Source organism: Musca vetustissima, unplaced genomic scaffold (genome assembly GCF_032173495.1).
Source record: "Musca vetustissima isolate MV318-11 ecotype Yass unplaced genomic scaffold, APGP_CSIRO_Mvet_v1 utg18561, whole genome shotgun sequence".
NCBI classification, from domain to species: Eukaryota; Metazoa; Arthropoda; class Insecta; order Diptera; family Muscidae; genus Musca; species Musca vetustissima.
This window is the reverse complement of record NW_026874366.1, coordinates 1,973-74,061: the sequence shown is the minus strand read 5'-3', so window position 1 is coordinate 74,061 and position 72,089 is coordinate 1,973. Positions and strand designations below refer to the sequence as shown.

At 33.2% G+C, this 72,089-nt stretch overlaps 2 protein-coding genes across 2 annotated transcripts in view; both read right to left on the bottom strand.

Moving 5' to 3' along the window:
- Positions 1-8,754, bottom strand: part of LOC133333221 (N-acetylgalactosaminyltransferase 4-like) — a 15,926-nt gene extending 7,172 nt beyond the window's left edge. Inside the window, exons 1-3 of the mRNA XM_061541552.1 lie at positions 8,703-8,754; positions 4,400-4,595; positions 3,092-3,655 (exon numbers count right to left, since the gene is read on the bottom strand). Coding sequence (XP_061397536.1) covers positions 3,092-3,655; positions 4,400-4,595; positions 8,703-8,754 — 812 coding nt within the window. The remainder of the gene's footprint in view (positions 1-3,091; positions 3,656-4,399; positions 4,596-8,702) is intronic.
- Positions 8,755-37,432: 28,678 nt separating this feature from the next.
- LOC133333210 (rho GTPase-activating protein Graf) lies at positions 37,433-68,310 on the bottom strand (the record flags this gene model as incomplete). The annotated part of the gene is made up of 11 exons (XM_061541541.1): positions 37,433-37,615; positions 38,993-39,072; positions 39,135-40,412; positions 40,477-40,582; positions 40,654-40,984; positions 41,054-41,340; positions 41,697-41,748; positions 42,894-42,965; positions 43,026-43,241; positions 67,920-68,093; positions 68,153-68,310. Coding segments are annotated over 11 exons (2,855 nt in total), but the record flags the coding sequence as incomplete, so codon positions are not given.
- Positions 68,311-72,089: the final 3,779 nt, after the last annotated feature.

Below are 72,089 nucleotides of genomic sequence, written 5' to 3'. Positions count from 1 at the left end.
CTCTAAAATTAACAAAATGGCGGACCTTTGAAAAAATATTTTTGGAAAATCGCCGATTTTTTACCAAAAACCAAGTTAAAAAATAAGGAAGATCTTCACCGATTGGCTTTATCCTAGTTCATACGATAGCTATACACTCACAGAGAAACGTGTAAAAATTTGGAATCGATTGGGTTATTAGTTTTTGAGTTATCGTGCCCGCCATTCGCAAAAAAATGTTTAGAGAAAAACGCGTTTAAAGTTTGAGAAGCCCTTCAGCCGTCACTTGATATTGACACAATAAATCGGCTATATCTTCAAGAGTTCTTGAGATTTTTACTTGAAATTTTGCAGGGACATTCTTGAATTAGTGTAGATTGGAATTAAGTCAACAAAAATTTTGACCCCGAAAATGGGGGGGTCCCCTTAAAGCTAGAAGTAAAATTAAAAAACACTTAAAATTGAGCTTCAAAATGTCAGCATCATTTAAAGGTAGATGCAGTTAAAATTTTGAAAAATGATACATAAGGGGCGTAGTCCCCATTTTGTTGGCTTCTAGTTTTACTTTGACACGAAGACCGTGAAATGAGTGGCTTAATCACAAATAGATAGAGAACGTAAAAAAACCGGTTCGCCTCAACCTGTTTTTACACATTTTTTACATTAAAGTAGACACAGCTTCCACCAAAATAAAGTTTGGAGGTCAATATCATGAACAGTTTGCAACGACAGACCAATTAACCCAAAACTATTCACTTTTTTCATATACCTAAGTAATTCCCGAGTTATAAAGAGGTGAACCTCCGCTTCAGCTATGTCAAAAAATTGACAATATTGCCATATATGTATATGGGCAATATTGCCAATTTTTTAATATTCCATTTTCAAAAAATCAGCTTTTTTGTTTTTGTGACACATCTATGATTTTTGGTACACATATAGAGAAAAATGTCCTGACTCCGAAACCGTTCGCGATCAAATTTTTGGTTGATGCGCGCAAAAGTTATCGAGGTTTTAATTTTGAGCATAAGAAAAAAATCTTAAAATTACGCCGTTTATTATATTGACCAAAAACGTTGATATATATCTTCCTCCGTAAAATAAGAATATGAATATATTATAATAATCACGATAAAGTTGCACATATTCGCGAAATATGAGAAAAATAAAAAAATATAGCAGATTACATCAATATTTTCATTATATTAATGACATACACGCACCTAAAAAATAATTTAGAAATATCTACATAATCTAAACACCATGATGAATCAAATGATATCAAGTCCACACAAGTCCGTGTAGCGGTTTCTAAATCACAGCGACAACAAAACAAGATATTGAGGAAAAATATTTGTTTTTGGTTCGAAAAAATAATGTCATCATATTTATTTTTTTAATTGTATACAAGAAATTTCAGAACAAAATGTTTGGGGTTATTCTGCTATTTTACCCGAATTTCGCCGAAAAATTGACATATATAATAATAATCACTTTTTGTGTATAAGTATACGCCTTGCGGATTATATCAAGACCCTTCCGATAAATCTTAGAATTCTATAAATAGTAATAAATCTTAAAATAAAATAATATTATGAAATGTAAATTTTAAATTGCGTGTAAATCGCGTAATTCTCAAAATCATTTGATGCGCATGCGGTTTCCAGGAAGTACTGAAGTTTATCTTCCAATCCATATATATTTTGCGAAATTTCATTTGACGGCTAAGATGTGCCACACGTTCCATTGAAGTACCCAAAAAATCGTAAAACGCGAATAACTTCCGAAAACTCCATATGCCATTAACGCGCATCCGATTTCGGTGTGCACCCTAAAAAATACATCGATCTGTACCGATTTCAATGTGGTCCATTAAGAACCATGGATGTGCCAGCTCACACTATTTTTGAGATAAATTGCGTCTAAATCGCGTAATTCTCAAAATCATTTGATGCGCATGCGGTTTCCAGGAAGTACTGAAGTTTATCTTCCAATCCATGTATATTTTGCGAAATTTCATTTGACGGCTAAGATGTGCCGCACGTTACATTGAAGTACCCAAAAAATCGTAAAACGCGAATAATTTCCAAAAACTCCATATGCCATCAACGCGCATCCGATTTCGGTGTGCACCCTAAAAAAATACATCGATCTATACCATTTCAATGTGGTCCATTAAGAACCATGGATGTGCCAGCAACATCTATTTTTGAGATAAATTGCGTACATCTCTCTTTCGGCTGAAGTTTTTAAAGTTATCTTTTCGAAAAAGATCAACATCCGTATGAGGCCATTTATTGAAGCGGAAATGATACACAGAAAACGCAAGTAAATCCGCGATATTTTCAAAAACATTTTTTGTTTTTGGAAGGCCAGTTCCCGCCGTTTTGGTAGATGGATTTTCACGAAGAAGATTTTATATCATCCGAAACGTAAAAAACCTTATTGATCGCGGGTACCCATATCACTCAGTTGACAGATCTAAAAATTTGGACCGAAAAATAGGTTTTTTAGAAATTTGATCGCACAAAATTCGCACCTTCGGATGAGTATTACTCTGAAGCTGTGCATACTACATACACAAAATACATATCAAATGACGCAGATTCGCGACTACAATAATCTTATAATCGATTTTTAGAAATTCCTGTTTGCGTATTAAACTAGAATTAAAATTAAAAAAACACTCAAAATCGAGCTTCAAAATGTCAGCATCATTTAAAGGTAGATGCGGTGAAAATTTTGAAAAATGATACATAAGGGGCGTAGTCCCCATTTTGTTGGCTTCTAGTTTTATTTTGACACGAAGACCGTGCAATGAGTGGCTTAGTCACAAATCGATAGAGAACATAAAAAACTGGTTCGCCTCAACGTGTTTTTACACATTTTTTTACATTAAAGTAGACACAGCTTCCACCAAAATAAAGTTTGGAGGTCAATATCATGAGCAGTTTGCAACGACAGATCAATTAACCCAAAACTATTCACTTTTTTTCATATACTTAAGTAGTTCCCGAGTTATAAAGGGGTGAACCTCCGCTTCAGCTATGTTAAAAAATTGGCAATATTGCCCATATATATATATATATATTACTAAAGCATTTCGACTTACTCTTCCTTTCTAACATCTGGAACAGAACGATTCACGGAAATCGAATCGGACAATAAGGCATTGAAACCGTTTTCCTTATACAATGTCTCCTCCAATTTCTTTCTCGATTCATCGGTAATATATGATGGCGTTCCATGTTCACCCAAACCCACACGTTTAGCATCGTTATCTATTGCCACATAATCATGCCAATCTCGTTTGGGACCCTTAGGTTCGGGCAATTGAAATGGCACTCTGACATCATAAAACTGCGTAAGGTTGAGTTCACCCTCCAAAATGGGCCTAATATAGGGATGACCATTTATTACAGCAGGACGGGGGCGTCGGGATTTTATCTCCTCATTATCAGATGGGCTATGTAAAAACGGAATATCAGAATGTCGATGATCATGCTTTACATTTCTCTCTAGAACCGATTGATTTAAATTCTCCGACAATTGTTTACTCAAACGTTGTTCAACCACTTTGATGGTAATCACCGTCAGTACAATTAACGTCACAACAAAAACAATGAATTTTCTCAAGAACCGTTTAAAGTGGCGCGGTTGCATTGTCACCAGATTTCTGGAGCGTGGAAGTCACACGGAAATATAAAGACAAGTTATCGATACCATTAACGCAAAATGACTGACGCGCCAACTTCAACAAACAGTTATGTGGAGCGACACATGGAAACCATGATTGCTGTGAAATGTTATTAAATTAAGTGAAGTTTTCCAGCAACGATGTCGGAACAAATTTTTAACATGATTTTGATAAAAAAAAAAGAAATAGATGTTTTCTTATCGCCAAAGATGCTTGATTGTATAAAAAATGTTGAAAATAGATTTATCAATGTACCAGAATGTTGTTGGCCAAAAATAGTTTAATATCACAGATTATTGAAAAATCTTAAAATAATAGAAATAGTAGACATATGGGGTCTCTTTTTATACTTTCGTCCGATTTCATGAAAAGATACACCGGAGACTCTAAGTCTGCCTGATAGACATGAAATTTTGCATAGATTTCAGAATGACATGTGATGGATTGATTAAAATAGGTATTTATATATCTCGAATTTGATGTGCAAAGTTTAGATCAAATCTGAGACTCCCTTGCGCCAGCAGCACGGGGACTATAAATTGTCAGAAACTGATTTGGCCCGATATTTCGATGGGACATATTTTTGTCCTATCATTAGTGTTAAGGCTAAGGGTATAAAATATTATCATTTACAAAAGAATACATAACAATTTGGATAATCGTCATCGAAATAAAGATAATGACCGTCATTTAAGTGTCCTTGCTTCAAATAGTTTTATAGGCATTTCACAAAACTCCTCTCTTCCCTCCTGCGAATGTGGTATAAATGATAGCGACGACAACGATGAGGATGATGACGATGAATGAAGGCAAATCTTCAAGTAATTTCCATTATTAACATTGGCAAAATCATAGACCAATGAATCGTAACAAAAATCCGGCCGGCATGAATGGTAATGACGGCAAAAGGCAATAGTTTCTAAGTAAGAAACACTAACAATCGTAAAAATACCCAATCACACAATAATCAAAGAATGGGGCGGAACAAAGGGTGAGAGACGCAGGAAACCACCAACACCAGTCGGCAAAGAATACAAGGAAAGCAAAATAAAAGAGACCAAGGATAAATAATACGTTGACTTTTGTAGCCAATTGTCGCCTTTGTAATGATTATTAGACACATTTCATATTTCACGACGGCATAACAAGCAACCGTCCAAACGTCCGAGCAACGTTCCTTTCATCTATGCAAGAATGGACAATTTCCTTAAATTTTCATTTGTCATAAAAGAAAACTTGATTTCGCATTACCCCGTAGTTTGTTTGCCATTCCTCCTCACAACACAACACCAAATATGAATGAATGGAAATATAAAAAAAAAATGGGGAGAAAAAGGACAAAAATAATTTCTTTGATATTGCTTATGATGATTGTTATGATAATTGTGATTTTTTACAAGACTGTTCTTGCGTCACCAATTTTCTTTTTGATTATAATGGGGTCGTCGGTCATAACTCTTTTTTCTCCATAACAATGGAATTGATTATAAACCCCCTGTAATAAGGCATATTTGAAAACAGAGACAGACATTGAAAACAAAGATTGCAATCAGAATTGTAACCTAAAAAATAAAAGTGAATACTTATTATAACTCGAAAGAAAGCATTGTAAATAAGAATGATAATATGGAATCGTAATACTGAAATGAATGAAACTATGCTATAATAGCGAACACCCTACCAAAATTCGAGCTCCATTCATTCCCAATCTACTAATTGCACTAATTTAGTAACATTCTTCAACTCACTACCTATTGTACTAACCTTCGAACACTTTGTAAATATTTTAACAGCCAGCTCCTTACCCTATTAGCAATGTTATCACCTCTTTAGTTACTTTTTAACATAGAAGAGTTTCCTGTACGATGTGTCAATGGACTTTCATGATTAAGATACAAGGCTCCGACACCAACCCCATATTTATAACCTTCATCACACTGTGGTAAAGGGTATTAGGGTTTTGTGTATATTATATGTTTGTAACACGCCGAAGGAAATGAGATAGTCCAGCATTTATTTTTGACGATCTACATAGAATCACTTTCTGAGTCGATTCTGTAAGCCCTTTTGACCATTGTTTTATTGTAGAAAGAATCCGAATGAGACGAAATTTTTTACTTATTAAGCTAAAGGTCGAACTCTTTTGGGTAAAATCGGTTCAAATCTATTTGTAGATCCCATATATAGTTTCCTCAGGTTTTACAACAGTGCAGAAAAGTGTTTGTCAGATTGGGACAACATTTTTCACAGCGTACCGGATGGAGCCTAAAATGTCGTATATAAAGTTCAAATTTAGATATACCTCCCATATATATGTTCGCCCGATTTGATGTAAACGGTATATAAAACTACCAATGTTTGTCTGATTAAAACGAAATTGTACATAGCGTATCGTATAGAAAATCGGCTCAGAATTAAATTTTTATACCCTTCACCACACTGTGGTACAGGGTATTATGTCTTTGTGCATATGTTTGTAACAGGCAAAAGGAAACGAGATAGACACATGGTTCCTTTTGAGAATATGCATAGAATCACTTTTTAAGTCGATTTATACATATCCGTCAGTCCGTCTGTCTGTCCATGTTAAATTGTAAACAAAGTACAGGTCGCATTTATGATCCGAATTGGATGAAATTTGGCCCAAGGACGAACCCTATTGAATTTGGGAAAACTCGGTTCAGATTTAGATATAGCGCCCATATATATTTTCGTCCAATTTTATGTAAATGGTGCACCAAAGTCCCTATATATCCTTCGATTTGCACGAAATTTGGCACAGTGTACTGAATTATGTCTAGAAACATGTGTCTTAAATTTCGTGAAAATCGGTTCAGATTTAAATATAGCTCCTATATATATTTTCGTCCGATTTTATGTAAATGGTGCACCAAAGTCCCTATATATACTTCGATTTCCAAGAAATTTGGCACTGTGTTCTGAATTACGTCTAGAAAGATGTGTGCTAAATTTCGTGAAAATCTGTTCACATTTAGATATAGCTCCCACATATATTTGTTTCCGATTTTATGTAAATGGTGCACCAAAGACCCTATATATCCTTCGATTTGCACGAAATTTGGATTTATAAGTAAATTAAGAACTCAAAATGTGGAACACTGGAATAAGTGTAACCTAACATGTGACAAGTTTCAATGAAATCGGTTTAGATTTCGATATTTTGCTTTAAATTTATTTACATAATTTTGTCCCATTGTAAGAAAAAACTCTATATCTGCCCAAAATTTAGTATAGGTTCCAGAAGTACATGTTTAATTTCATGTTAATAGTCCTTCAAAAAATGCGACATCTGTTAGGATTCCATCTGTTGAATATACCCAAAGTGGTGAAGGGTATTATATAGTCGGCCCCGTCCGACTTTACTATTTTCCTTACCGGTTATTTTCGTCGTAACTAACTTTGCAGTTTTTATTTCTGCAGTGACTGCATTAATAGTCTTTAAATTTCTTATTTATGCTAAGAACAAGAAGAAAAAATGACAAATGTAGTCTTTCTTTGTATTTTTAGCCGTTACTTCACGTATTTAAGCACAGTTAAAGAAACAAATTCTTCGACTTTGGTTTACCTTTTTCCGGAAATGCCCATATTTTTAGCGGATACTTATCTAAATGGTGCATTAAATACCCATTTTTTCCGATTGCGATAAAATATTGCACTCCAATGTGTTAAGTTTTAAGTTTCGTATAAATCGGTTCAGATTTAGATATATCGTCTATATATTTTCACCAGTGTTCACCAGAATGGCATGACATTAAATTCGGACAGGCGTCCGGCGTCATTACCATCTGGCTCATCCGACAGTTTGAGGAATAATTGAATTTTCCATGTCGCAACTACTAGCCCATGATTCGATATAATCCCCAGAAGCAGATATGGATCATCGATAACTGAGTCAAACAGCTTTTTGAAAGCGATATCAACACTACGCTATCTTTGTTCGGCACTGAGACAAAACAAAAGGTTCTCAAATTAAATAGATGTAAACAAAATAAGCTATCTTGTAGGGATTCGTAAGATATATTAGTACCATAATTAGGAGGAAATATTTTCTAAACAGACATTAGGGTTTGGGTTTCGATTTATATTTCAAACTGTTATGTTTGTAACAATGAACATCTCTCAAACTTGTTTAATGTAGCCGATACTAAAATATAGAAGAAATCCATTCACTGTGCATTTGGTGGAGCAACGAGGTGGAAATAAAATGTGTATTGCAGTAGCCACTCCTACAAATATTTTCAAATACGACATTGAAAATAATACCAATTTTTGTATACGATAATAGTCTCCAGTGGAATTTCTGTGTTTCTACTGAATAATTGCATTATTCCGCTTTTAAGCTTTAGAATTGCTATCAAAGTCTCCTTAGATATTCATTTATGAACAATAAATCACATAATAATGGATTTCACGTTTCAAAGAAGAAATAATTATAAAAGAAACCCCCATTGAAAATGCTAAATGTTGAGCTATTGTTTTCATGTAATTTCAAAAGAAAGGACAATTTTCTTAAACAAAATTTCCATTAGGGAAAACGTGTTACTCATTACTCCTGCTGCGCTAATAACGTTTAGACCAATTTGGAGCTTTTAACTTTAGTTGTTCTTGAACGTAACATTGAAACAATGAACATTAGTGTATGGTTGTTGATGTTGCTGCCCATTATCATTTTCCATTCGGAAAAAATTAATGCGTTTCATAATTTCGACGTCCAACAGAATTCATACCAATGGCTTCTATCATCATCATCGTCGTCATGGCCAGCCACTCGCATCACTCATGTTTAAGGATTGTCAGAAGTTGTTTCAGCTTCAGCGTTCATGCGACAAAAGTAATTTCCTGCAGTCATTTTTCATGCACCATTATCTTCATTTTATTTGTTATTTAAAGTTTTTTAACTTTTTCTTAAACACATTTACCGAAGACAATCGACGTTGCTTGTCCCTTTTTCCCCCCTAACCACCACCCACTCACAAGTATTTAAAGGACACTCTCCATCACATACCCGTGTGCACATACACAATATCATATACTAGCTGCGTTTGCCAGCCGGACATGTCTTCGTGTGCGTGTGTGCCTGTGTAAATTGATGTAAAGTCGCTTAGCCAAGAAAATAAAAACAAAAAAGGATGCTGTCACAACTTATTAGCATGAATGCACTTTCCAACGCCAGAGAACATTTCAAACAAACTTACCTACTCCTTTCCGGTTGTACTCGTCTCTGACAGACTGCTAGTATTCAACGATTAAACTTCTGGCTGCCAAGTGAATGGAAATGATTTCAATCTAAAGTATTTTAAAAGTCGTTTTACGTGGTCTGTGCGAAAGTTGGCAGCGATGATTGTTCTCGTTTCCTTATCCATTCATTCATTCAACAGTTTAAATTATTACACATTTTATTAAAAATCATTGCTTCCCATAAATTGTTACTTACACTTGTTTCGTTCAGTCATCCGTTTTTGATTTTGGTGTCATGAAAGAGATTTATTTGATGTCTGCAGATTTTGGAACATTAGTTACAGGAATTTGTTGATTAAGACATCAATAAGATTGATTGGTGACACATTTAGACATCGAATTTGTTTGACAGATATAAACAAATTTGTTTTTAACCAAATAACACTGTGACACAAAGTGGAGTTCAAAGTTCTTTATATGATGAATGCCCTTGGCGAGTATAACAAATTCGCCAAGTCATAAGGATTTTTTGCTGGCAACTTTAAAGTTCATGAAGTGTATATAATTGTTTCAATAAGCATGGATAACCTACTACTATATAATGCAATAACAAATAAAGGTCCCAACCGATTTAAAAAGTTTTTAATGCACCCCACGTGGTGAAGGTCAAATCGAATGAGAAATATTTATGTAAAATATATTATCTGTCTATCTAGACTCCTGGTAACTCATATTCGTCCTTGTTTTCTTGAACCGAAAACCAAATATTACGAGGCAAGATTTTTGACCTGGTGTACGTACATGCATCCGTTAAAAAGTTTTAATATGACCTTCTGACCAAGCTGTACATGTGTGATCATTCTCCCTGGCATGTCTCTTTTCCTGAAAATGATTTTCCATATTGTTATTTTGGGGTTGTAAAGAGAAAACTACAAAAAAATTAATGGTGTTTGTCTGTTGGACGAAGTTATGTCAGAGATGGTTAGAGTATATGACCCCTACCTGGTGTTTACAGGACCGTAAATACAAAGCGTCAACTAACATCCAGACACCAAAGTGCAGGTACCAATCGATCACACGTATTTCGATGTAATCACTTCCTTGGATGAGAAGTGGAGCCCATCTAAAGCTCCTGCCTTTCTATGGGTCAGGCAAAATTCATAATTTCGATTACTGGTGGAAAGCTCAATGTCCCCAATTGATAACAGATCCCATTTGTGGCCATAATTAGAGCAGTGGGTTTATGAAATAAAGAAATATCACATATATGAGTTTCGAGGACGCTGATTACTGTTCTGCACGAAAACGATAAACAAATAATGGGATGGGTCGAATACGACTGTCAATTTGTTTAAAAGTTTAATTAATGAAATTATTTTTGAAAACGTTTTGTAGGTCTATGGCCCCTAATTGCAAATGTGAAATCAGATTTTGAAAATCAAATAAAATATATTCAATATGGCGGATCTAATATAAGAAAAAACTAAATATTTAATTTCTTTGCAGTATAATTAATTATCATTTTTGCTAAGAATATGTGCTACACAATGCGAACTTAAAACACCAAATTACAGCTAATTTTGTTGAAGGTGAGGATAATTTCTTCCGATTTTATTATCAGCAGGCTATGTTAGTAAAATTCAATTTTAATTTTTTATGCAATTTTAAAATAAGATTTTCAACGAATGTTTTTATATTATTGCTAATACCTCTTAAGTTTATGAACGATCGCAGACGGTCGCATAATTCTGAACTACTATTAAATATTAAATATACACCTAAGTCTGTTTTTACACGGTCTTTTTGTACACGGTTTTGATATAGCGCGGTTTGAAAATTGAATATTTTTAATTTTTTTGACGATTTTATTCCATTTAGAACGATTTGAAATTTTATGTACTTAATTTTTTTTTTTTTTTTTGGTCAAATTTAATTTTTGCGAAGTATGTTCATATCACAAAAAAGTATTTATGAAAGAAAAATTCAATTTTAATTTTTTATGAACACTTTTTAAGATTTAAAATTTTCGCGTACAAACAATTTTTACTTAAAGCAAATGTGAATAGCACTAATTTAGGGGAATTCCCTTTATGTATAAGATCAATGTCTTTTTTACACGGTTTTTTTTACACGGCTTCTTCTGGAACCAATCTACCGTGTAAAAACAGACTTAGGTGTACTATTAAAATATCCTCTGACTCTGCTTGGCACTAGGTTCTGAAACACATTTTTAATGATATTTATGAGTTTTTATGCAGATTTCAAATATATATGGTTTCATCGGCTCCACCTGAAATTGACTTTTTGCAAAACTTGGATTCGTGGCCCATAATGAGTCCTGGGGAATTTGAAATGTACAATATTTTTTCGTCTCTACTTTTTGCCAAAAGTGCACCTCCTCACTAAACGGTGATTCCGTAGACTTCCGCAAACCAAATTAGCATACAAAAGTCAGGGTAAATATACGTCATAGGCAAAGGATATATTATATATCTGTCGGCAAAACCGGCTGACACTTTTTTACTCGCTCAATCTAATGTTGGATACATTGGAAATACATATTACTGATAGGTTAAACTATGTCATTCCGGATTAAAAATATACCCCACTGAAGAAAGTATTATTTCTCAAAATGGCCCCATTTGATAAACATGCCATTCCTTGATGTTCGGGTCATATATGCTATGGATGCTATATAGAAATTGAATCGATTTAACCCTACGATCAATAACCAAAAAATTATACGTACATCAACAACCGTGATACATTTGTACCCATCAAAAGATAGCTCTGTAATTCATTAAAAAATTGGACTATCGTGATGTTTTTTGTTTTAAATTAGTCTATACGGATCTGATCTAGATGTAGGAACTCGAAATTATATATGTATTAAAATAATATATATTTAAATCCATTCTTAAATGATAATCTATCTAAAACAATTATAGTAAATTCGTTATAGCTTTCGAATGGGTTAAGCTCTTATAGTTATTTTTATTGGGATCTTATTTAGGTGTTCCCCAACGCCTCTGCAAATTTTTGTGGCCCTATACAACATGGGGCCATCAGGGCGACTCGTGGAAGTCAGAAACTACCTTACTTTTCCTTTGGTATACAGGGTTAATGGTTAATGTCGACTTAAAAAAATCGTTATGCACTTAATTCGGAAATCCATGCAAATATGAAAAACGTTGGGTTTTCTGTGGGCCGTTTACGTGAAATCGGACGAAATTTTATATAAGAGGATTATATAAATTGATTTTATGAAAACTTGGCACAAATCTTTATAGACTCAATGCAGTACCCTATGTCAATTGCATCCATCTCATTTGGATAATAAATGCGAATTTGTTTACAAAAAATATGTGGACATTCATAAATCGACTAAGAAAGTGATTCTAAGCGTATTATCAAACGTAACTATGATTCTATATTGTTTCCATCTTCGAGAAACGTCTGGACAAAGATATAAAATCCTATACCTTGTATAGGGAATATAAAAAATACCCTAACATTTATCTATATATAAAAGAGCTTAGTGTTAAGTGAGTGAGTGAGTGACTGACTGACAGATCATCGCCCAGACGAAACGGCTAAAGCTAGAAGCTTGAAATTTTGAGTGTGGGTTGGTGTTGGTGTGTAGGCGTGAGATAAGGCTGGGTTTTTGGAAATTCGAACTAGAAGGGTACGAAAAGTACTAAAATGTACCAAATATGGTACCCTTTGTATTAGGCGAAGGGGAAGAGCTAGAATTCTGAAATTTGGAATGTGGGTCACTGATGTAAAGTTAGGAAGATGTACAAAAGCGTTTTTGGAAATTCGTACTAGAACGGTACGAAAAGTACTAAAAAGTACTAAATGTGATACCATTTGTATTTGACGAACCGGTAGAGCTAGAACTCTGAAATTTGGATTGGTGGTCGCTGAGTGTAGGATATATGTATCAACGGGTTTTTGGAAATTCGAACTATAAATATCCGAAAAGTACTAAAATGTACTTAATTTTGTACAATTTCGTACCATGTGAATTGATAGAGCTAAAAACTTGAAATTTGGAATGCGAATTAGGGATGAGATGTAGAGTCCATTTAAGGAGATGGTTTTGGAAGCGTGTACTCATGTGTACGAAAAGTACTATATGATACTATATTTGGTACAAATTTAATTTGGAGATAAAAATCGAGCTGGAATCCTGAAATTTGAAATTAACATTAGGAGTTGGACATCTGAGTGTAGGATTGGGAATGTACGTAGTTTTGGAATTTTTTTACCCAGTTTCAGTAATTTATATTCATGGGTACTAAATGGTACTAAATTTGGTACAATTTGAATTTTATGCGAACCAATAGAGCTAGAATCATGAAATTTGGAGTCAGGATAACTGTTGGGGTGTAAGATCGAGATATGTAGGAAGTTTTAACAATTTTTACTAATGTGTACTAAATTTGGTACAATTTGAATTGTGGGTGAACCGAGAGTTGGAATCATAAATCTTGGATTTAGGATCAGTCTGGGGGTGAAAGTTTGGGTTAAGTGGGACGTTTTGGAAAGTCGTACTACTGTGTACTAAATTTGGTACAATTTGAATTGTGAGTGAACCGAAAGAGTTGTAATCCTGAAACTTGGATTTAGCATCTCTGTTTAGGGTAAGTAAGAAGTTTTCGAAATTCGTACTACTGTGTACTAAATATCGTACAATTTGAACTGTAGGTGAACCGATAGAGTTGGAATCCAGAAACTTGGATTTAGGATCACTGTGAGGGTGTAGGATTGGGGTCTGTAGGAAGTTTTGGAAATTCGTACTACAGTGTACTAAATTTGGTACAAATTGAATTGTGGATGAATCGATAGAGTTGGAATCTTGAAACCTTGATTTAGGATCACTGTGGGGGTGTAGAATTGGGGTATGTAGGAAGTTTTGGAAATTGGTACTGTGTACTAAATTTGGTACAATTTGAATTGAGGGTGAACCGATAGATTGGAATCCTGAAACTTGGATATAGGATCACTGTGTGGGTGTAGGATTGGGGTCTGTAGGAAGTTTTGGAAATTCATAGTACTGTGTACTAAATTTGGTACAATTTGAATTGGAATCCTGAAACTTGGTGTTAGGATCACTGTGGTGGTGTAGGATTCCAATATAAAGGAGGTTTTGGACACATTTATATATATGTGTGTGGTACAATTTGAATTGTGAATGAACCGATAGAGTTGTAATCCTGTAACTTGGATTTAGGGTCACTGTGGGGTTGTAGGGTTAGGGTAAGTTGGAGGTTTTGGAAATTCATACCACTGTGTGCTAAATTTGGTACAATTTGGATTGTGAGTGAACCGATAGCGTTGGAATTCTGAAACTTGGAATTAGGATCTCTGTGAAGTGTAGTTTTGGAAATTCATACTACAGTGTACAGTCATTATGGGGGTGTAGGATCGGGGTATGCAGGAAGTTTTGTTGGAAGTAGAAGGGTACGAAAAGTACTAAAATGTACCAAATATGGTACCCTTTTTATTAGCGAACGGGAAGAGCTAGAATTCTGAAATTTGGAATGTTGGTCACTGATGGAAAGTTAGAATGATGTGCAAAGGGTTTTTGGAAATTCGACCTATAAGTGTACTAAAGGTACTAAACTTTACTGAATTTACTTCCTGTTGTATATATATTGAACATATATAGCATGAATCTTGACATATGAAATGAAATACTGGTTGGGAAGTAGTGTTGATGTACGGAAATAAGTACATTCGTACTTATGTGTATAAAAAGTGTAAAATGGTACTTAATTTCGTACTATTTACATTCAGTTGAGTGTGTAGAGATGGAATCTTGATTATCGGAATTAGCTTTAAAAAATTGTACTTATTTGTACGAAAAGTACAAAATGGTACTAAATTTGGTGGAAGTTGGATTTAGGTGAACAGACAGAGCTGAAGTCTTCAAATTGGGAATTAAAATGACTGTTGGAATGTAGGACTGAGGTAGATTATGAAATTCGTACTTATTGGTACGAAAGGTACTATATGGTACTAAATTTAGTACAATTTGGATTTTGCTTGAAAGGATAGAACTGAAAACCTGAAATTTGGAATTAAGATTTCTGTTGAAGATTGAGCTATAGAGACATCTTTGGAAACTCGTATTTATGTGTACGAAAAGTAATAAACGGCACTAGATGGATTTGGGTGAACGGAGAGAGCTGGAAACCCATAATTTGGACTAATGGTTGATGTTTGAATATAGAATTGAGATATGGAAGCATAGTACCTATGTGTACTAAATAGTACTATATTTCGTACAACTTGATTATGTATGAACGGATAGAGCTGGACTCCCGAATTTTTTAATTAAAATTACTGTTGGAGTGTAAGATTGACATAGTTTAGGAAATTGTTAATTATAGAAACAAAAAGTACTAAATGGGTCCGGAAATCTTACAAATGTGTGAACGGATAGGGCTGTATTCTAAAATTTTGAATTAATATTACAGTTTGAGTGCAGAATTGAGATATGTCGGTAATTTTTTAAAATTCGTCATTATGTGTACTAAATGGTAAAAAAATTGGTACAATTTTGATTCGAGTTAACGGATAGAGATAGTAAACGTAAATTTGTAATTAAAATTGCAAGATTAAGGAAGTATTGGAATTTCGTACTTATGGATACGAGAAGACCTAATTGGTACTAAATATGGTACAATTCGTTTTGTGTGAGCGGGAATCCTAATATTTGGACTTAAAAATAATTTGGAACAATTTGGACTTTGGTGGAAGTAAGATTAGGATTGATGGATTGATGTAGTTTTAGAAATTCTTACCTATGAGTATGAGAATTACTAAATGGTACTAAATTTGAAACCATTTGGATTTGGTTGAATCTTGAGATTTGGAACTTAGATTACTGTTGAAGTGTAGTATTGAGCTATGGAGACAACTTTGGAAACTCGAATTTATGTGTACCAATAGTATAGAATAGAAAATTCACTAAACTTGGATAACGAAGAGAGCTGGAAACCTAAAATTTAGAATGTTGGTCATTGACAGAGAGTTAGAAAGAAGGACCAAAGGGGTTTTGGTACTAAATTTAGTGGTGTTCGAAAAGTTCTAAATGGAATTACATGTGGAACCTGTACGTTTTTGCTAAAGTGTGGATTTCGGAAAATAGTGCTTATGTGTATGAAGAGTACTTAATGGTAATAAACTTGATATTAAATGTACAGAGGTGGAATTCAGAACTATAGTACAACTAATTATACGGCATTCACGATTTCCATATGAAATATTTTTTTATTCCCTTTCCGCATACGAAGTAGCGGGTACTTTGCTAGTAAATTGATAAATATTATTGTCAAAATCAGACAAACGTTGGGTCGCAACGTTGGCGCACCATCGTCAGCTGTACAGTGTACGCCATGAATTAACCGATTCTCACCAATTTCAAAGGGGTTCGACCTTGCGACTTTGTACAGTCGAAAAGTTTTTAACGACACCGATTTTAGCAACATATCGGTTATAAGAATCTTTTGCCTGTTTTTGATATCGCTTATAGCGATCAATCCCGCCTGTCCCTTGACCGTCGATTTCGACTGTTTATCAACTGTGAATCTATCTTGCTTACTTCAACATGCTACAAAGGTTTGTGGCGAAATTAGATGACCTTTGGAGTTAAATACTTTCAAACGCGATATAAATTGGACGTGAACAGCCAACAAGTAAATGACACTTAAATACATAAATACTTCTCAGACATGACTGTGTGTCGGCTACAACATAATTGTCTTCCGCCCAATTATAGTAGGCTTTAGCTTTATTACAGTGATAATTTGCGCAACTAATTATTGTTATTAGATTCAAATCTAATTCGAAGGTAACTTACTTCGCAACTTAGGGAGTGCATGCCTAGACGAGACAGCTAATCAATGTTCATCATAGCGAAACGACAAAGGTTCAATGTCACGAAACTAGTTACAACAAAATTCCATTCATTCATACAGGCATACGGCAATGGGTCTTTAATACCATAAGGCCATGGCCAATGTTCGGGAATTTGGTGTTTATGCATTTTACGACATTTCAAAAGAAATAAAACAGAATTGAGAAAATCATATATGATTTGCTGCTCATCCCTCAAACATAACAGCATATTTGTATATTTATCCCAAATCGGCATGGACCTGTGTGACACATTCAACACAATACCAAAAATGATGATTTCCATTTATTTTTGGTATTTGCCGACTTTGTGGTTTAGCTGGGAAAAAATGTCCATAAAAATAGTCGTGTGTAATTTGAGTCTTATATCCAGTGGCTTATGCCTATATCCGTTTTCCAATATAAACGGATGTTGGACACATGTAAATATTATGTGTGTGTGTGTGTGCGTATGAACTACTCACCCTCGTGAGGACTTTTTTGTTTCTCTTCATTTTCACATTTTCCTGTTCAGAATGCGTCCATAATGAGTTTTTGTGGTTTTATGTTCCAAACCCAAAAGAACTTTAGCTGCAGTATGTCAACAGCAACTGAAATACTTCAGAAACTTTCCATTGTAACCAAATGTTGAATTTTTCCAATGGTTCGTTAAACGCATTTCAATCTCGTTAAAATTCTTAATGAAAACCACAAATATTTTTATTTCCTCTCCGGGTTTGTTTTTTTGTTGCACCAAAACTAAAAGTTGTTAACTTTCGGGTTTTGTCGTCGTATGCCAAGGAATGTTGATGATTTACAGCTTAGCTAAGTAGTTTAAACTTCAAGGTAATTAGTTTAAGAGGACAGGAAATGGTGAAGAAGATGTGGTTGTAGAAAAGACGTGCGAAGGCGGTTTGCGGTTATTTTGGAAACTCCATTTGTTGTACACTAAGGAGAGAATAAATCATTTGGGTGAGACATATGGAGTAAGGAAAATGAAAAAATTCAAATTCTTCGAAATTGGACCATATTTTTTTATTCGAACAAGGCGATATGAAAATTAAGGAATATTGCTTTGGTGGCAGGTCAAAAAGATAGGTTATTCTTCATGACATAACTCACATTATTTGAGAAAGGGATTTGCAATTATGTAATTATTGGATGTTTGGTATGAAAATAATGATATTCGGTATTCTGACCACTTTTTGTCATTGGTGGAATTCAAATGTTGTCATGTTAAAATGAGTTAATATTTTCATTAAATATTTAAGGGTAACAAGTGAAAAAGTCTGACTTTGGCCATACAGGTGTTATAATTTATGGAGACTATGTCTAAATCTAGACCGATATGGCTCATTTCCACACCTGACCTTAGTTTTGTATCTTGATACCCTCCCAAGGCAGTATGATTACAACATATGTACAGATGGAAAGAAATGGCTAAATGGTTTTAAAATACCATACTTTGTAATATATAAACTTCCAATTTTGTGTCCAGAATATCCCTCATACTGTTACAGTTATATGGATGCTACCCAAATTGGACAAATACTCCGTTGAAAAACATATACACCTCATTCAATTTGCACGTCGAGTGTTTCGTATTTCCATATTTTGTGAAATTAAATACAAATTGCGCCGTTTCAATTATCACATTTATGTGTATGTTCCTTTACAAAGATGAAAATTAAATAATTAAATCTCGGATGGAAGATATTGCGTAAGTAAATTTTTAATTTAATTAAATTTTCAAAATTTACAGGGTTTCTTAAAATTTCACATTCACTTTCGTCTCATGAAAAACCACAATGTCGTATTGAATTCAAGTAAGATGTAAAATCAAATAATTACTTTCACGACATTTCCAGTGGCAATTCATCACCGACACAGTCATCGTCATCTAACAATTATCACAGTCAGTGACAATGATTCGAGTGACTAAGTGCAGACAAACTATTCGGAAAAGCATGTAGCAGATAACTGAAATTAAGTGCCACTTTACACCGGAGAAGAAACAGCTATTTAAGTACATCTATACATGTGTGTTGCATATACACACATATACATATGTATGTACGAATGTTTGTTGCATTAACTAACTCTCTTTCAAATATTTGTTGTAATGTTTTATTTTGTCACAGATCGGATCGCAGGAAGAATACCTGCGACGAATGTCGTCTAACCAATTTGGCTGTGTTAAATGATTGTGTCATCGTTTAAACGTCTAAGACACAGAGCGGCATCGTTTATGAAAAAAGTAAAATTATTTCATTAAAAACAACAACAAATATGAAAAATTATGAAAATGTTGCTTTGTTTTATTTTGATTTACATTGTAACAAATAAGGGTACAGTGGAGCAAATTGTGTTGAAACATTGCACATTTTTAACATTTTACAAAATCAAGAACGTAGATTTAAGTCTTTAAATACATGTATGCAAGGTACAAGTCTTTTAAAATAATGTTAAAACTTGTCGAAGCCTAAGCCTAGGCTCATTATTTAATATATACCCCACATAATGATCATGATATATCGCATTCTTCTGAAAACTTCAATCGATTTTAGGAATTCTGAACTTCTTACCTTGTTTATAATTGCAATAGGGCCATGAAATTATTATACAATTCATAATAGACGCAACATATTTACGTTAAATCGGACAAATTACATATCAGAGGCACATATGGCTAAGACCTTAAAAATGTCTAAAGTCAGAATGTAACGTTATATGGGAAATATTAAAAAAAAACAATAAGAACTGGTGAGAGAAAGAGAGCAACATATATGTAATTTCATAGTCTGTGAGTTAATTCCAACATTTCAACAGCCAAACACATTAACAGGAATTAATTGGTCTTAAGTTTTTACCCAGATATGATGAATATTTTTATTTATGGCATCTCATGAGTATTTTTTTTATATAATCACAAAATTCTGTTAGAAATCGGAACACATTACACTATTATTCCATATATAATTTTTTTATAAGTACCGCATAAATTGTACCACTGTTAGCGTTACTAATTGTTTTACTTAACGCAAACTGGATGGTTAAGAAAACACAACACAACAATCCAAAGACTTCTTGCACTCATCGTTGAATTTGAAAACGAAATTTCTTCCAGCGTAACATCAGTGGTATATTAGGCTTAAATTGTGTATATCCTCAAATTTACAAAAACACATACACAACATGGCAATAATCATAATTTCACATAAAACTATTTAATTTGTTCAAAAGTGTACAAATAAATACCCGTTCACAATACTTGCGACAATTGTAAATATTTTTTTTATTTTGCACAACAAAACAAACCACTCTTTATAAAAGTCACCCACACAAATTTTGTTACTTCAGTTGATTTTGCTACCGGGTTTTGTGCGGATGTAAAGAAACAAAATTCAAATATTTAATTTATATAAAAACTCGTGAAATTCGAAAATGGCAACGATTCGGTTTAGTTGCGGTATATTGTTGATAGTGATTTTCAACATTTTATCGATCGCTATTGCAAAGGATGTTAAATCGGATTTCACCACCTCACCAACACCGATCACAACTCTACAAAGAACAACAGTTGTTGCCGAAGGAATAACTTCTGATACCATTAGAGAAGGATTATCGAAACGCGATACAAAAGCTGCAGATTTATCAGCATCACAATCAGTGTCGGCAAAAAGTTACGATCCACCACCAGAATTTTATAGGTGGGTGGGAAGTTTAAAGAAAAATAATAATAAGTGGAAAATAACAAGATACAAAAGTTTAGAGAAAATAATGTGTTTTGAAAGTGTCGAAATTTATGAAATGAACTTTTGAGACCATAATTAACTGTATATAATAATATGTGTTAATTCAGAATATTAATTCAAATCTAATATGTTTGTAGTAAAACTATTTCCTTTAAATATTGTATTTTGTTGGAGTAGACACTGTTGGAGTAGACACGAAAATGTGGCGCTGTTGTTATATATACTACAACCTGGACTTATATTATCTGCAAAAAAGTTTTCTACCCACTAACAACTCTGATTTCCAAATTAAAGGGACTTCTATTAGGACCAGAATACCTAAAAATGGAAGGGAAGATTCTATGGGGCTATGTCAATATATTATGGGGTTATAGATAAATTGTTTACCCACCTATAACCCGGAATGGCAAAATACAGCTTCTTCGATTGGAAAAATGTATTTATGAGCATCAAAATCTAAAATAAGTCGGAACCTGTATATGGGAGTTATATAAAAAATGGAATGCCGTATATATGTATATATATATATATATATGTATATATATATGGCTGAAAATGCTGTTAAAACCTACTAAATCCAAAAAATATAAGGCGCTATAACCAATCTCGGACCGATATATTCGCAAATTTTCTCAAAAACAAGTAAAAAAGTGTCAGTCGTTGTTGCCGACAGTTATATACCCACAGCCTATGTTTTTGCTGAGGTCTTCGGAATTACACACAGGTTTTATTATTCGCTCCATATAAGGAATATGGTTTTATGAAAGGTTGGATTTAGTGTGTTAAAATTCCTTCAATTTAAATTTACAAAAAAATATAAGCCTTTGTGCAATGTTTGCATTCCATTGACAATCTTCGGACCTTATCTAGGTTTGGTAAAGATAATAGGTTTTGTCACGTCATTCGCCTTAAATTGAACTTATAAATATTGAAATTTTTGAGTAAAAAATATGTCCTCATCTTCGTTGTTTTGGAAGAAATATTACAATTATACACCCACAAAGCCTATGTTTTTGCTGAGGTCCTTTAAAATGAATTACACACAGGTTTTATATTTTATTACGTTTTAATGGACCATATAAGGAATATGGTTTTATGAAGGAGGTTTCGGATTTAGTGTTGATCAATCGGTTATTAAATTCGTTCAATTTAAATTTACAAGTTCATAAAATATTGAGCCTTTGTGCAATGTTTTTTTTTTTACCGGACATTCCATTGACAATCTTCGGACCTTATCTAGGTTTGGTAAAGATAATAGGTTTTGTCACGTCATTCGCCTTAAATTGAACTTATAAATATTGAAATTTTTGACTCTTTGTGGCGGAGGAATAACCGATATTCCTCATCTTCGAAGTTGAACTAAGTTTGGAAGAAATATTACAATGTGCAAAATGTGGATGAAATCGGTTACTGACTTCGAGAGTTGTCGTGTGCACCAGCCGGCTAGACAGACGAACGGTCATTTAAAAATCGACTCCAAATTGTCTGAAAGGGATTTGGTCCGAAGAAACAGGGTCTCTAAAACCTCATGAAAAAATTTATGTTCTTCTTCTTTTTGTGAAGATCAGTCATTCAACAAATCTGGAAATATGAGTTAAAGTGACTTGCCCATGTTAAATATATGTATTTATATATTTTAAATACCAAGGAAATTTAAAGAATTTTATTATCTATAATAACTTTTAGTTGCCACTTTTTTTAAAGATGGTAAAAATAAATTATGACACATTCATTCATTGCCAATTTATATCAAAAAAGAAGTATTCCATTTTAACACAACGTTTAGTAGACACACAATGGTGGTCAGGTCAATTGTTCAATATTTCATGAATACCCTGCAAAACTTTTATCCACACAATTTTCAAATGGCACTACAATAACATTGCCAAATCATAATATTTTGCGGTCACTGCAAACCCAAATCATTTCCCCAGATATGAAATAAATAAATTTATATGTTTGGAACACAACAAACAAACAAAAAAAAAATCAACTCTCCAACCCAAACAATGTCTAACCAAAAGCCATCCAACCACACCATACCCACCTTCGATTATGTGGACCAGCACCCTGCAATATTCCATGGTAGATAAAATTTTAGGAATTTACAGTTTTTCAACTAATAAAACCGAAAATCCTTTTGAAAGCCATTCTCGTTCCACTTTAAGGCTTAAACATTCACAAATTGGTCATACCTCTTTCTATTTTTTTTTTGTTTAGTGTTACTTTGCTGCTTGAATCTGAATCGAAACCGGAAGGGTCAGAATAAACTAAAAGAACGATGAACAAAAAAAAATAAACTAAAATTCCTCTAAAAACATATAAAAGAGATTATAAAAAGTGCAAAGTTGAAATGTTCTGACTTTCACTAGGACACCATCACAAACCACCACGCCCGACCAATAACAAATCTAAACTCCATTTTACAACAATGTGGTAGGATACCACGTATCGTACGGATACATATGTGTGTATGTGTTGGCTATTGTACACGTAGATGAAAAAGAGGAGAAAAAACACGAAACGACCGATGAAATATTTTTATGGCATTACTAAATTTTTGTCTGGCTGCTACTACTTCCAACATTAGAACAACCTAAAATTTGTTTCCCGTAAAAAAAGAGAAAAAAGCGAAACTTTGAAAACACCAAAAACGACAATCTTAACATTTGAGCAAATTTTTGGGATAAAATCTACAGGAAGTTTGGGCAGAGACAGAAGAACACAACTAAAAGGCTAAAAGGGGCTAAAAGCAACAAATTATGTCCAGTGAATGGCTAACATCACTACTAAATATCAACGACCACCATCACACCAATCCATTGGGGATTTCTTTGTTTTTTTCTCATTTTATTTCTATTCCTAGTGTCAGGAGGATGAGGGGGAGAGACTTTGCAACTTTTTGCTTTCTCATGTTAAACATATTTGGCAACAAACAACACTCTTGTCATTGTCGTCGGTGTTGGTGTTGACAATAACCGAAACAAAAACTATCAACAATCAAGGGTCGAAAATGAGAAGATACCCTATGTTAGGTAATGTTTGGAAAAATACATTAGAAAATAATCATGCCGCTACGAGTCGGGAAACACTTTGCAATTTTAATATTTAACTTCAATTTCATATGAGTGTGTCTATGTTTTGACATAGCCGTCATACACCGATGTCTTTCGGTCAAGGAGGACTAATGTCTGAAATTTCACTAGGCCTACAATATGTTGGATGCGTTGAAAACATCATGTGAAGAGCATACGGGGAAGATAACGGAAAACTGGGTAATTTCCATTGTCACCGCCCAACTTTTGCAAATCTTCCAATCCAATTCTTGGGAAAGGACTTACAATTGCTAAAAGCATAGTGAGGCCAATGTAAAGACTATTTCACTTTTTATAACATCGCTGCAAGTTTTTATCTTTATTCATTCCCATGCTACGAAAATGTACCAAATTGAGTAAATTTTAGTACTTCTAATAGAAGTAGTTCGAATTTCCAAAAAAAAGTGACCCTCATTTAAAATTTAAGAGTTCTAGGTCTACCGTTTCGTCAAATACAAATGGCACCACATTTAGTACTTATCCTGCCGTTCTAGAACGAATTTCCATAGCCCAAGAGTGACCTTCAACCGAAATTTCTATTCTAGCTTCAGTCGTTTCGTCTGGGCGTTAATAAATCGTTAAGTCAGTCAGTAAATAAGTTAGGCAGTCAATTACTTTACTCTTTTATTAGAAAAAAAATTTACATTTGTGGGGGATGTACCATGAAGAAATGGCCGACGGGTCCCACTAAAAGGAGCTAAAAGGATATATGCTATGGACGTCGTAACTATCAGGTTTTACTAAAATGATTCTGCTTTTCTTCCTTTCGCCTCTCGAGCTTATCAAGTGTAAAGTACCACAGTAATACACAACGATTGCATTATAGACAATATTAAAATACAATAAAAATAAAATCTACTAAAATTGTTTTTTATAAAGCGTTTTTCGATAATAATCTTCAATTTATTTTTATTACTAAAAGTTTTCGTTTTTATTATTTTTGTCATTCGTAATTTATTTTTTGCAGAGGTCCGGGTTCAACAGGTTCTGTACACTCTGTGCCAAATTCATACTACAGTTCTGGCGACAGCGGCAGCAGCAATAAACTAACATCCGGTTTCATCTCCAAACCCATTGCATTCCCTACGACGAGCACCAAAAACACGAACAACAACCACAATTACTCGCCACCCGATAATGGCATACAACTGGCGAACAGCTACAACTCGTGGCAACATCTCAGAAACAAAACAGCATTCTTTGGAGCATTACTAAATAAGACTGGACTACAGGACCGTATAAGCGTGGGTAAGTGATATGAATGCGTAATAAAGGTGACTGGCCAGCGTAAAGTAAAGTAGTTGGAGGAGACAGCAACAACTGTGTGTGTGTGTGACTACTGCAAAATAAAAATCATAAAAAGAAGGACATAATTTACATTTCCTTCCTTTTTGTCTCTTCATACTACACTCTCCCTCTCTCTTTTTTATTATCTCCCTTAGGACACTATGGTAATCCTCTACACGGTGGAGCACATGGTGTTGAGTATGTTCCCTCGGGCGGTGGCCATCACTATTCATCCTCACATTCCGGTCCGTATAGTGGCTCACATCCTCACGTTGACTATCATCATGGCAGTGGAGGTCCATATTATGCCGGACCGGGTAGCAGTCCTCCTGGAGATGGTATTCCCTTCGATGTCTACGGTGGTGGTAAAGGTCATTACGCTGGCTCGGGTGGTGACTACTCATACACATACCCAGACATGCATGAGTCAGCTGCCCACAAAACATTTCCGGACTTTTCACACAAGGCCTTGTTAGCCAAAAGCTTCCTCATTCCACTCGCAAGTGCAGCCGTTTTGGGCATAGCTGCTGCCTTGGTCAGTAATCCACTACTCCTGCAGTTGGGCACAGTGTCGGGAGTTGCTGCACCAGGAACTGTAATAGGCAAACGCAAGAGAAGAGCAACATCATCACCACCCACTCCGAAAGCAGACATGACGGCAGATGATAGCAAGGAAAGTTCGGTTCATCCTTATCGCGGCCATCATCGACGTTTTGGCCGAGTGCGTACATAAGCTACACGTGTTGTTACATATCTCAATCTTGGCTGTCGATGAATTGAAAAACCTACACACTAACCCCATCTCATCCCACCCAGTAATCAGATTCACTTTTCGTCTGCAACATCCATTCCATTCCATTCCACCCAACTCATTCCACTTCATTTTGTTCATCTCATCCTTTATCAAAGCTACTATCACCACAGGCATGTCTATCTGTTGGTCTGTTGTTAGTCCATTTCCATCGAATAGTTTGTGGTGCGGAATGGGAGGAGACTGTGTGCGGTCGTCAAATGCTTAGTCTTAAGGAAAGGACACAAGTGAAAGTGTCCTTGTTGTATTTATAGAAAAAAGAGAGAGATAATAAATAAATAAAATAATGCTGAACATAAAATACAGATTTCATTTTTAATTTACACATCCTAACGACGGTATAAAGCCTATGTTTCAACTAATAGCTGATAGAAAAATTTTGTTCGATGAAAAGGTATTTTTGTAATCGGAGTGGATTTAGAAGTTTATTCTACATATATTCATTCAATTATTTGGAATATGGCGCTTGCTTACGCTGTGCGAAGACGAACGATGAATGAGAGTTATTGATAGTTTTTCTGGATGTAACTGGGATCGTAATAAATAACGAAACACCTTTGGATATCTACAATAAATTTGCAGTTTAAAAAAAAAAACAACAAAAACTGCTGAATTTTTTGAAAGTCTTTAACGTAAAATCGGGCTAAAAGGAAAAAATGTAAGTCTGTTAAATCAGAGTATAAACGAACAACATCCAGTAACAATTTCTACAAATTATTGAATAAACGAACATACCTTTTGTATCGCTAAAATGTGTGTTGACGCACCGAAAGGATATTCGACTCTAGTTATTAGTTGTATATCATGAGAAGATACTCCTCAGACTCGTATCTAGTTTATAAGTTGCCAACGAGGTTTCTTTAGCAGCTCCCTAAGTACTGCCGGTTAGTGACTTGAGAATCATGTTCCGTCTCATAACAAATTATAGAGGCTATGGAATGTGATACCTAGAATCTTGGGGTTATAATCGAACCAGATAGCCGCATTTCCATTGTAAATAGGACTATTTGACTTCGTGGTGGAAAGTGTCAACAATTGGGTCGTATCCCGAAACTTAAATCAGTATTAATAGTTGTTGGCCAGTATTGATAGTTTTTTTCATTAAATTTTGACATGCAATTTTCAACGAATATTTTTATAGTATCTGCAAGAACTATTAAGATTATAAACGTACGAATAATCCTGGACCTTGGTACTATAACTATCGAAATATCCTCCGGCACTGCTTAGTAATAGGTTTTGAAACTCAAATATTATGTGAAAATATGAGGTTTAGCCATTATTAATAATTATCTGCAAATTGCACTTTAATTTTGACATTATGCCATTTGTAAATGGTAACCCACAATAATATAAAGTTTTATTGGCGAAAAGCTTAAAGTCCCCAAATTTGAAATATATAACTTCCATCAATCCAAATATAATTCGCATAATAGTGGCGAAGGGCGTCAAACCGTAATCAACTTAATTCGACAAAAATCTACAGAAATTCCAGAAATATAGAGATTACTACAAGTTTTATCCCAAATGTTATTTTAGCAAGCGGAAGCAATTGCATGTTTGGGACTCGCTTGGGCTGAGTTCATGGTATAATAATAAAAGGTAACAGCAAGTGTTGTTGTACAAAACACGATACAACCAGTGCTGCCAGTTAAATTTTATGAAAAATCGTCAATTTTTCAGAAAAAAATCGGCATAATCGGCATTTGTATTTTTAAAAATCGGCAGCATATAATTTATAAATAAATTCATATTTTTTTTTGGTTTATAACAAATCAATATTGTTTATTACATTAAAAAAAGATAACAAATTCAATTCTGTATAAAAAATAACATAAAAGATTAATTTTTCTACAAAAATGTAGATTTTTCTAAAATATATTAATTATGGTATGGTGTGGTATTAAGGTCATAAAAATAACTTAAAAACTAGTACATATTTGTATTACACATTTTTAGTAATTCATTATCAATTTTGATATTAAAACAATTTGAATTATTTAGTTTGAGGTAATCTTTAGAATAAAGAATCCCTTCCAATGAATCATTCTCAAGTGAGCTTCTAATTTTAGTTTTGTTAAGGTTTACCTGACTAAAAATTCGTTCCACAATTGCTGTGGAGTGTGGAAGAACCATAATTCTTTGTACAAATTTAGACAAAACTGGAAAAGCTAAATTGGAGTCCCCACGTTTAATTTCGGAAAATTTTTTCCAAAAACTTTTTAAATTATATTCTGCATTTTCAAAAATTTCTTCAAAATTCAGAAAGTTTAACTTCCTAAACTCGGAGTCTAAAGAATGCCTCTCAGTTTCAAAAATAAAATCGGGGAATTCTTTTAAAATATCTAGAAAAGAATTATTGCCCTTCTTCATTACTCTTCCAGGATCAATAAGTTTTAAGCATTTAAATGAATTTAAATTAAAATCAAAACGTTTTAATATATCTGACAAAAAATGCAGATATCTAAGCCATTGAAAACGGCTGCGGCGAGTCGCCGATAGTTATAATGATTTAAAGCTGCCAATTTTATATGTTTGTATGGTAACGCCGTATTAAATTAAAAAGTTAGACAATTTGTGTCGATTGTTGAAATATCGGCAATTCTGAGGCAAAAATCGGAAAATCGGCATTTTCCATTTTTAGAGTGAAAAATCGTCAAAATGCCGATAAATCGGCAAATATGGCAGCCCTGGATACAACAACCACATGGAAATTTGTTGTTGTATGTTCTACTAGTGTCAACTCATTTGACAGAAAAATGTAAACAAACAAACAAATTATCATCAAATTATTTTTATTTTGGAAATGGAATATTTTCGAATCCTCAAAATAAAAATTGAAAAACATGAATGAAAATCTATCAAATTTATATTTCTATCGCTTCCACATCTTTCCTTTAATTGAGCCATTGCCATATATATGTGTAACACATATGACAATGCTGGGAATATCGAGTTATTCCTTCAAGAAAGATTTTCTTCCTCAAACTTTCCCAACAGGCATATTGAGTAAATTAAATACGAGAGCACATTTAATAAAGAACAATTTCAAATTGTATGCGTTCCCAATTTTCCTGTTGGGTGATTTTTAAAAACATAATTTGTCAAATTCATATTGACACTAGTATTACGTTGGAATCAAATCAGCTGGGATTTGCTGTTTCCTTTTATAATTGTACCATGGGCTGAGTTCAACAATTCCGATTCCGATTGTGAAGTCTACAAGAAAGGGGGTTCTAAATTTTTTTTCTTTTTTTGTACAAACTATTTCCATTGAATTTGCTTACAGAATACCAAAACATGTTCAAAGTCATAGATGAATGAATGAGAATATTGTGTCGCGGTCGCCAAATTGAATAAGGGTGATACGCACATAATATATATATTTTTATTCTGCTATAAAGAGATTAAAACGTTTAATATTGTTTGCTCTGTTGTTATGATATCGTAACAACTCTGAATTTCCCAGGGGCATCAACAAAAAATTTAGCTTAACAAGGAAGGACGGACATAATAATTTCAAAAATGAAAAAAATCAAGAATATGTTTTTTCTGTTTCAGTCATTCCTCAAGTGAGAGAATAATTTTTATTACACTCTGAAGGCCTGGCTTTTCCCAAAAATTCCACTGCAATTTCACTCAAAAAATACGATATACGATACCGTAACGTACCGTAAAAGTAAGTAAGTAAGTAGCTTTTCCCAAAAATTCCACTGCAATTTCACTCAAAAAATACGATATACGATACCGTAACGATATACGATACCGTAAAATTTTATCGAAAATGTTGGATAAGGTTGGTGTCTTGACTATAATTACGGATAATAAAAATTTTCGCGGAAAATTTTTTTATCCGTGAACAAAAAACATTGTTTTTTTGTTTTTCCCATCCAATTTTCGCGGAAATCAATCAACAAAATCAAAAAAATAATCAAAAATCATTAATTTTGGAAAAAATTTTGATGAAAATTAATAGTATAACAGTTTTATAACAGTATAACAGTTAACGGTGCCGCCATCATTGTTATTCACAATTGTAATGCATTTTCCAGAAAAATTTCAATTTTCCTATATAGATGGTGTTGAAGTCGACTGGAAAAAATGCAGATTGGGAAACAATGGGAAACAATGCCACACGTATTATAGCGACATCTATGTCTCGGCTAATGTACATTTGAGGTTTATATCTTTAATTAATAGTACAGCGGTTGTTTTCAGTATTACTGACTGCCATTTGAATAAGATTTCATTGTAATTGCTCTTTTTTAAACTTAAACTGGCACCTAAACCAAATGATTTCGATTTAGAAAAATTGAATTTAAACAAGCAAAAAAGTGTCAGTCTATATTGCCGACTGATATATACCCTCAGTCTATGATCTGCGGAAGTCTACGGAATAAAAACCGGGGTTTGTTTTTCGCAGAGTTGAGAGGCACAAGAATAGGTTGGTTTATAGGAAAAATATTCGCCCATGTGACAAGTTCCGAGAGTTTTTGAATTCCCATACTTTTTTAAATTCCCATGTTGTGCAAAATGGTGTGCTCAATTTCGAGCGAAAGTGCGGCTCGAAAGCATAGCTGTGTTCAATATGTTACGAAATGTGTTCAATAAAAAAACATATGTTTCATTGGAATTTGCAATTTGGCTTATTAATTGCCCTGGTTTCTAGCAGAAAAAGTCTAATGATACTGGCTGTTGGTGGGTTTCAGAGGGTAGTGGCAAATGATTCAAATATAAGTGTTGATCGCACAACAATGTGTAAAATATTGTGGAGAGTAATGAGTAAAGTCCTGGAAGACAAAGTGTGTGCAAGCAGTGGACAGCTGCAGACCAGGATCTAGCCATGATGCTTTTATTTGACATATGAGTGCAGCTAGGCAGCATTAGCAAAGAGGAAATGGTATGCAAAATAGTTGGCTTCTAGGAGACAGTGGTTACGCTTTAGAAACATTTTTGATGACACCCTATAAACAAGTGGAGCATGGATCTTGTCAACATCGATATAATAAAGGGCACACATCTGCAAGAAACTTTATTAAAAGTATTATTGGAAATCTTAAAAGTAGATTTTTTTATAGATTCTATTTTTATTTTGATCATATGGTGGTTGAGTTTTCAGATTGATCTCAAAAATGTTACGCCCTGTTTTTGATAAAATGACCTCTTTTTTTAATTCCTTTAATTTTACTATAAAAACTAATGTAAATACTTTATTTTTTAAATACTTTATTCTTTTCTAACTTGTATGTGCTCAGAAAAACACGTACGATCTCATTTCGTTTTCAATCCACAAGGCTATATGTGCTCGAATTATATTCCCAATATTTTTTTGGGAATTCGGAATGGAGCACACCAAATTTGGGAAAATGTTTCACATTCGAGCAAACTCGAAATGCAGCACATGAACGATTATTTTGTTATTGGATAAATAAAATTTCAAAATGAAGGAGTGGACCAACGAGCCACTTTTTCAAGCTTGATCTATGTTTGGTAAATTACCTTGCAAAGTTGGATGAAATTGGATATTCCGTTCGCTTCATATGACATTTACAATTTTTCAATGTTTACCAACATTATACAGGCGTAGTTTAAATTTTAGGTTGTGCAATGTTTAGATCAAATTGGATAGTCCCGTTCACATTATATTAAAAACATAATTTTCAACAAAATTTTGACTTAACTGTGTGGGAGGTACCAGAAGGAGTGGGCCGTTAGTCCCATTTTCCAGCCTGAATTAAGTTGGAATGAAATATTACGATGAGCTCATTTTACATCAAATCAGACATACCATACCATTGTTATTAAATCTAAAAATTTTCAAAATTGGGAGGTACCACAAATAGTGGACCGATGGGTCCAATCTCGGTATACTAGGTACAATAATTACGGTGTGCAAAGTTAGTGTGAAATTTTGATATTCCGCTCATTTCTATTACATTTACAAAATTTAGAGCCTTTGTAGAAGAGGTACGAGAAGAAGTGGACCGATTAGTTCATATACCAACAAATCGGATGTTCTGTTCACATGATATTATACTTGAATGAAATGGTTAACTCCCTTCGAGAGTTATCGTGTGCACTAGCCAGCCAAATATACTGGCGGACGGACGGAAATTTGTAAATCGACTACAAATTGTTTGGTTCAAAGAAACATGGGGTCTTACAATATTAGATGTGTTCCCAAACCTGCAATATAGTACTATATTGTACTAGTTTTGCAATTTTTGCTAGAAAAGCGTTTAAATTTAGGAGAGTTAAAACCAAAATGGCGTTCTCTTCTCATATTTTCTGCAAGACCAATTTGGCCTAGCTCGAAATCGTAAATGTAGTAAATTATGAATTTGACATTTGATTGCCAGAGATATACAGTCCGAAATAAAGCATATGAAAGTTAGCGTTTCAACAAAAGGGACACACGCACAGACGCACACACATTTGCTTAAAAAAAAAAAAAAAAACAAATAAGAAATTTAAAAATTGACAAACAGATGTTTTTCTCTTTTGGAGGATAGCGAAGATGAATGGCTGGCAGAAGATTCAAATACCTTGGACTTAAGTCAAGTTTAGGGGCTCCACTTGGATCGCTTTGACATTTTTACAGTAAATAGTCCTCTGTGAACTGATTACAGTGATATATGGTCTGTTCCCGTACTGCGAGAATCTACCATTTTTTACTCCGATAACACTTTTTTCTATTATGATATCGAATAAAATAGGAAAATCGAGTAAATTCTTGCAGTACGGGAACAGATCAATATATTTTATGGGGAGAAATGCATACTTCCCCAGATATGGGCCTTGAAAATTCGGAGAGTATGTTGTTTTAATCAGCCGTATCATTTTATCATTTTAAATGTTATGGTTTGTTCTATATAACTAGATGAAGAATATATTGCGTAGCCATGTATTGCCTTGGTGGCAATAGAAAAGGGTTGTTTTAAACAAAATATGTTCCGAAATTTCAAGGCCAATATCTCAGGAAGTATGCATTTCCCCACATGAAATGTATATCACTGTAAGCAGCACAAGGAGGGCTACTTACGGTAATCATTTCAAAATGATCCGAGTGGGGCTCCTAAACTTGACTTGTTCCATATCTGTTTGTTCTAGTTCGCTAAAACATTCTAATCATTATGGGAGCGTCCAGCCATATAAGACTTTCCGGGTTTGGAGTCGTCGGAAACTCCACTTCCATATATTCCATAATGTTTTCCTCTAAATTATACAAATAAAAAAATACACAATAAATATTAATATTATCAAAATCATGCAATGGACGCCGTTAAACTTTTTTTTTTGTGTGCATTAGGTTTCTGTAGTCTTTTTTTTTGTCCTTAACAAATGAAATTTTTGATTTTGACGTTTCTTCATGTTTTAACTATTTTTCGTTCCTTTACTTTTTGCGCAAATCTTGTATGTGAGAGTAATTTTTGATAGTTCGCTCTTTTACTAGCTTTACTATCAAAAAGTACGGGAACGAACCTATTATGATGAGGCACAATTACGAAGGTATATACACTTTATACCCTCATTAGCCATAAATCAGAGGGTATAAAAAAATAAACAGGATTAAATATTTCACACGGTAAACAAATTATTTGTATTCAACTTTAATGATGGGTTTATAGACCCAATTAATTGTAACCTATGTACGTCGGCGTGAAAGTCATAGAGATCTGGGGGACAAATTCCAGGCTATTTCATTAATACTGCCTAAAATTATTAATCTAAGGCACTTTTATCAATTCAACTTCTTTTAATGTATCTGATTATAAGTCGGAAAAGTCATAAAATTCTCCTTCACCCAAAAGCATAAAAAATTGTTTAAAGGTCTTAAATGTGTTGTAAACACAAAATTGAGGAATTTCATGAATGGACGACATTATTAGAACTACAGGTAATTCTTAAAATCCATTATTCAAGGAAATACGTTTTCCCTGAAATATTACCCTTAAATGAAACCAAAGTTATATCTATTTTTTATATAATTTATTTCCAGTATAATTATTTATTTGTGTATGTGGTTTTATTTTAATATTTATTATTTCACATATTACAATAACTAGATTTTCATTCAGATTTTTTTAAATTTTTTTGTCTTGATATTTATCATTAAAAATGTACATTAATATAGAATAGAATATTTATGTATTTTTCTTTTTTCATTTTCTTTGTTTTTCTTCAGTAATATGTATATATTTTAGTGGCATGTGGGTTGGTTTGTTTGTTCCAATAATAATTAAAAAGTTTCAGGAGTTGGGATTGGGACGTAAGGACGAACAAAAAAAATTGGAATTTCCTTGCGCAGTAGCAACAAATAAAATAAATTACAATAATTTTGTTTTTATTAAATTATTTCACTTTTTATTTTTTTCCAATAAAATTTACAAAATAATTACAATTGAAATAATAATTATAATAATGAAGAAATTATAAATATATTAATATTGATAATTGATAAACATATATTTACAAAAAATGCACATAGATAGACGACTGACTATCTGATACTTAGTTCAAATCTTATAAAATTAAAAACAAATATTCATTAATAAGGCAAATTTTTTTCCATTACATTTTTGTTGTTGTTGTGCTTTCAAACAAAAAGTGCTAACAATGTTGCTTTTTTATAAAGATACAGATATTATAAGGACTAATTTATGTTATAAAGTACAAACTTATATATAATACAATAAAGTTGTTATTAAATAAAATATATTTTTACATATGTATAATTTAAAGAAATAATAATAATATTTTAGTTTATGTATATACACAAGATAAAAAAAATTTTAAAAAATAAAGGTTTGGAATATTGTTTTGAAAGGGTTCCTCAAGCATAGGGGACTGGAAGTATGGAATAGGATTTCAAATTTCATTAACTTTTTGATACGACTTTTAATGATTTTTTAAGTCCAAACATTTTTGGGAACCCCCAATGTATAAAACCCTTTTTTCTGATATAATGACTGGTTTAATTTTCTTTTTAAAATGGAATGAAATGTAGGTTTGATTGTTTGCGGTAGGGACTAGGAAACTGACTTCCTTTGAATTTGGCTGCTGGGGCAGGGTTTGTGGGTTTTTGGATATTTTTGTTTTCTTTTGAACAGAATATTAATTTAAATATCACAATAAACGATTTATAAAATACTTGTTTTTAGCTTTTCATATTCTTTTTCGTCGTCTTCTTCTTCTTAAAAAATTTAATTCATTTTTATAATGTAAGTCGTATTTACTTCTTCTGTATAAAATTTGTTTTGCTTTTATTTTTGTAATTTGCTGTTTTTCGTTTCGGTGTAAATGTTGTTGTTAAGTCATTTTGTTTAAAATAAGAAATATATAATTCAAGAAAAATGCTTTCAAAATGTTTTGTTTTTTATTTGTATTTGTGTGTTCTTGTTGTTGGTGTTTTAGAATGCAAATATTGGCAAATAATGGCGTATTATTTGTATAATTTAGTTGTTTATTAAAATAGAAATATTGTTATATGGTTTAGTTGTATTTGACTAAGAGACTAGTACATATTTTTTTATTAAGACTTCAAGAAGTTCCTTGTTACGTTTTTCAATTACTACGTGAAATTTGGAAATTCATTTGTTTAAATTAAAAGTGGTATATTTAAAACACCTTCAGGAGTGGTATTAAAAACACTAAACCAAATAACCTCATTTCTATTGTGACTTTTAAAAATTGACTTTTTCGATGCCATAAAACATACAAATCAATCTTGAGAACAGGGCAATTTTGGAATAATTTAGTTTATAAAGGCATTAGTAGTAGTCCTAATTTGAATGTGTATAAATACAAATTTTATACAAACTCAATTCGATGTTCAACACATTTTTAATTGAAATGCCCAAATGAACGTTTTTACAATCATTCGGGCAGGATTCAAGTCTACAATCCTTAGGGCTATGCTAGTGGAATCGATGTTGAAAATAACGTAAATAATCTACACCGCACGTTAGTGAAGGGAATATTTTTGCATGAATAAAATTGCCATGTTCCCATCTCTGATTTGTATATATGTGTATATTATTTGATATTTTTCTAGACTCTGTCATGTGGTCTCAATTAAATGTACATTACTTGACTTTCAACATTCAGTTGGAGATACCAAATTAAAAATGTTATTTCAGTGTAAAAATGCATATACTCAGGCTTTTTGTATAATAAAACATGATTTCAATTCAAACAAATTTATTTAAAATTTCATTAAAAAAAAACAATTTAATTTTGTTTGTGTTTATTCATTCAACATTTACATTTACTAAAATTAAACATAAAAATTCTAAATTATATTTAATTAAAAAAATAATAATAATAGTTATAATATTAATTAACTGTAATATTGTTCTTTACAAACAATTTGTTATACATAGTATAGTTATAGGTAAATATATCTATATATAAATGTGTATATATATGTACAAAGTAAGCGTTTCAAGGATTAATTTTTATGTTTTTTTTTTTTCACAGTACACACTAAGTAATTAAGAGATATAAATTGTTTATTAAACCAAAGCAACAAAATTTCAAAACAAAAATATACAGCGTTTTGTTTTCGTTTTTTGAAAATGGAGCAAAGCTTAATTAATTGAAAATCTTTTAGAAAGATTTCCAAGAAAAAATCTTAGGTGGTTGTTTTTCTTTTTTGTTTTTTTTTTTTTCAAGTTGACTTTGTGTATATGTATTGGTGTATAGATAGCAAAAATGCATTGGTTTTTGTTTTTCCTTATATAGACAACGAAATAAGCTTTCATTTCTTGATTTAATAGGCATTTGACAAAGAAACAAATTATAATAGTTATCTTTATAGAATACAACAACAATAAAGATTAGAAGAAGCCTATTTTTTCGTTTAATATCATTCATATACAACAAATACACATAAATAGTATTGATAATAATAGGTAGATAGATAATAGATACATAGGTAGATGATTGGTAGTTAGATAGATTAATAGATACATTTGTTTGTTGGTTGTTGATTTAAATTGTTGATTGGTTGGCTGGCTGCTTGATTTTGGCCTAGTGCCAATTATTAGATGAAATTGTTTATTGTATTGTTTTGGAAAATAATGGAAATTTAACACATATTTCTCATATAGATAGGTAGTTGGTAATATACTATATAAATAAATATTAATAATATAATATTTTACATAAATTTTATACATACATATTTCATGTAAATGTGTGCGTGTAAAGCAATAAGGATACATGTTTTGTTTGTTTCATATTTCTTTTTTGGATAAGATTTTCAAAATCGTATAAAAACAAATTAATCGAATTAAAGGGGGGGCAATAAACCGAAATAACAATTTTTTTCTTTCTTAATTTTACAAGTAGTTGTGGTTGTGTATGTGTTTATATATTTCAATAAAGTAATTTTCATGTTCATTACAATCCATTGACAGAGGTTTACAATTCAAATGATGTCCTCTTTTTATTTGTTTCTAGTTTGTGCTGTAGGTTTATCTAAGATCGTTTATGGATTTCATTCACTAAATTGGGAATTCATTTTAAACATTTTTTTTTCGCAAAACATCACATATGTTGTTTTTTGTTTAGTTATTATTGTAGGTTTTCTATTTGTTTGTTTCTTTGTTTTCTAAAAATTCTATTAATTCATTGTATTAATTATTTTTGTTACTATTACGGGACTACACTTTGACCACATCCTACTTCAGTTTTGTTTGTGTTTGGAATTTTCTTTATAAATAATTCAATTAATTATTACTAAGCGCATCTTCTAAATATAATTGATGATTAGACTTACATGACTAATGGTATGGTTTCAAGTGTTCAACATAGTTTTCGGGTATAAGTCCAGTTTTACCATTTAATGTACCTTGCAACCAGCCGGGTTCGTGTGAAAAGCCAACTAAAAAAAGAAGAGAAAATAATTCGTTGGTTATTCGGTATTCAAATTATTATTAAACATTCTGTATTTTTTCACCTAAAATAATTTAAATGTTCTATTATAAAAATTACAAAAGAATTGCTATAGCTTTGTGTCCTATGGATATCTTCTGTCTTCCTTTTGTCCAAATTAATACAACTTTGCTAATAACTCAGGCATAACTTATAGTGGAGAAAATTTCATAGACATAATAGAAGTTATAGCCATTCAGTCTGAGAAATAGTCAAAACGTCATAGGGAAATTGAAATAATTGCTGTATTTTCTTTGGTTAGGCGGGGCTCTATACTCTGATATGGACCTCCATATTTAGAATTTTTCTCATTTCAACCACCTGTTGGGGTCAAGGACAGAGGGGTCTTCCATCCGAAATAACCCGAGTCTTATGCGGCAAACGTCTGTAAACTCAGCCATTATGTAAAAGCAGAAGGACTGCTACAATAACAACAAGGTATTCTCGGAGGCGCAAAATATCAGATCATAACCATAAACCCATAATACCCCATTAGTTAGAACTTTAGGTTTTAGGACGAAGTTTGGTGTTCACACATTACCAAGGCATTAAAGTACCTTCGGTACCTAATTTTTATTTTTTGAACAAAATTATTTGGAGTATTAGATTCTATAGCAGACATTTTGAATATACGTTTGACACAAAAGTGCCGAGAAGAATTAACCTCTGTAAATAATATAAAGGGTATACAAACTAACATCTGGTAATCAGTACTAAGTGATATATGTATGTATATGTTTCTAATTGTATTACATAGCTCCTTCATTTATATTAGGTCAAATGGTGACCAAACCAGGACTAACGGCCATGAAGGTTCTGCTATGCATTTTGTGGGACTGGAAGGGGCCAGAATTGGCCAACAGGAGAAGTGTCGTGTTTCACCAGGACAACGCTAGGCCACACACTTCTACTTGGTTGGGAAGTTTTAATGCATCCGCTATACAGTCCGGACAAGGCACCAAGCGATTATCATATCTTTCTTGCATTGCAAAATTTCTTTAAAATTGGTATCTAGGGAGGATTGCGAAAATCGACTATTAGAGTTTTTTTGCCAATAGAGAGCAGGACTTCTATGAGAGAGGCATTATGAAGTTACCTTTAAAATGGCAGCAAATCATACAACGGCCCAAATCGGACATTCCGAAGCATGTCAAATAAAGTCCTATAGTTCACATAAAAATTATGGATTTATTTTTGCCCAACTTAATATTTATGACTGATGTCATTGTTACTGTTTATCTCCCTGACATACCAGATGTTTGCTAACATTTATTGAGATCTTGTTATTGGGACCTGACCTGTTTCATGTATATTAAATTTGACTTACCATTCGTAATAATTTGATTTGGTTCAAATGATAGTTCACCCTCACTTTCACCCAGACAAGCGTATAACGTTCGCACTCGCCTACAATAAACAAATTGAAATTTATTCCTTTCATAATTCAAATAAATTTTCAAATTACTTACGCTGTACCCGCTTCTAAATCTCTCTTAATTTGATTGACATCTTTGTTGCGGTGCATTTTCTGTGGTGTATATTCATTGGGTGAACTACCCGTACTGCCCACTATCATAGAAGGAGCAGCTGTTGCTGTAACCACATCATCCACCTGCGATCCCAGCAGTGTTGACAATGATGTGGCTTGTGAGGAATGTGGCACATAATCTATGGAACCGCGGGCGGATAAGAAACGACTTGACCCTCCTGTTCCTCCTCCACCTCCACCACCACTGCCACCATTCGTTGATGACAGGGAATCACAAACACTTTCGTTGGAACTCGATGTGGAGGCAGCGGCGGCTGAAGAATAGTGTTTATTTTGGGCATATGGCAGATGATTGCTGCGCTGCAGCTGTACGGGCGGATGTTGTTGTGGTCCATTACCAGTAGAGCCAATACCACCGGTGCTGCCACCATATAATGCTTCCTTACGCATGGCCAGTGTTGGTGGTGAGACATTATTTAAGCTAACGCGATTTGCCGTGGTATTAGTACCGTATATGGATGTGGAGGCTGGTGTTGCTGTCGCCATTAAATAATCGTGCCGTAGATTTGTCGCATTAGCCGGTGTAGCATGATGGGCTGTCAGACCACCGTTTGTGTTCGACGACAAAATGCCATAGACAGGATCATTTGCATTATTACGACGCATACTAATATCGCTCTGCGACATTGAATGTAGATTTTTAACACTGCCCATATTGACGGACATGCCCAAACTCTTGGGACCACTACTGCCACCGTTTGAGGTGTGTGTTGACATATGACCACCATTGGTGCCATTCGAGGTAATGACATTAGTGCTACCACCGCCGCTGCCGCCGCCACCACTAGTACCATAAATCATACCATTTGGAATGTTTTGAAGACTCGAAGACATGGGTGAATCGGTGAAATTCGATTTGGCCACTACACGATAGACTTGCTGTTGTGGCGAGTACATGGAATTTCGTCCCACCGAACCACCACCACCTCCGGCTAAGATGGCCTGTTTCGATTGATTGGAACGTGGCACCCTGACCGGAGGACTACTGGAATTATTTTGTAGGTGTGTACTAACCGTACTGGGATCATTTTTGAAAATACGTTCATAGTTATCAATAAGAATATTGATGACAATATTGTTGAATTTAATATCCAATATGGCAGCCACGGTTTCTTCTTGGGGTCGCAGTAATGTTGGACCAAATACAACGCCCAAATTAAATACAGACATTTTATTTTTCTCGAATTTGCGAGAGACTCTGTAAAAGAAGAAAATGTTTAGAATTTATCAAGATCAGATAAAAAATAGAATATTTTACTTACTCGGTCAAATGTCTGATGACCATGTCAAGCATTTCAAAATTTGGTTGGGGTAATTTATAAACCAATTTATGGACTTCGTGAACACGTTGATTAAGACTTTCTTGTTCTAAATTAAAAACAAAAACGGAAATTACAATCCCTTCAATATAGCAATAATTAACAAAAATTCAAACTTACTGGCTGCTTCAATGAAACCGCTATGATAACGATACGTCATCAATGGTTCATTTAAGTTGCGCAAATATGTCTTAAGTGCACTGGCTATTGTATTACTCTCCATGAGATCGCGGTATTGTTCTTCGGTAAAAACTGACTCAGCTTTTTTGCGGTCCATGCCCAAAGCTAAAAGTTTCGATATTTTGGTACCCACACCGCTTTTGCGATATATGCCCTCATCTTCCAGTCCCCTACTCTCCAGGACTTCAATGCATTTGCGTACAAATGCAAAACCCACCTCATCTAACTGGTATTCTTCGCCGGCCTTTATTTTGCCCGGTGCTAAATATGTCTATTTAGGGAAGAGGAGAGGGGAATTTAATAAAACTGTTATTTGTATTTTCATGTTGTTAAAACCTACCGGCTCTGTTCCATCCATGGCGTTTATCCACGCTCTACGATCCTCTTCACTTAAAGCTTGGAATGTATAGACAGTTCCTGGTTTCTCCTTGAATGTCAAGTCGAAACAAAATCTTTTCTCAAACTCAGATGCTCTTCTTTGGCACGATACTAGTGTTAGACGTTCCTCTTCTCTGTGTTCGGGTCTAGCAAAACTGTGATTCATTTGATTGAATTGTAGCATAGTAAACTCCTTCTTCTGCTTTTTGTAGGTGCAATAATATTTTGTCCATGTTGCCTTGAAGGGTTCTAGAAGAGAGATTTTCAATAGGGAACCTAAATTACGGTATTAATGTCATGTGAGTACATTCAGATGAAAATAAAAAAGTTATTTACAATGTGTATATACATAATGTAATGTATGTAGGGCACCACACTAGACGAATGTAATTTTGTCAATGAATTAAATATGAAAAATGCCAATTAGAGGACAACCATCACCAAAGTCATGAAACTTTTTCTGATAGGTTAATTTATGAAAATTAATATGTCGTTATAAAAAAATGTTATGCACCGGTACATATCTATACATATTTTATATGAAAAGAGGTACGTGCATTATATACATTACATCTGTGGGCGAAGTTGGGTTTGTAGAAACTTACTTTTTTCCATCAAAAATAGATAACCGCGTTTTGTAAACTTTTCTTCGGGTTTCTGAAAAAAAGTTTATGAATATTAAATTAAATATTGTATTTTTTAATAAAAAATGAGAAATTTTACAGACAAAATATAGGTATTTGAAGAGTATTTTAGCTAAAAAACTTTGTCTAAATTTGAAATCTGTATTATAGTTCCAGTGAATAACAAATATAAAATTTGTACGACATTTTTAATTTACTCAGGCCTGAGTTTATATGGAAGAGAGACATATTGTCGGATTTTATAAAAGAACGAATTAAGAAAAATTCAAAATTTCAAGATATCAAAATTCAAGTTTTTGTAATGTGTGAAATATGCATATATAATCTATATTTGCCCAGAATTGTGTTAAAAATAAATTCAGAATTCATACTTAGGGTCCTCGAGGTTTGTTGTATCTTCCCAACTTTTGGCGAGTATTGATCCAAAACACCAAAGTCTTTAACAATATTCAATATCAAAAAAAAAAAAAAAAACTGTTACGTTGGTAAATCACCAACCTATAGGGACGTTGATAGTTTCCACACTTTCAGAATGGGATTATACAACAGTAATAACGCCAGGTCTGATTAGCGCCCCAGTAATTAAGAGGGAAAAACTTCTATCAAAAAATTTTTCAAAACATTAGAAATTGAGTCTGCAAGTTTTTCACGTCTAGTACATCAAAGTCATAGTATCGAACAACAACAAATTAAGTTACAATACTTGAATGTTGGAAGTACAAAGCATGAAATTCTATTTTGCTAACTCGAATATAGCCGAGACCACTGTCATTATCACTTAGAAATCACTGGTATGTGGCGTCAAAATTTAATTTGTATGTAATCAGTTAATCATACAAAAAGGCTGCTGTTTAGTTTTAGTATTGAAAAACGACATGAATCAATCACTTAGAAATTTGCAAAAACATCAGTTCGGACAAATCGAAATCTTAGAAGGTCCTTAAAACCATGTTTTTGAAGTTGCTGATGGATAACAATGGCATACATCTGTCAGTCATCGGAGAAGGTTTATTCTATACAAAATATTTCAATAGCTTGGCGTTGTCCCGAAATCGGGCGACTATCGAAGAATACCTAGCACTAATATTGAGATAATCGTTTTTATCTATAAAATGTCTGTAAAATTTGTTGTTTTATTTGATCGTCTTTTCTACTTACTGTTCTCTTTTCCATGTATTTCAATTTAAGTTCAGTAATATTTTCTCGCGTTCCTTCAAAATTTTCGCGAGTCTAAAATAAAAAAATGGAAGAAATTAGCAAATCATCTCATAAAATTAATTTCAAACTTACTTTCTGTACTTTATGCCTTAAATCCTGCAAATAATCTTTGTTGTCTTCCGCCGATTCATGTGCCGTATGATAGAAGACTAACCAACTGGAAATGAAAGCCAACAGAATTTCGACAAATTCAAATTTGATGCGTTCCTGAACTTCTTGTATGCGCAGAACATAGCTTAATGATTCCTGGACATATTCACGTTCATGCATACCCAAACTGGCATCGGCCTAAAAATAAAAAAAAAATGGAGGGGAAAAAATTACAATGTTGATCAATATGCATTTTAGGGGGAAAATGAAAGAGGTTAATGAGCAAAGGTTAAACATCCTTAACAAAAAAGTGTTGGTGATGACAATTCTAAGAAACCAACAGGTATTCCATTAAACTTTTTATAGCAGCATAATATGGAATTAGTGCTAAAGGATAAACAAATTTTAAAAAAAATATACTGCAGTTAAAAATGTCAGCACAGTTATACACTGATAAATTTAAGTTATTTCAATTTGATATCGGTTTGCTGTAGCATTTCTGAATTGAGACTGAATTTTATCTAGCCATACCAGTTGTTTTATTGTTATAGTGGTAATATCATTTAAATAAATAACCACATTAACCATCTCTAACCACATAGGGGTAAATGCTTGCTTTTGCTATCTTCAAAATTTCGAGCTTTCATGTATCATTGCCCAATTATTATAGTCTAACGATATTCCCACTAATTTTAATTTTAAATTTTCTATCAGTGTACGAAACGCAAATATTTACATTCACATTATTTGTAGTAATTGAAAATGCTGTTGTGGTCATGGGATGCACATGTGGTCGGTGGTATTGGTGAATAACTCACTGAATTGAATAGATTCCCTGGAATGTGAATGCGTTTGGAAGTTGACCTTTGTGCGCATTTCAGATAGTTTCATAGTTTTTGGACATATTAATAAACTGACATTTTCACATACAGACATGTATGTACATACCAAATGTGTGTGTATTTTGAAAAGTTCAATTTTTGTGGATAAATAAACAATGATCATTGTTAATGAAATGAAATACTTTTTTTTTTGGAAACGATGTCACTTGCAGCTTCTATGGATAAAATTTACGAAAATGATTTTCATTAGAAAATAGGATTTTGTTGGAAAATTATAAAAATAATATTTGTAAATGAATTAAGAAAAAAGAAAATCATGTAATGGGGGGTTTAAAAATAGTCAAAAGAAAAACAACGTCAGATTGCGATAACATTGCAGATTGCGTCCAAGTCTAATATTAGACAACAATACTTGAATGTCGGAAGTAAGAGGTCTGTGTAGTTTAAAGGCATGTAAATCTCAGCAAGTTATAACTGTTATAAAGTAGAAAATTACTTCAATATTAATAGAGAATAGTCTGAATCCTGTGATAGTTACACTAAACCTAACCCTTTCAGACTCAAAGACATTAATAATTTGCCGGAGTTCGTCCCATTTTATTTTCTATGTTCTAAAGGAATAACAAAGCAATACTAAACCAATAAAACTTAATGAACAGACTCATACATATGTTTAGTAGATTCTTCTAAAAAAGGTCAGATCTCACAATTAATTAAGCTGGGTCAGAAAGTGTTAAAACATGTTCGAAAATATCGATAAAATCTACTGAGAATGTTGAAACTAGTAAGGAAGTAATTTCAGTATTTTCAAAAGATTGAAGAAAATACAAAAACACAAAAAATATTACAATGTTGTTTTATTTAACTTTTTTCCCATTATTATTCCTCTCATATAAATTCCTCTTCTTTCATTTGTAAAACACATACAAAGGATATTTACAAACAACGATGACCAATACAAATTGTGTTCCTTGTGTCCCTCACTTCATCTATGGATTTCCTTCGTAGTTGGTTATTAATTTGGCGCGTCATACTGCCGACATGTTTATGTCAATTTGTCGCTGTATTTGTTATTGTTGTGACTCTTCTTCTTCTTGTTATTGTCTACAACTATTTTTACTATTGAACATTGCTTCATATCCTTTAATAGTTTAAACTTTATGAAGACTTGGTAATTTACTACTGTTGTATGTATTGTTCCTGTAGTATTGAAAGAAGACAATGCAATAGAAATTTATGAGGTTTGTAAAATTCTACAAATTTAGAGGTGATAGAAATTGGATTGTGATTTAATATGAAACAAGTAAAAACACTTTTTATACCCTCCACCATGAAGGGAGACATTTCAAATACTTATCACCGATTGGAATATTTAAATGGGGCTATGTCAAGGTACGAACTACCAAACTACAGTTTGAAAAATTGACGGATAAAAAACATGTCTGAAATTTACAAAATATGAGATTTTAACTCAATGAGAACCCAAACAACGAAATAGTCCATTTGGTTACAATTTGGCCGAACCCATAGATAACCAATAAAACACCAAATAACAGCAAATGTGGTTGAAAAAATGTGCCCAGAATACCGAGTAATGGAGGGTAACGTTATATCCCGGTTTTAAATCGACTCACACCTTACAAGGAACAGAGGAACATCTACAATTTCTCAATCACAGTCTGTAAGCGATATTGATCTGAATTTGAGTAACAAATGAACAATTCTGCATCATTAATTCAAAAATCACAATTTTTGATTTATGCCGGTCTTGCAGCGATTGAGCGATGCAAGACCGGCATAACGTGGACGGATATATCCAATTTTCAGTAAAAAAAGGAACAGTCGTTCCTTAATAGCAGGGTTTTCATTCTGCAGATATTTTAAAGAACAGTGGTAGTTGTAAGAACCTGGTGACTTTTAAGTAGATTACAGCCGGTTCGATGATCACAGCAATCAGAACAATCATCGCAGCAGTCGAAAAAATCGACACTTATTGATCACAAAGAACTCTGCTTGAAATACGGTGGAATAGCTATTAAGTTTGTTTGCGAGTGGATGATGTTTAAGTCTTCGTTGTGGATTCCGGTGCCTATGCCAGATCGACCTGAGTTTGTTTGATTATCAGCTTTCTAAATAGTGATTGTAAATTTAATTTCATACTTTGCATGATCTCAGTAAATACTTCACAGCTTATTCAGCTAAAAGCGTATGTGTGTGACAAAATTCGTCACAGACCAAAGTAATTGGATATCACATTAGCGATAAACAAATTTCGGAATCCAACTCATATGTCCAATAGTATTTCCTCAGTTATTTAACACAAATATTAAAATATATAGAAGGTAAGATCAATTATTGCACAACGTTTCTATCGTATACACCGGTCGCTATAATCGATGTTAAAAAATCAGGTCTTTTTTCAAGACTTTTGTATTTTGTCGTTATAACCGACATGTCCTTATAAAGGATGCCATCATAAGAGATTTCGATTATATTCCTGTAAATCGATTTCTAAAAAACTTAACAGACATCATAGAGACAAACTATTTGGGACCCGTTTGTAATGTTGGTTGGACACATATGACGGTACTGGAGCACCATTTACATGAAATCTGACCATGTTTTAGTGATTTCTTCAAATTTAAATTACATATTCTCCAAAACACAGTGAAAAATATATATTTCATGGACCTATACGCACAAATGGCTAGAACGTTGGCATGGAGCTAAAACGCTTCAGTTTGTCCAAACATATTCCCAAAATTTTCTACATTTATTTTTTATATTGAAACATTTAACTGGAGATAAGTACTGGAGTCATTCCCAATTTCTGGTTTAAAATGGCAAAATGTATACAATTGAAATTGAAAAAAAAATCCTATGAGCCTAAAAGTATGCTTCATTTTTGCGAAAATATACTTCATGTTTATTTTTCAATTATTTCTTAAACACTTACCAATATAACAATAAAATATACATTTCCGATTTAAAGGGCCGTAAAATTAGCTTGGTTTATTAAACGGATAAAAATCTGCCTTTGAATTTAATTGGTTTCTTCGAGTTTTATAGGAAGACTTTTTAACGTTGCTTCCCAAACTATATATGCATGGGCATTTACACATTAATATATAATTGCCCTATATATACTTGTGTATATATGTATTCTAATGTGACATAAGGAACTTTTAATGTTTGTTGTTCGTTTCTTTTTTTCTTATCAAAATTAATGTATAAAAAAGTTGCGTTAGTTTGGATGGATTAATTTCCAATTGGCTTTTTCATATTGGTCTCATTGTTCCATAAAATTGGAATTAGTTTAGAATGGAATATTTTTTGGCAAATATTTTCACTTTTCATAAATGCGTCACAACTTTCACTTTTCACTTTGGAGATATTACAAAACACACAACACCCCGACCACGGCCACAGACAACAACATTTTATGGCTTTTCTCTGTATGCTAAGAAGAATTTTCTTGCTGAAAATTCATGAAGAAAAGCGGAAATTGTTTTCGGCACAGGATACAACAAATTCATTAGACGGAGCACCAAACACAGAAATTCACTATTTTCTTGATTCAAAATGTTTTTAATTTTTGCAAAATTTCTCATAAATTAATGATTGTAGTCTTTGTTTTCGATGTTTCAATTTTCCGCAAAACGTATTTCACGAATCAGAGGAGAGAGTGAGAGATAAAAGTCGAGCAGGAAAATTAAAACTTAAAGACTCAACAGCACATCAGCAGCAGTACTAACAACTTTATTAACCGAAATTCCATAGAAAACTCTGTCGACGAGAACAGGCTATTTGGTTGGATGGCTGACTAAATGGCTCGCTGGCTGGCTGGTTGGCTCTTATTCTTTGACATTTGCCATAATCGCAGGCATAACACACACTCGCACGCACCCAAAGTGGATACATATAGAGTTGGAAGTTCAAGCAAAAAAGGGGAGCACAACAAATAACAACAACAAAGCAAAACATGAAACTAAGTGGTGTAGTACAATGACAACAGCACCAGCAACAACAAAAACTACAGCAACAATTGTAAAAACATTACGATGAAGTAGAAAACGATGACAACAGGAACCCTCTTGTCGGTGGCAATAGCAACAACAATAACAACAACAAAGGCAACAACTGTAGTAGTAGTGTATCAAAACAGATGGCAGCACAGATATTTGGTGGCGCTTAGGTTGAGAGCAGCAACAACAAGGTGGTAGTATGGCGGGAAAATTGTGGGTGGGTTTGGGGGCTCGCTCTTAAAATACATACATGTCTTGTATGTTGTTGACAACAAAAAGGAGAGAGAGAGAGAGTAATATTGAAATGAGTAAGATAAAATTTTGTATAAAATTACCGAAAGAGAATGATAGGGCGAAACGAAGAAAAAAAAGAAAGTGTCAAAAATTTAAAATTGAACTGCAAGGCAAAGAAATACTATTTCCATGATAAATAAATACCAAATATTGCATACTTATAGGCGCCATCATAAAATGCTTTCTAATGCCTAATTTATAATATTTTTTATTTTATAAATTTATTTTTATGAATCATTGTAAACAATTAATATTACGCATCATTATTGTATTGTTTATTTTCTCTTTTTTACTATTTTTTTGGTCTGTTTGTGTGTCATGCGTATCTCATTATTTGTTGTTTTCTGTCAAATTGTAGTTGTCAGTTTTTATTTTCGGAGAGAAATAAAAACAAAACAATAACATTTTTATAAGAAAAAAAAACATTGCGAATCATAGCCAAAACAAAATGATAAATAATACCGAATGAAAATTCGAAAATAGCATTGTGTTTGTTTTAACAGCAATGTTAGCTGATTGTTCAAGTGTCATCGAGTATGATGTAAGTTTCGAAATGTTAAGAGAAAGTTTAACCTTTTGTGAGCCAACTTTTGAGATTAAATTTGCAATTCGAATTATACAATTGTAACTCAAAATGTAATACCATAATTTTTAATTGTAAATGGAATTATTTACATTGCAATTGGAATAATTCTAATCACAAATGAATTGTTCAAAACACAGTTATCCTCATTTATACTTAATTAGTTAAATGTGACTGGTGGAAATAAATGATAGAATTAGTTGTTCAAGAAGAGAAATTATTTTCAGGACGAAGGAATTTCGTGTTTTCAAAAGCGTGGGACTGGAATTCTACATCTGCCAAACTATTTATTTAACAAAACATCAAAAATACACACTGTCAATGTTGAAAAAATTTTCAAATTTATTTTCTGATACGCAATGCGTATTTGAGTAAAATGCATTGAAATGTTCGGGTATTTTGAATTTAGATCTACACATTCCATTCGTCTAATATTGAATTTATAAATATTGAATATGTTGACCATTCGTGGGATGTACCAAAAGGCGTGAACCAATGGGCCCCATTTTCGGACTTGATCAAGACTTGGAAAAGAAAAGTTTTTTTTTCCAAAGATTGGTTTAAATCGGACATTTCATTGGCCAGATATTGAATTTATAAATATTGCAAATTTTGACCATTTGTATGAGTCCAATGGGTCTTATCTTCGAACTTGTTTAAGGCTTGGTAAAGATAACAGGTTGTACAAAGATTTGTTCAAATCGTATAATCCGTTCCCATGATATTATAAATTTTATTTTTAGCACAAATGTGACCATTTTGTGGGGGAGATACCAGAAGGAGTGGACTGATATTCCCCATCTTCAAAATTGAACTATGTTTGGAAAAAATATTATGATGTGCAAAGTTTGGAAGACATCGAGAGTTGTTGTGCGCAATAGTCAGACAGACTCAAATACATAGAAACCGTAAAGATTCGACAAAATGCATTTTGACAAAATAATTTATAAAAAAATATACAAGAGGAATTAGGTATAACAGAGGCATGTTAACAATAAAAACCCCAATACGCGATAATGTTTTTATAAAATGTAAATAAAATCAGAAATCTGCACTCAGAATATATTTTTTTGAAAATATATAGCATTGAAAACGTTTAATATTGTTCTCTCTGTTGTCATGATATCGTAACAACAGAGGAAAAGCCATCTGTTAGAAATTGATTGCGTATCAATTGTCCTATCTTTATACTTTTATGTCTTTGACAGACATTAGTAAATCGACTCCAAATTGTCTGAAACGAATTTGACCCAAAGAAACATGCTGTCTAAACCCATTATTTTGAAGAGGCACATTTTTGACGTACCAAAGTGTATATACAGTCATTAGCCATAAACTTGAGGTATAAATAAGATATATCATGAACAAATATTTTAAGTGTTTTATTGGCGTTTACTTTTGAAACCACGAAATTTATAACCCTGTACGTTATGGTTTATATACAGTCGAAGTTCCATAAGTCAAATTTTTGTTTCAGTCGACACACATGTATTACCAATACTACTACTATGAACCATTTAATTCCATAATTCCAAGTCCCCATAGCCGAAGGATTTGTTTTTTTACTGTATTTAGTTTTTATAGCAAATTTCTGGCTAGGATATTGTAAAATGTCCATATGCTATATGCTATCCAGTACACAAACCATCCCGTAGTGCTGCCATCGTCAAATCATCATTGCCAACCATTTTGTGTACCTCCCTAAAGCTTTAAAAAAGCTTTCATGTTAATTATAAGCTTAAATTGGACCAAGTTAAGGATACAAGTAACAATAATTGTTCATGTCAACTATTCCTTAAAACGCAAGTGCTAGAAAATCATTACAAAGTCATGAATAATTTATTAAGCGACTATACAAAGGTGAGGAGGAAATGATGAAAGGAATATTCGGCTCTGACAGCCCACCACAATGGTAAGTAATGGTAAGTTGAATGTACCCTTTTTCTTGGTATAAACAGCATAAATTAGATTATATGTTTAAAAATACGACAACACAACGAGAACAAAATAAGGATAATCAAGATTTATACGAAAAATTACGAACACATCCTGACAAACAATACGCCTGCACAACGCCGTAAAGTGTAAGCAACAGCAGCAGCAGAAACAGAAACAGCCGGGCATTAATGTAGGTGGCTTTTGTCAGCAACAAAAATAACAACAGCTTCCAGATAAGAAATACACACGAGAAAAAGGAACTCATCAAATAGCTGGAAGAGAATCCTGTGTGGGTGTTCATGTGATGTTGGTATTTATATTTATATTTTAGAGGTCGAATATAGAATCAGCTGCTGGTGCTGCTTGCGTAAGTGCGGCACATGATATCTGAACTCTGTGTGGGTTTTATTACAGAGGTGGTTTTACTGGAATTCATTGCCATCATTGTTGTTGGTATTATTAAACCATGTTGGGTCTCCGTTTTACCTTTTTTTGCCAAAATTTGATTACCGTTTGTTGGAACACGTTGCCAAATTGTAACGACAACCAGCAATTGGTTGGTTGGCTGGCTGGACTGGCAGACTGGCTAGTCAACCATTTGGCCCACAGATTACAATCAACCCAGTTACCACATTTAGATGCTGTTGACCCACCATAATATTCTATTGTGTTGCCAACTCAATGAAACTTGAATCCGATTTTTTTGTGCAATTCTCTATATCCAAAAGGAAGAGGAAATATTTTGATGGGAAAAATGCCAGTAGTAGATTTTAGTTTTTTTCTCTTTTTTGGCTGCTGTTGCACTCGAGTTTTATATTATTTTTCTTTTTTTGCTTAGCCATTTTAGGCACTATACCTCAACTGACATTTTGACATGGTTGACAATTTGACACACAGTCGTAAATGTAACATAAATTTTAAATTAGTTTGTTTTGCCAACCAATTTGTGTACACAAGGAAAGTACGGTGACAATATATGCACGAGCAGAGAGTATAGAGCAGAGAGATAGATGGATGGATGGAAAGGATGCCTAACGGGCAGACAGGCCAGTTACACGTGAGCCATTCAGAAATACCAAAATAGATTTCCATGAATGAAATGAATGTTAGTAGAAATGACTTTAATTGCTTAGATCATTTCACATTTTTTTTAAATGTAAAAAAGGGGTTTGAATAGATGAACGAACGAAAAATGAAAAATAATTGACATTATATAAAACAATTTGAGATTTTTACAACGCAAACCTGCTGCAATAATTGGAATGGACAATAAACAGAATATATGTAGCAACAGATGTCGCCATTGCAGACAATAAAAAAGGGGGATATATATTTTTTGTACATACCAAATGTAATACAATTTAAAGCGCAGCAGAATAGCGTACGTAACATGGGAATTAGTAGCGTTTATTTGCTATATGCGAATGTGACCCATGCAATATCTAACAGTGCTTGTTTTCAGAAACAAGTTTCTGATTATTAAAATCATAATAAAAAACAATATTTTGTCGTGGTCATCAGGATAGCACACTTGATTTTTTTCTGTTAAAATTAATTAATTTTGTTTTAAAATTTTTTATTGTGTGAGCAGAGAGTTAAAATTAGCAGAATACCGTACAAATTATTATCGTTTATTACCAACGTCCGATTGTGGCCCATACAGTGTCTAAAACCGCGTCGCATAATGGTTGGAATGTAGTATCTCTCTCTGGCAATGAAAATTATTGCAATTTCTATCATTTTGCTCATTTCAAAAGAGAAATAAATAACAAACAAAACCTGTTTCTAATTACTTTTTTTAACATAATATTTTTTTTTTTTGTTTTGGTCATCAGAATAGCACACCTTACTATTTTTGTAAATGTTATTTTTCAAGTTAATGGTATTTACTCTAGAATTAGAAAATCTAGGACATATAAATTCGGCATAAGCCATTTGAGTGCGTAACTCGCGAATCGTATTTATAATATTTTTTTTTTTTTCAAAAATCGTCTAATACCCCTCACCATGAGTAGGTTCTCATGCGGACCATTGTCAAAGCAAATACCTACATTGTCTCAACAGGTTTTTTATTCTTTAAGAAATGTCAAGTTGTAGGAATATCGGTTGTAAAATTAACTCTGAATTATCTAAAATAGGCGGGATCTTTATATGGGGATTTGTAAAAACATTAACGTATATTGAACATTTTCCGCCAAGAAGCATTGATATAGTCTTTTTGTCTACTAATGAATATTGTGGCTTTGATGAATATTTCAAAATATTGCAAACGGCATGATAAATTTTAAGATACACTTCCCTAAATGGTCGAGACTTTAAAATTTAAATATTTTTGGTCATCAGGATAGCACATTCCGAATTTTGAAAGAATTTGGATTGAATTTTTCTAGTATTGACAGAAAATATGTAAACCGTTCCAACCATCCTGATTTAGATTCACTAGGCAAACACTTGTTATTACAGGAATAAAATTCTATGACGAATTAGCTATCTCCGTCTCTCTGTCTGCTATTACTTATGGCATGTTTGGTACATATTGTTCCCAAAAATATTTGGTATTTTTGAGATTTGAGAACTTTTTTTCAACTGATTTGGCTATTATTTGTCATTTAATCATTTAAATGATCTTCCAACCAAAAATATTTCTCAATTCCCCTTACCATAAGTCAGCCATATTATCAAAGTTTCGGAGTAGATTGGGCCCATATTCAATACTTTAGGTCATGTTTTTTCAACCGAATTTGCTACAGTTTGATATTTTAGATTTTCATTAGATGTCCTACAAAAAAATTACCCTGACATGAATATCTACCCCATTGTGGAGGGTATAAAAAAATCCCATCCCGTGGACGTTTAAATTGGTTACTTGTTTATATATTTAAACGCTCAGTATAATACTTCAACAATATGTTTCTGATTCCGTTAGTTCAACTTTTTGGCGATGCATTCAATAAAAAAACTAACTCTCGTAGTCACTTGTAAGAAGCGTACCCATTTTCGTTCATTACAACTTTAAATAATATTTATTGAACTATATGGATCAATAACATTTTGTTGGAAAACCTTAATTTGATGATCACGTATTTTATTCTGTCTAACTGCAAGTATATTCCTGAAATGGGCTCTATAAAATTATGGGGTACGATTTTTACTGCTTATATTTATTTTAATTTTTTAAAAATAGCTAACCATACAACCGGATTTTTTTTCCAAATAGAGTTTAAATCCCTAATTTTCGAATGACAATAATTTTAGGTATTCCCGCTTCATTTATGCATGACAAATTTAATTTATTATTATGCACCTAATAATAATAAAAAATCATGGTAAATTTTGCCTTCTTCAGGAGGCGTTTTCCGTTAACATTATTGCCTTCATTTACACTAAAGTGATTGCCAACACCTTAACAGCTGCTTTCTTCCTCTAAACTTTAATTTCCATTTTCATGTTTATATTAACAGCTACCCACATTTTCTTGATGTACTCTAAAAAAAAAAAGAAAAACACAGGACACAGAACACACATTGCTACAACAAAGGACACAACAAAGTAAGTAAACACCTTCATGGTTAAGACACAAAGACGACATGCAATCAGGATAATGGCAAACATGATGCAGCAGGCCACCCACCCATCTAGACAACAAAACTGTCAGCAATGGAAACAATCACAACAACAACAAGAATAAAAATGAGATTAATGCCACATCAACAATAAAAACAACAACCACGACGCCAAGGATGTAAAGTAACTTTAAAAAAAAAACAAGTATCAAAGGATAAAGACAGCGCCGAACACAATGAAAAGAGTTGAGGCCAGCAACAGCTAAATGGAAACATGTCAAGAAGCGATAGTGAGGTGACATATTGTAAAGGTGTTGAGGAAAGAAGCAAAGAGAGGAGGGGGCTTGTCTTTAAATAAGGATTAACTTAACTTGCTACAAAGTCACAAAGGCAAAACAGTTTGAGGGTTGACGGCGCAAAGCTAGTATTTGATGGAACATTGTCATGATGAACGTATGTAGGGAAAGAAAGGAAGGTCATTTTATAATCATGAATTATACAACAATGTATGTATGAACAAAATTCGTTGATACGTGGTAAAAGAAATGTATAAAAATATGTTTTTAAATAAATTAGACACCACTTAGTGAAGTTTTTAATGGCTGAAATACTCAGAAATTTTTAGTAATCGCTGAAAATATTGTGAATTAGCTAATGTAATAATAGTAAACGAAAATTGGATTGGATGAATATTAACACATTAAAATGAGCTGAATTAACAATTCAGCTGAGGAAAGCATTAGCTGAATTAGTATTATATACAACAATGCTGAGTTAATATTTTCTACAAAAAATATTAGCTAAACTAAACAATTGATATAGAAATAATGTGCTGAATAAAACAAGAAACATTAGCTCAATTAATATTTTAAATAAAAAAATTGAACTCAATAATTATTTTCATATACATTAAAGCAGAGTAAAATCCTTTCACAATGTTATGACAATTTATTTCACAGCAAAATTCGATTATACTTCCATTACAGAGCTCTCCCATTTGTAATTACATTACACTGCCATTATCCTGTGTGTCAGACTGGGATCTATTTCACATAACAGTGACAACAGGAATTATGTTTTCCAAATCAACATTGGAATACAATGATGCCGTAGGGTGCAATTAAAGCGTTTTCTTGCAAAGCATCAAGCATCCCCTATCGACTTGTGTGGGCTTTTCTAATGCCACCGACATTAACTTGTGTAACGCCTTTCTTCTTCGTTTAACATTACAAGACATAACCAGACGATAGAAAATAACCTGAGCTACACTTGTAGGGTATGTTTCAATTTTTTCAGAAAAAAAAAATCATGTACACGTCTCGTTGTGAAGTCAAACATCCCTTGTCATGGAACGTGTTGTTGCTTTCGTTTTTTCTCCTCTTCTTTTCATTTGATATTGGTTTCTGTTTTTGCTGCTAAAGAAGACCTCAGCTCGGGATGACGATAATAACTCAGCAATGCAGCAACGCAACATGCATTGATAGAAAAAAAGTAAAAAACAAAACAAAAAATGGGAGGTAGCACTCACTTAGGCCCTTTTGTTCATCCATCCAAAGTAGCTGTGGCGTGGCTGTTAGTTAGATAGATTGTTTCAGCCAGACGCTGCACACAGCTGAACACGTTCGTTCGTTTGCCGCTCTTTTCATATTTCCAATTTCCTTAAAAGTAACATTTTTCATTTGCTAACCTCCAACCCTTAAACAATTTCTTTTAACATTCATAACCTCAAACTGTTTTCAACAACGGGGCACAGTGGAAGATTTTTCAATGATATTATACATTAAAAAAACTACATATTAAAAGCTAAAAAATCTGCAGAAACTGAAAGAAGAACTATCGAAATAATCAATAAATATTTTCTAAAGTGAGGTCTAGCTGAATATAATGATTTTTGGAAGAATTATTGAAAAAAAAATTTACTTAATGAACAACTTATAAAGAAAAAGTTAGTTGGATGAACATATATTCAAATCGTATTACTGAAAAAGTTAGCTGAATAAACATGTTCTTCAAAAATAAGATAGCTAAATTACTATTTTACACAGAAAACAATAGCTTAAATAAAATGTTCTTCCAAAATGTTTTGCTGAATTAACAATCTGTTCAAAGTGAACCGAGCTATGTTTGTTGAAAACTGTAGCTGAATGAACATTTAAATATTTTAATTTTAAACATTTAAATAGAAGGTGCTAGCGTATTATTACCTGAAAAACATTAGCTGAATTCATAATTGAACTTATTCAATATTTTATATACCGTAAGTTAGCTGAATTAAATTTTTTATAACAAAAATTTACAGAATTTCATTCAAAGAAATAGTAAACTTTGAGCCAAAACTTATTATGGAGGTGATTCTCCTAAAAGAACAAACAAATATGGAAGAAGAAGGCAAATATAATAATGTTTGGCTACAGAGTCTTAATAATGTAGCAACAAAGGATGTCGCGTTGTCAACTTGCGATCGGGAGCACATATGTGGGTGCGAGCGATTCCGCTCGAATTGAAAGCAGATTTAAAGCTGTCATGAACATCTACTGACTTATACCGGCAAAACTAGCACTAGACTCCGCAGCTTCGGAATCTTCCAAGCAGACTGTAAATCCCAAACAGAAACAATCCGACAGCACTAAAAACGAAAAGTGGTGGCCCCGAAGATAATACCAGATTGCAGATTGAAGCCATTCAGATAAACCTTCATCGGAGTGAGATGGCAACAATGGTTCTCTTGGAAAAATTAATCAACGGCAGTACACATATCGGACTAATTCGGGAACTTTGAACTGTTGTCATGAAATTGTTTCGTACAAATTAGTTAATTAATCGAAAACTTGGCGAGCCTCTCACTTTTAGCTTCTTCTCTGGCTTTTGATATAGCACCCTATTTGCTGATCCGATATATATTTTTTGACCCATTGTGTGGACCCACACAACGCCATTGATTTTTGCCACAAAATGTGGAGGGTGGGAGTACAGTTCCTGCTGACATTGCATACACTTACGGTGGGTGGGGTCATGGAGCAAGGGAGGCAACATGATGCACAGGCACGGAAAGTAACAGTAAATGAAACAACAAAGTAGCAAAACGACAACAACACACACACACACACAAATCCAACTTTTTCCATGGCATTTCTTTATCACGTTTTATGTTCTCGTATCTTTGTCACTCACTACTCGCAATTGTTTTTTTCTGTCAAAGAACAGCAGCAATACAGGTGGGTGGATACCCAACATAAATAAGTTAAGGTTATGTGGCTGACGGGGGGTTGTTTGGTCGGTCGGTTGACAATTTACCACCCCCTTCCTTTTTGGGTGTAATATCCAACAATGAAGAAAAATGAAAAGTAGCAAAACAAATATTGAACGGAACAAAAGAAGGGAAAACCCAAACACCATTTGCTTACAAAGCGGAAAAACGTTTGGCGATTGTGCGGCAGATATGTTGATGCAGAGCACGTGTTGGACCGGTTTTCTACTATTTTAATGGTCTGTGCAAAATTAACCTAAAAACTCATTAAATTCACATATGGACAGGAAAAAAGGGGAGTTTTGTTTTTTGGAAAACACGTCGTCGCATAAGGCGATTATTGGCATAATAAATAACGATAGAACAGCAAAGGGAAACCGCAATATTTGTTTTTGTCAAGGATATCATGCTTCATTTATACCAACACTTTGCTCAAAATCCTAAGCTGTGGATGCAAATAGAATTAAATAATAAGTTGATTTTCTAATGCATAAAATTCAGAGGAATAATGAAACAGGTCTTCGGGTATATACTCGTTGAATGTACAAGTATATTAACTCTTTAAAATAATAAATAAATTGTGTACGTTGTCAACTCTGCCTCCTCCTCTATAATAATAATGTGAATATCATCCAAAATAGATTATAAAATATTGACCAGAATCTTCTTCTACTTTAATTTTCCGACATGTTGTTTTGATCGTTCTAATGTAGCTACATTTAAGGGAACCCCCCCCCCCCCCCCATTCCCGATTTTTTATTTTTAAGATTTTAAATGGACTGGTAAATGAATACCAATGCTTGTTAAGGTTTGTAACTTGGCACATATATATTTGAAGATTTAAAAAGGAAGAAAAATAATTTACCAAAATTTGTTGTTGTTGTTGTTTTTTGGGTTCAAAGAAAAGTCCACATTTTCGATGGCGGGCACGATAACTCCTCACTGGAACATCGGAATCCGAAAATTCCAACTGTGTTAATGAACTAGGATTATTGACTTCGCACAACAATTAACAAAATGGCGGAACTTTGAAAATTTTTTTATGAAAAATCGCCTATTTTTTACCACAAACTAAGTTAAAAAATAAGGAAGATCTTCACCGATTGGCTTTATCCTAGTTCATACGAGAGCTACACATTCCCAGAGAAACGTGTCAAAATTTGAAACCGATTGGATTATTAGTTTTTGAGTTATCGTGCCCGCCATTCGTTTTGAGAAAAACGCGTTTAAAGTTTGAGAAACCCTTTAGCCGTCACTTGATTCTTACACAATAAATCGGCTATATCTTCAAGAGTTCTTGAGATTTTCACTTGAAATTTTGTAGGAACATTCTAGAATTAGAGTAGATTCGAATTAAATCAAAAATTTTTTTGACACCGAGAATGGGGGGGTCCCCTTAAATAACAAGTTTCCTATGCTATGTTATTCGATCATTATTACAATGAGGCTAAAGTTCTTTTGAAATTTCACCTAGACATTCAATTGTTCATATGACTGCACATACATACATCCATACCTATGAGTATTGTTTGCAAACAATAAAAAGAAAAACATATCAATTGAAGCAAAACGATTTACTGTACTCTTGAGACAATTCAACCACACATACACCCATCATGCTCGCATTAAAAATGGGGAAACGATAGCATTTTGGATAGGGCGCCCACGAGGGGGCACTCAATCAAAGTAATGATAGATGTTGGATTTTGGCGGCAGCATTCAAACTCAGACTCCAATGAAAACTTAAGCGACTGCCAACAAAAAATATTGAAAAGGTAGACAAATAGAGACACATCAGACAGACAGACAGACAAACCGACCGACAGTCAGTTGTTGTTGTAGAATGTACCGGAGGAGAAAATGGAACGAGAAAAATGCAATTGAGATACTTTCCATTATTTGATTGGTGATATATAGAGCGGTTCTGCCGCTTTTGTTATTGCTGGCTGATGTTTAGCGACCACAAGACACCACAACCGACAATATTTCATTTGTCTTATTGGTGTATGTATGCATCTTCATATGCACATTGATTGTCTATCGATTGGAGAGAGAGCAGTGCGGAGGAGTCTAGGAAACCCCATTTCCCTACCAATTTTTCATTTTGCGGTTTTGCCAGCCATCATTTAATCATTCATTCACAACTCGTAGTTCTTTGATTTGTGTATTTGAGTTTGGTTTTCTTTTCCTTCCTATTTTCAATTATTTTCAAATTCAATTCCATCAAATTGAATTGGTATACAAAAAATTTAACATTCACCAGACAAGCATTGAGTGTCAATACTAAAAGTTGGGTTCAGATTCAAGGGTCTTTTTTTCTGTAAAAAATACAGAAACAAATTTTTCAAAATCCTTTTTATCGACAAGGTCCCACCAAAAGTTCTGCCCTTTATATGATATTGCTAATAGCGAGCAATTTCGCCGTGCCCTTTACTGTCTATATAAGCGAATTCGACTCAGAACAAATTCTCAATTCCGACAGATATATACCCTTAGCCTATGGTTTGCGGATGTCTACGGAATAAAACGTAGGTATTTGTTTTTATCAACGAGTTATCCATCATTGGAGAAGTTACAGATGAGGTTGCCCTATAAACCCCATATTGTAATGTAGGCTTGGAAAAATATTTCATGATTTTGAAAGGGAGATTACCAGGAGGAGTCAACCAACGGGTCCAATATCCAAGCTTGATATATGTAAGGTAAATATATTACTATAGTCCGGATATAGCCGATGGGTCCCACTTTTCAATATTAATTAAAAGAAATATTACGATGTGATTATTTCTCATCAATTCGGACATTCCAAGCCATTGTGGGGAAGGTACCAGAAGGAGTGGACCGATGGGTCCCATCTTTTGATTCAATCTAGGCTATCTAAAATATCTACAATTTCGATGTGTAAAATTGGGATGAAATTTGGATATTCCATTCGTTTCACATGAGATTTACAAAGTTTCAAAATTTTGTCCTTTAGGATAGGTAGTAGAAGGAGTTGACCGATAAGTCCCATCAATATACAGACATAAATAAAATCTTACGATGTGCACAGTTTTGATCAAATCGGACATACCATTCGCCTAATGTTGGATTTATAAATATTGAAAACTTTGACGTTTGTGGGAGAGGTACCAGAAGGAGTGAACCAAAAGGTCCATACTTGATCTAGTGTTGGTTAAGATTATAGGTTGTGCAAAGTTTGGTTCAATAGGCATTGTCCGTTCACACGATATTCAGCAAAGTTTTGACTATTTTGTGAGGGAGGTACCGATATGGACCGATATTCTTCATCTTCGAACTTACACTAAATTTGGAAGAAATATTACGATGTGCAAAGTTTGAATACAATCGATTACTTCCTTCGAGAGTTATCGTGTGCATGGTGGTACAAAAAAACACGAGGTCTAAAGTGAGCATTCCGATGAGGCACATATTTGCCGTATTAAAGTCTATCTACCCTTCATTAGACATAAGGCTGAGGGTATAAAAATAATTTGAACTTACTACTTTCCAAGGATATCTCATTATAACTTCAAATAAAAATCTTAAGAATTCTTGAAGATATAGCCGATTTATTGTATGAGCAACAAGGGCGGCAACGGTGGTCCTCATGAAAACACTTTCTTGGTCCTAGGCGCATTTATGCAACCAAAGTGGCTGTTAATTGGGTTTCCGGGTTATTGGACAAAAAGTAGGATAAATATATGTATATGTAAGGTATATATAAATCTGAAGTGATTTTACCCTTGAGCCAAATAAATGTCTGTGCAGAATTTTCATGTCATACGGATTAAAAATGCGACCAGTAATTTGTTTACAATAAAATATTAACAGGCAGGCGGACATAAAAATCTCTTGAATTTTCCTGAGGAATGAAAAAAAAACTCTTCAATTTTTCTAAAAAAAAATATGTTTTAATTTTTGTTCTTATAGAAATGTAAAAAATTTGCAACATGTGAATCCCCCTGTCGTTTTCATGCAATGAAGATTTTGCACTACTTCTCATTTTCCAAATTCGTTTGGTAGCCAAGGTTTATTGGCGCTTGATGAGAAACTCTGTTTCGGATAAAGAAACGACATGATAGTTGACTACATGTGAGTGATTGCGAGCGTGCGTTCATGTGTACTTCACTGATTGTGATAGTCGAGAGCTAGGCAAAAAACCAGCCCCCTTCATATATTTTTGTGTGACAACTTATTCATGCAATCGCATATTCGACATTCGCACAAAATCGAATGTAGAGCTGACGCAGAGTGGAGTACATAAAAATAATACAAAGCCACAACAGTAGAAATAGAAAAATACATCTGCGACAACCGCAATGTTAGCGATAACGTCGGCGACAACAACAATCCGGCAGCAAATGAAATTCAACATCGATTCATTGCATCAAGTTCAAGTTGGGTTTTTACAGTTGTTTCTCGTTTTTTTTTCCAATTTTTGATATATACACGAATGCATTCGTATAATCGTAGTTACTGTCGCAGTCTCCATCATCATCAGTACTTTATTTTTACATTAGCATTGAATTTATATATATTTTTTTATAAATGAATGACTTGATTTTTTTCTTGGCGTGAAACAAGTAATACTGGCTTCATTATTCGGCTGGATAGCTGTTTTTAGCAGTGACTGCCGGACAAACAAAGTCCATAAATTGATTTTAATCAGCCATGAAAGTTAATAAATCATAAAATTCGACAATATATGACATAATGAATCTGACCATATATGTATGTATGCAGCGGAACATGTTTCAACTGTGATCAGGCATGGCGTGGCATGAATGAGAAGACATGCTGACAAACGTACTGCTGCTAGCGGATGGGCCCACTAGCGCTAACCATCGTAAACAGCATAGCCATAGAGAGGAGTATGTTACCAAAAAATACAAATCTGCAATCAGCAAAGAGCCAATTCAACAAATATGGTAACATGAACTAGATTCGCAAACTTCCTTTTCAATGTGAAAATGTTGATTATCGCAGGAAGTGCTATTTTTGGTCAAATGCATATTTTCAATTATCAATTTAAAAAAAATAAACACAATTTTATTATGGATTAAATGTATATACATGTTGGTCTAGGAACCCACGAGTAGAATAATGTTTCCAATTTGTGAGCTAAAACACCGATAACATACCTTAAGTAGGAACGTAATTTTAAGAAAAATATCCTATCTGATGAAAAAATGGATTTGCTTAGTGTATGTGTATTTTTGTATACATAAATCCGTCTCAACTTCAGAAACTTGGAAAATCACACAATTTTAGGTAAGTAAGAAGAAGAAAAAAAGGCTTAGCTGCACCACCCCACAATTTTCTAATTTAATATATATTTTAACCAAAATCCTGAAATCCCCTCCCACATCCTTTTAAACACATCACTGAATATAAATTGCATTTTAATGGCAAAAACTATCTACTTGTTGTTCCAAGAGTCTCCTTAAATAACGATGAAATATGCAAACTCAGGTAGGTACTATGAAATAGCGATAAAAATAAGGAACAGATTGTATGGCGAACCAACGAAGTAGGAAGTAAATCTGCTTGCATTTCATTGCTAACACATACACAAAATCTACTGAAATTGGAACCATGACCATAAAATATCATCATCAAAAAACCAAACGAAAGAAGATGAGATGCAAATAAAGCGTCGTGCACCTTCAAAATGAAATAAAGGTTGCTGGATGATGATGATGATGACGCTGTTGTCGTTGTGATACTTCTTATCTGCAGGATACCGGATACAAGATGCTATTCCGGCCATTAAAATACTTCTTTGGGATAACTTTGAAATGATGTAAACGAAATGTGATAGCCGGAGGATGAAATGTTGTTGTTGTTGGTGATGTGCGTCAGCAGCATTGGTAGTTTGGTTCGAGTAACAGTGTTACGCAGAAAATGTTGTGACCAGGTGGCACAATCAGGGTTCAACATGGAAATTATTTTATAATTTTCATTGACGATGATAATTAGGAGATTAAATGAATCAAAAACATATTTTTGTCGGGTTTTCTATATAGGTCACAGTTATAAGCCGAATATTAAAAATGTTTAAGGGAATTTATTTAAGAAAAATCAGACATACAGCTTGTCAAATCAACCAAGCCTTTTGTATGTAAAATAACAAAATTTTATCTTAATAAAAAAAAACAGTAATGAAGAGCAAATATTGCGAAATATTGCCCAGGTTCGGAATATTGATCCACAGAAAGTTACATTTCCGTCATCACTTTGGGTATATTTTTTATAGCATGTACACATTTAAATTTTCCTAACAAAAATGTATATATAGGAGATATATCTTTATTTGGGATAATGAAATAAAAACTACAGACACTCAGGTTGGAAAACATTCCAAAGGACTTCAATGTACCGAAAATTAATCGTGGCTTGTGCCAAATTTCATTAAATGGAACTTCATAAATTGCGAACTGTTTTTGTTTACAAATCAAAATAACAAAATCTACCAAATAACAGGAACTTTGGTGTTTGAATGTACAAAACTTGGACCTATAAGGAAATATGTTTCTCCCTCCAAGAACCTGATATTTAGACTTCAGTTGTTGGTGGTAATTTCTCAAAATACCGAAAATGAAGTTGTGTATTTCCCAACGAATGAGAAACAATTATCAGGCCACAGTTGATAATAGTAAAATTTTGTTAAAAAATCAGATTTTCAGTTCTGCTTATATAGAAAAAAATAGAATATAGGCTCTCAGGATTTGTATTTATATTAAAAATCAGGGTTTATTTAGTAGAGACAGCAGTACCTGAAAATATGTTTCTAAAAAAAACAATTCAGACTGAAGACTCTAAAGGGAAACAATTCAGACCTCACTGGGATATTTTTCTATACAAATCACATTCTATTCAGAATATAAGACCTCTGTTTCTTTAGGTTTGTTCTGAAGAAGAATTTAGGCCTCATTGTCTGAGAATGTTTTCCATAGAAAAAATAGGCTTCATTTTCATTTCCAAGTACAGTTTTCGTGGACTATTTTTTCAGAAAAAGTATGAATTCATATTCTGAGGATCTGAGTTTTTTATTTTATGAAAATGTATCTGGTTCTATCAAATTCGAACATAAAATGTATCTTGGAGATATATGTTAAAAAAAAAACTCAGTGTATTTCCCAATTCAGCTATTGTCGTAGTCATTATGACCTCTGTGTACCATGGTAATACTATAGCGACCACAATTTTTCAACAAGGCTTTGATGGAATCTAATAATCCGAAACAACAAAACTCTAAAAACATCTCTTTCCCTTTATATACAACCCAACTAAACAACCTGAGTTAAAATTATTCCCTCGCTCTCTATATTCTCTTGTTCGCTCTCTAATTCCCATATATACTATTCTCAGTTGCAACATTAGTAGTAGTTAGATGAGATGGGTTTCTAGCAACCCATCCACCCATCCACCCACCCAAACACCGATAGAGCCGTTCGTTCTAATTTCCACATACAATGGAGTTTTAAACGTTTTTCATGGTGGTCCTGCTTGGTTCTGTGGTTAGAGTACTTTTGGCCTCCTTTATATATTTGCTTTTAGGAGAGAGATAGATGGGTGGCAAAAAGGATAAAAAGCTTCTTGTGTGTGTGTTTTTGTATGCGTGTGTCTGTTATTCTGTGTGCTATGGTGTTTGCGGCATACTAAAGTAAATAACTATTCCGATGTATAGAACTTTGTTCCACAGCCACTTTCATGTACATTCTCATTCAATAGTTTGTTTACTCTCTGGCTGGAGTTGTGGGCGGTGGGTGGTGTAGGTGTACACCGGTAGGCAGCTGGCTGTTCAAAACTTTTCCTTTGTTACGAGAGTGAGGAAAAAGAGGAAGTGTAGGTGGTGATGGTGCTATGGTATTGTTCCCAAAAGCTTTAGTTATATCAGACTATGGGGCGTTTCGTATATAACTATTTTTTATAAATATGCCTTTCTTTCTGATTCTGTTCAGTTCCGCCGTTCGTCCATTATACAATAGCTATGCTCGTGTGTGTGTTTGTGTGTGAGCGAGTGTGTATTTGGAGTGGAATGAAATTTTTAATGTTAACTTAGGTCAAGGAACCCGAAAAGGAGCAGCAGCAGCACCACCAAAGCAACAAAACAAAATATATAGCGTGTAAAAAAAAATACAAAGAAGGATGAGGAAATAAGAGCGCGAGAGAAAACTAACGAACGAAAGAAAGAAAACTGTATAACAATTTGCCTAGCAAAGGAAAAAAAAATACGATGGCAAAGAAATCTTTGGCAAATATTGGCAACATCAAAAGTGCTCCACTGCCTGCCTGCCCGCCCGCAGGCCGGACTCTACACTTAGTTACCTCCTTGCATTTGGCAGATGCACTTAACTGTTATTGAATTTACAAGTTTCTTACAACTTGTATCCTTTTGGTCTTTCAGTTTTTGTCGTCATTATTGTTGTCGTTTTTGTTGTTGCCATTGCTCCAATAAATAAATAAAATTCAATTCATGTTGTCTTCGAGCCAGACACATTTCTTTTTACACAAAAGGAGATTTGTTGTTTGTTTTTTTGTTTATCGGCAGCTCTGTATGGTTTTCTGTGTTTGTTTTCTGGGGCACGACGTCCTGTTTTATCCTTGTCGTGTAACACAAAAAAAATCAAACAAACAAAACTTTACATATAAAACAAGTTATGGAACATATGGAATATCTTCTTTGTTTGTTTTCAAATAATCTGGAAAATTATGTTTATTTAAGAATTTGAAATTGTTCTGCTTCCTCTTCTTCTTGAGTTGAGTAGCAGTATTAAATAAGGAAACCAAAAATATTTTTGAAGATGAGCACGTTTGTAACATTAGAAAGGGATTGCATAAGAAAAGATAAATTGCAATTTGTGAAGAAATTTAAATGAATTTGAAAAGTTTTTGGTCATTTAGAGGAAAGAAATAAAACAAATGTGAAATATCTGGAATGGTTGTTAGAAAGTTTGAGGAAGTAATGAAACCCTTATTAAATAATATTTAATAAAAACATGTGGGAATTTTGAAATTGCCAAATATGTTCCAATAGTATTCGATTATAAAAAAAATTATAAATAAAAAACAAAATATAAATAACTTCTAGTTCCAATTAGTAGTTTTGTACAGAACGAAATAATCAACAAGAGGGAATTAAAAATCAGTTTTGGCAAAGAAAAATTAAATTGGGATGATGTTTTGTATCGAAAATATAAATTAAAAGGATTTTTTAATGAAAAATAAATTATATTAATGTAATTTTTATGACAAAACCAGTGAGCGGAGCAGTATAGTCGGATGGGACGACCATATGATACCCTACAAAAATACCGATCCTGGGAAATATTTTGCGATATTTGCAATCTATTAGCCGAGGTCAACAGTGGATTTTTTTTTCCGAATCATTTTTTCCCAGTGTAAAAATTTAATCTAAAGGATTCAAATTTTTTTTACACAAAATAGATTTGGTTCATTTTGACCGTCCATTATCAAGACAGTCATTCGGTTAGATCGCCTTCTCCACGGGAGGACAAAAATAATATCATCTGATCATCATCGAAAATAATAGGGACCATCCTTCACCATAACCGGAACCTCATGTAAAATTTCCTAGCCATTATCGCTACATGTCCGCCCTCTAGTGTGGTAATGGTAATACTAAAAAGTATCAGAATAGGTAGACAAATGGAAATACTTAGGTATAACTACAACAACAAACAAAAATAATATTGGTCCTTTTCATCCCCTAAATATTTAGCGATTATTACAAACACAATTTTGGTCTTATTTGGCCAGAACCCGTCTTACATGTAAAGTTTAATGACGATTGGTTCATAATTGTGGCCTGTATCGACTCAGCTAGTCGACATATGACGATCGGGATACTTAAAGGTACAATATTTTGCGGACACAACCTCTTGATATAGGTCTCACACAACTGTAATAACCAGGATATCAGGATATAAAACTTGTTCTTCGTTAACATTAAAAAATACAAGACATCATCACTCAAAAACTTATTTCGAATGTGTTCTTTTAGGATTTAATATGTCTTCATTCCAATTATTTCGCATTTTGTGATATAAAAATGTAAATTAAAATAAATCAATAAATCCCATTCTCGATTTCAATTTTGTATGATTTTCAAACGGCTTGCATTACATTGAAGATTTGTAATTTTACATATAAGCACTTGAAGACCTAAAGGATAAGAAAATGAATTGGTCCGCTTAAATCTCAAATTTTGTAATTATTATGCCTCCTAATTTTTTTTATTCAACCCAATATTATTTCTTTTATCTCCAGTTATTGTTTTTGGAACTTCGTTAGAAAATGTATCCATTCTCCATTTTCGTTCATAAAAACATTGTTTCTTTTTATTGCCTCCACTTACCTCTTGTATTGTATTTTCTGGCTTTTTTGTTGACATATTTAGGAAGCGTTCCTGTGATTGACAGAATTTTTCTGTTTTCTTATCGAACTTTTTCTTGTTCTCCTTGACGCCGCCAATTTGCTTCTTACGAAAATCCTCCAGAGGTTCAATGATATGTTCATCGGCTAATGTCAACTGCAAAGAAAACAACCCATAAACATTTTAAATATTTCCCAATTTCGGCAATAACTTACCATTTTCTCCCGTTCATCCTCTATCATACTGATAATATCACCAAATTGCTTTAGACTCTCACAGATGACCAATTCATCATCGGTTTGGGCCGTGCCGATGCACTCGAAATTGAATTCTTTTAATGAATATGCCAGCTGTTTCATGCGATTGGATAAGACTGTAATAAAAAAGTTGGGAAGAGGTGGGAGGAGAAGAAGAGAGAGAAAAAATAAACATTAAATTAATGATTTTTGTTTTCGAGTTTTGTTGTATGACCTATTGGCCAAACATAACAATAACAACAATAATGGCAACGTCAATGGTCATATCTGTCCCGACCATCATTTTAAAATATGTCATAAATGCTGTCAGACTGTCGACATTCAATTACTTCATATGTTGTATCGTATATGCCTGCTGGTGGTATTTATGCATGTGAGCATGTAATAAATAATTGTATTAAGTAATATTGTAAAAAAAAAACAAAAAATTAACATTCCAACGCTGTAATTGTTGCAGTCCGAGTATTTTTTTTTACATTTTACATATATTGTTGTTGTTAAGTGTAACGCTTAAACTAATTGAAAAATTGTGTTAGGCAATAAATATTCAAACGGTTTCGAAATCATTTTGGAACAGCTGTTTTTATTTGTCTTTAAAAATAATTTACAGTTATGATTCAAATATCGACATCTTATATAAGATTTGTGTAAACGATCGGAAATATTTCGAATAAATTCGAAAATCAGGATCCACTCTTTATCGTTCGGTGTCATAAAAAATGGTACAATAAAACAATTTTATTGTTTTGCCATCAGATGTAAAGCCGACAATTTATTCCATGCGATTATCAATTGCTTCTAAATGATAAGAATTATAAAAAACGGTACAAAAATCGGTTTTATTATCTGAAAATCCGATTCAAATACGGGATCTGTTTCCCGATCTGTTTTCCGCACGTGTTTGTCATAATGAGATATATTTTTGGAAAATATTTAAGAAGTATCCTACAGTTCTTCATAACATACAATTTATATTTTTAGTGTGCATAGATATAATGTTTTCTGAGCAAGGATCCGGTAAAAGTGTAAAAGGACTATGAAAATATACGATAATCAATTTCTTATTTTTGAGGACTCTATCTGAAATCTTATGAAAGAAATTTTTATAGAATATTTGGAGGTCAAAAAATCTTGTATTGTGGTATGTGGAAAAGATGGATGAATATATACACAAGTACTCAAGATAGAAGGACTATATGTGTTTTACAAATGTATTATAAATATCCGCTAACAAAGATAAACTCTTTTGTTCATGAATTTCACAGTTGCCAAAAATAAATTCGTTACGCCATAATTCACCCCAAGACTATGAGTACCTACCTTTTTGTCGTATAGTCTTTTTTAGCTCCCTCTTGGGAAAATATAAAACTTACGTCAGGACCTTAACTACAAATGTGTATTCTTTATTCTATCAATCTTTAAACCGATCGACCCTGTTAGATGAAAAATATACCAAAAAATTTAAAGTATTTTGACAATTTTTAGGCTCCTTTCTTGCCAGAAACTCCTGGCCTAGAAGATATGACATTTAAAATACCCAAATTTGTGTTCCTATTTTCAAAATATGAAAAATTGGGTTGTAGCGTTATATACACGATACGTACACGTGGATCCATATTGGATCCAGTTTACGAGAATTTTTATGTGTAAGATATATTAAAATACCAAGATTTTAAAGAAAATTCTGTTAAAAATTATAAACTTCTTAAACCGCTCTTAATTTGGACAGTACACTTATTGTGACAAATATTGCATTTTGTTTGGGAGTGGATCTTCTATCGATATAGAATTTTAAGTATATATTAAAATGAGGTGTTTATCTTTGGGGCAACTAGAATACTCAGTTCTATTCATATGAAATGTGCAAAATTTTCAAAATATTGGGATGTAACAAAAGGTATGGGTCGAAAAGACCCAACTTTAAACCTGATGGTCAAAATTTTGAACATTTGTGGGAGTGAGCCGATGAGTCCCATATTTACGCTTGGTCTAGGCTTGGTACAAATATTACCATGGCAAAATTTGAATCAAATCGTATACTAATTTTTCTAAATACCAAATGTACAATTTTGACGGGAGATACCAGAAGACGTAGATCGATAGACAGTCTACAAACTTGATAAAAGTGTGAAAGGAATACAATGATGTTCAAATTTTAGAATTTTTGCATATTTACTAGCAACCTATATTTGATTTTGTTGCGTTATATTGGTACGCTCATCCCCTACAGATGCTGACAAGGTCGGTCATTTGGGTCTCCGACCAAGATCCAGCAAAATGTGTTGCCGACAAGCTTAGATTAATTTCCGCAAATCCATCCACCAGAAACGACCGGCTTCGGAGAAAAAAAATTGGATTTGATAATTTTGTTCTGGATACATGGTGTCTGGGGTGATCAATTTGGAGACGGCGAACTATATTTTCATAGATAAATAATTACTTTTTTGAAATTTTTAATTTTTTAATTTTTTACTCTAGTATATTTTTATATATTATTTTATATTTTTAGATTTGTATTAGAAACATTGAGAGTGAATTTACCTACATTCTTTCAAGCTTCCAATTCCATTCAAATTTTATTTTCATACCATTAATATCAAATTGGCATATAAAAGCCCCGCAGTTTACAACCCATTGTGCAGAGTTAGTCATTATTATTTTTTTTATTCAATCAAATTAAACGAAACGAAAATAAAATAAAAACAACTAATTAATTTACGATATGATAGGTAATTTAACGATAAATTTCTTGCCACAAGAGATGAGCGTAAAATATGCAATTGAATATTATTACTTGGTGGTCGTAAAAATAAACAATAACAACATAAATGCCATTAAATAAAAATAAAAACATAAACAATAATTAATTTGCCAAACTCTTTCCTTTGTCGAGGGAAGGGCGAATGACGAGAAATTGTTTAGAAATTCCACAAAACAAACCCCAATTTGAATAGAACAAGCGGCACAGAAGAAAAACAATAAACCCCTACAGCAAAAGAGTTGCAAAGTCAATGACATAATAAACTTCAATTTTTATGAATTTCCAAATAAAATAAAAACAAACAACTACATGTTTAAATTCTACACAGTAGATGGATAAGGGCAGCATAAAGTCCATCCATATATCTATCTCTTCACAAATGAAACAAGAAGCGAGAATCTATTACTCAGTATCTAAATTGCGATCATAACAGTGTGAGATCACAGCTATGTTTTCAGTGGACTATATTGAGGTGTGGCTCAAATTGGTTTGCCACAAAGAGGGTCGAATTATTTAAAATAGATAATGGTATTTGGATTTGGAATTTTAAAAGTGGTCCAATAGATGATTATTACTTTTATAAGTTTGTGGATCCGGATTCCGGTTATTAACGTATTTGACATAATGATATATATTTATGGTAATCTACGATTTATGCTAAATTTATTAGATTTCGTAGGTATAAGGTTTTCTCTGTAAGGGTAAGGTAAACGCGGAAATTGACGATGAAGACATACAAATTCCGATTTCTTGTCTTTGAGGACCCTATCTAAAATTCTATGAGCGCAATTTTTGTAGTATATTTGGATGGGAAATAAACTCATATTGTGGTATTTAGTTTACGGTTAAAAAAATAAGGACGAAAATATGCATAAGGGCTCGAAATCATACAAATACCTTGCATTACGCCATAACTTAAAAACTTTACCTATAGCGAATTTGTCCCTCTGCGTTCTTAATATACTCGTCTAGAGCTTTGTTGCAAGAGCGTCAATTCGAATAAAGCAGTTGGCCGATCAATTGATAGAATGACTTGTCGTACCGTCCTGTTGACAGACCCATTGAACTGAAAACATAATTTTTATACCCTTCTCCATGAGCTGGATATTAAATGTTCTTAAAATCGATTGAAAC